The sequence below is a fragment of the Malurus melanocephalus genome, unplaced genomic scaffold (genome assembly GCF_030028575.1).
Source record: "Malurus melanocephalus ecotype Western Australia unplaced genomic scaffold, MMel_1.1 scaffold_91, whole genome shotgun sequence".
Lineage (NCBI taxonomy): Eukaryota > Metazoa > Chordata > Aves > Passeriformes > Maluridae > Malurus > Malurus melanocephalus.
Window position 1 is genome coordinate 1,609,488 of NW_026623323.1, and position 72,089 is coordinate 1,681,576.

The window sequence follows — 72,089 nt, forward strand, 5'->3', positions numbered from 1 at the left end:
GGCAATGTCAAGACTTGCTCCTGTCCTGGGCCAGGAAGCTCACACCTCGCCATGGTGCTTCTAAATGGAGTTTCAGGTGGCAACAATCACTTCTCACAACCACACTACTCTGAAGAAGCCACTAGACATCACATCATTAACACAGCTCTGGAGTAAAACCCACCAAGAGCCAGGCCTGGCATCCACCTATGATCTCTACCTCCCTCCTCTACTACTTTAGTTCTGCAAGGCAAGGGAAGTATTGTCATGAAATCCCTCATCATGAGTAGACTGTGGACTAACATGGAAAGGGTTGCTATCGCCTCAAAATAATCCTGGCACAGGGACTGTACAGAAAGGTGATTTAGGAACAGAAACATTAAGAGGAAAACAGAAACCAGCAACCACAACCAGGCTGGTGTGACAGAAGGCACCAAATGCCAAGTCTCCTCATATTTACAGACTCATGCAGTTTATGGGCTTAATCAAATGCTTCAGTAAGAGAAAAAAAAGAATAAATAACAGAGTCATCAATCTGTATTCCTTGAGACTGGAAAGAATGACTGAACCATAACAGTCAAGCTGCACTCCAGTCTCTTAGGCCTTATTTTAGGATCTTTCCTTCCTTCTCTCGCATACAGACTTTTAAAGTAACATTTTAGATCTAAACTCTCTCACACAAAGAAAGCCTGAAACATGACCAGATAAAAATACATGGAGTTGAACATGCCCTGGACTTGGGCTGAGCCAGCAATCGGGCAGCCTACRTTTTGGTATGTTCCTTGATGGGCTGCGAATAGACACTCATACAATCTTATTCTATGTCCTTCTTGATACAGGCTTGAGTAGTGAAAAGAGAAACAGCATATAAAACAACTCTGGCTATTCTGATGGCTGAATTGAAAAGCTTTCCTCCAAGGAATTTGATAATTGAAAAAGCAGATTTGAAAAAAGTGGCAAGAAATATGACTGTAATCTCTCTGAGACTATACAATGCATTACACTGACTAATAAGCAACAGGAAGAAATTTAAGATTCCCATTTACACTTTCAGTTATATAGTTGCAGAAGAAATTATTAGGAGGGTTCATTTGTAGACACTCAATGGAGAAGATGGAAAACAGAAGAATGTATAGTCTGAACATGAGGATAAAATATAGACAATACTCAGGAAAGATGCCAGCTTGCAAATGGCAGAAGGAGAGACCAAGATCACAGCTCACTSCCCTCTTCCACCTGATGGGAGCCTGCTGTAAATTGTTATGCCTGTTTGAGGACACTGTGAGGTTACCAGCAGACCTACGTGATTGGTAAAACAGCAATGAGCAAACGAGCTGTGTAACTCTCAGGTCACACCTCCCAAAGTCACCCTTTAGACTTCAGTTTTCTGAGCTCCCCCCCTGAGTCTTTGCAAGGAACTGGACCACTGCTCAAAATTATCCAAATTATACAAATCTCCTCTTAAAACAACACAAATCTTACCAAAATATCCCTGTAACAACAAGTAGTAAGTGCCCTGGCAAAGCAGTTCATTCTGGTACTAAAATAGCAAAATACAAAGCCACAAAATCCAACAAAAACACTCATTTAGCTGAGGAAAAATAYTGTCATGAGTGCTTGGGAGTCTGAATTGCCCTCAGGGCTTATTGGAACTACAGCTGCTCCCAGTGAATTATCCACCACCAAGCTCCAATGAAGCTCACAGTAGTGGGTCAGTAGTGTACAGTGTGACGCAGAAACAGAGTGGTGAAGTGAATCCTTCCAGCCCACCTTGTGTGTTCAGTGTGAATTCCTCACATGAATTATKCATGGCACACTTGCCCTAAGCCTGGCAGGAGCAGGGGAAAGAGGAAAAAGCTAGCCCGTGATTATTTTTGTAAAAAAGTTGTATTTATTTCATGCAATAGATTGAACAGAACAAATGTCACTGTTTCACATGTCTGAAAAGTGAAAGCTGGTTTCTAGACTGCCTATTTGAATCAAAACCGTACATAGTTTCAGTATTAGTGGAAAGAACAACTGATCTGTCACTCAGTAGATTACTGTGGTGTTTTAGTATTGATATTGGGATTTTACATTCCAGTGCTGGACAGTTCAGGTMCTGCTGCTCATGAAGTTTGGGGTTTTGGATGCATTAAAAGGGAAACTGCTGAGTCCTGCTCATTTCCAACCATTACTTGCCAAAATAAAGGGCAACAAGATCAATATTGCTTGGCTTGGCAYTCCATAAGCTATGTTCAGGCTGTAGTTTGCTGTTTGGGTTTTGCATTAAGGATAGAAAAATACAAACAGGTAGAAGAAAAGAGACCATGGCCTTTCAAGGCACCACAAGCCAGGAGGCAACAAGACAGATGAGATTGTCAGTATCCTGGACGACAGGTTTGGACTTCAAAACTTTTTTGACTGCTTGCAGAAATGCTCTGGGAGTGGGGGAAAATTCAATACAGAAAGTTGAAAAATGTTTCTGTCAGTCAGGAAGAATCAGGTTCACAACTAAGSGAGGAAAATAACTTGACCAGGCAGCAGCTATGCAAAGAAGGACCTGGAGGTGGGTGGGCCACCACGAAAACCATGAGTCAGTTGCAGCACAGTGTTGCAGAATCAGACAGCACTGACATGAATAGACTGAGCTAGMAGGCTCCATTGCTCATGAAGTCATATGCCCAGTGTTCACAGCCCCATTCCCAGGTCCCATCTTCCTCATGCCTATTTCCAGGGTTGGGCACTGCACCTGACACCATATGAAAGTGACTGGAAAAAATACAGGGAACAAGAAAAATATTGATACTGTTTTCTGGCCTTTAAATCAAGGAAAAAAAGGAAGAAGATGAGAGTATTTAATCTAAAAGATGAAGATGGGGAAACTCATGAAAACAGTTACAGATATGTAAAGTCTGAGGCTTGGAGGAAAGAAATAATCTACCTTCTAATGTCCATAATATACAGAAGAGTGTAGGAAGTTATGAATTTTTTGCACAGGTGAGAAGATGTGGTTCAGGCATGAGGTAAATCCTTTTAATGGTGAAGGGGGAGAAGAAGAGCTAGAGTTTGCATTGAGAAAATGCAAAGTTTCCAGCATCCACAAACACTTTGGAAAAGCATCCTTCAGAAATGAGAGGTAGTGCTGATCCTACCTCTGGCCAAGAGCTTTTTCAGGTTTGCCTAGCTCCACAACAACACAGGAATGGTCTTTCCTGGCCTCTGGTGAGCCATGCTGCTCTAGACTGYTACACTCACAGGAACAGGGAGTTAACTGGAACACTGCAAAGAGTTTCAGCACACACTGGGAAYACTAGACTTTCTTTTATGAGGAGAATAATATATAGAACAAGGGCATAATTTAAACCTAAGGAAATGAATCARTGCCTTCGCTGGCAAAAGTAGCATCTACCTGCATAGTCAGCACACACATTTTTACAGCAAGTTACCATCTAATTCCACCCTAGATACTACAAGCTGGAGTGGCTTGTTTAGCAATCACAACAGCTTATCTCCTACAAGAACAGGGTAATCAGAAAGTGATACGCAGTAACTGGGAACACAGATCATGACTTGTCCAGCCCTGAGACAAATTGGGGCTGTGCTCACCCCAGAGATGCTCAACCCCTTCCCATGGCCACACCAATTAACAGAGACTGGACACCTATGGTTAGAGAGAATCTTTTAGTAGTATACTCTGTCAAGAGATTAAACTTCTGTCTAAAAAATATTTTCTAGGCATAATGAAAACACACGTGCATTACTTTTTAAAAGTTGCCACACCACAGCTAGACRTGTAAATAAAATGCCACTTTCCTTACATTGACAAAATGCTCCACAAACCCACAAAAGTCAAAGGGGAATCTGCTGCTCTTTGAGAAGGAAAAAGAGATGCCACTTTAGAATTATTTTTTATTGGCATGCAAGTAATTTGGAACTTTTTTGGATCTTGGCCTTGAAATACCAAGCCCTCCTTGCACTTTGAGTAGGAGATCTACACTARGAACAGAACCCAGCTGAGACTCAACACCAGCACTAGCCCCAGGAGGTACTTCTTGGCTCTCAGAACAGCTTTTTCTCCGCATACCTGCCCAGCATGTACAAGGGACAGGCATTCCCACTAGTTTTGCAGCAGCACAAGGTTCCCGCTTTGGTTTTGATCTAAAGGTGTTTACACCTTTCCCACGCAGTCCACTTTGATGTCTTTTAAATATACCCCAAGCTTGCACTTGCCGAAAGAATAAACATAGCCTTGTTTTCATTTATATTTTAGTTGTGAAGCACTTAGTTCAGAATCATTTGCATAATGATTTAGCAAGAGGTAAATGTYAGTAACAAGAAAAATACTGAGCACGTTAAAAGCATGTATTATTGTCTTGCACAGAAAAAATTACCTTAGTAAAAGTYTGTGTTATGTTGAACAAGACAGAGCTGAATCACAACCTCTTAGAGTGTTATCTTCTACACAGTTCTTCGACAGTTTGTTTTCCTACAGTATGAGCTCTGAGAAAGCTAGAAATGCTTGAATTACTATCCTACAATCATCTGGGCTTGAAGTAGGACACTGAGAAACACTGGTGATTGAGAGCAGTCAACACAACTGGATCCACTGCTGTGCATCAGGTTTAGTGACCATGTGCCCCTGTACATCACACCACTATCTCTCCTTACATGGGCAGCTGCTACACCCTTTACAGACTTGACTGTCCTACATGTAGAAAAATATTATTTAGAGAGCGCCACAAGAAATGGATATCCATAGCACTTGGCCACTTTGTGTCATTATAGAGACACAGATTTTTGTTTAAAAAAAAAAAAAAAAGCAGAAGAAAATAAAATAATAAAAAAAAAAGACGTCTCAAGGGTGTCACCAAGACAGCAAGGAGKTGTAGCTAGCAGCAATGGACACACTTGGTCCACTACTTTTATTATTCCAATTGGCCCTTTTGAAATGGTTCTGTCTGCAGTATGCATGGTCTTATCTTTAACCCTTTTCTAAAAYTGCACAAATGCCTTGTATTTCGAAAATGAAAAAGGACTAACATAACAAAGCTGTGTTAATATTAGAAGGAATTGTGCATCAGTGGTTCACATTGAATGGATATTGGCATTATGTTCACTGGTGCTAGGATACCATGGTGATGGGCCCTGAAGAATTACCAAAAATAGATTAAATGCATGTGGCAAGTGATAATAAGCACAAAATGTTTTCCATACAGTAAAAATGCCGCAGGAAAGAAGAATAACACATTCTATAAATCAGCTCAAAGAATCAACAACTTCCAGGCAGAATACTTGGGTATCTGAATGCATAGTCAGAGCTGAACTCCTAAGCCCAAAATTGCCAAGAAACCAAATTTGGCAATAATGTCTGCACCTAAAGAAACTCAGACCAAGGAGACTGGCACAGAATCTGCTGTTGCTAGCAAAAATGTATGAAAGGAGCTGAGAGGTTTGTATTTAAAGTAAGAGACATTAATCACTGGGTAACACCTACCACAGTGACTGCGTCTTCCCAAGCTGTTGGAGTCTCATCCCTTTTTGGATTGAGTCAATCAAAATATTAAAAATGTCATTCTTTGAARCTGTTCTGAGCCAGGCTGCTTGTTCGCTGCTGTATAAAACAAATCACTCGAAAGCGTCTCACTGAAGCTGCCCACTGATTCAGCAGGGTGCTCGTACACAGAATTAAAGACACGTGCGAGCACCAGAAGCTCTTGTGTGGGAATGACAGGAGACAGTGCACCCCACTTTCTCRTTAACAACCACTGTGCTGCATTACMACAAAGCGCGTGACATCAAAGGGACCAGAAATGCCTGAAATGGCACTGCTACTCTCTCACAACTGTCAGCAGCACTTGGCTCAAACCATCCCTTATGGAGAAAGATGTACAGCAAAGCCATTTGTTTTATGAAAACAACAGCTACCTAAAGCCAGATTGAAAATTCATTAACTGGGATGATTTACCAAGGTGACTCACTGTATGTAGACACATATATAAACATTTAGGTTGTTGGTTCAGATGTTTAGCAACCCTCAACCTGAAGTGACAGGAGTTTGTGAAGCTAAATTTRTCTATGCTTTAGAGCTTGGGAGAGCTCCCACCAAAGGATGGGTCACCAGAAAGCAACTGSGAAGGAATATCCCACTGCATAGCAATATACCAAAGGTATTCAGGGAAAGCGCGCAGAGCGTGCTAGAGGAAAAGATACCAAATGCAGGTATTTGGGGAAGAACATGTCCCAGATTTCCATGGCTTTGGAAYTCTGGAGTCAATGCAAAATCCTCAGTGCCCATCAGCCAGAGCAGATCTTTCAAGTGAGACAACAGCAGCAGAATCCTCCTGAGGCTGGCAGGATTTTTCAATGTGCAGGAGCAACAGAGATATCTAATTGCAAAGTCTGTTACTAGGTGACACACCAAGTCCTGACAAACTATACTGGGTGGTATTTTGATATATCAGTCTATGCAGCAAATTGCGCAAAAAAATCCACCTTCACCAACTCCACCCTCTGCTTCCTTGGATGACTGAGACACAGGGCCCCCAGAACACACTGGGGTGCCAAGAGAAATCTTCTGAAGACCAGAAGGTCAAGGATTCAAAACTTCATGGCCCTCTGTGTTTTCTGTAGGAAGTGAAGAAACAACATGAAAACTGCCAAGATAAAATCATAKAATCATTTAGGTTGAAAAATACTTTAAGACTGCTGAGTCCAGCCATTACTCCATGACTRCCAAGCCCACCACTAAAACACGTCCCTAAGCACCATATCTTCATGTCTTTTAAATACCCCCAGGGATGGTGACTCCACCACTTCCCTAGGCAGCCTGTTCCAGCTTCTTGGGAAGRAATGTTTCCTAATATCCARTCTAAACCCCTCCTGGTGCAACTCRAGGCCATTTCCTCTTWTCCTATTGTTTGTTRCTTGGGASAAGAGACACACAAACACCCCCAGCTACAATCTTCTTCCAGGTACTTGTAGGGAGTCATAAATTCCCCCCTGAGTCTCATTTTCTTCAGGCTAAACACCCCCAGCTCCCTCAGTCACTCCTCATCACACTTGTGCTCCAGACCTTTCCCCACCTCCTGCTAGTGAACAGAACAAGAGACTGAAGGATGTGTAACAACAAAAAAAAATAACAAACCTAAAACACTCTCAAAATCCTTTGGGAATCATTTGGGAAATTATTTTTTCCCAGTAAAAACATGGTTCATGGAAACATTGGAACCATAAGCATCTCCACGCTCCATGGAAGACAGTCCTTTGCTTCAGCTCTTCAGCTCTCAATCAGAAGAAACAGGTTTTACTTGCTTTTAAGCAATTTAAGCCCAAAAGTTGATTGCAATAATTCAGCAAAGCTTCTGTGTGGTTTATGGATCCCCCTCGGTCTTGAGGACACAGTATCTCTCTCCTTAGCTTTCAGACCTCAAAGAAAGCAGGTAAGAGGAACAATACCAGTGAGAGATCTTAGACCTTGTGGCCACCCTAGAGCTGCTGAGCTTGGGCTGGCTTCAGCAAGGCTCAAAAAACCCTTACACGAGCAAARGCCCACTGTAAAAGTGGCCTTACTGGGGAATCAGTGCAGTCTGGATACCTTTGAATCTGGGTCATGCTACAGAAACTCTTGGGTGACTTCTTAAACCAGTTTCACAGTCATTTAACAGCACAGGAAAAGCAGGATGGAGGCAGGATCTATAGCAACAAGAAAAATTATACCAGAAGTATATGTGCTGCATTAAAAACAAGAAATAAGCAAAGGGGCAGATTTGAGTTTACTGTTCACCTCCATCTCGGCTATAACAAAAACCACAGTATAAAGTACAAAATATTAACTACTCGTTGACGCAGCACTCACTTACGAGCCTTCTTCTGTGCCTGCAAGTTATTTACCTTTGTGTGCTGCCATGCTAAAGGYCTGTTCACAGAATCAGGTTTTTTGTAGTACAGCAAGTACAAGTGTAAGCACCCAATATGCTGTGAGAGAATCATCCTCAGAGCAGCTTAGGGGGCTGTGCCAAACAATTGCAATTCCTAAAGACCAGAACTCATGGAAAGACATTGAATAGATAGTAACCGTAGCACAGAGCTACAGAAACACAGACACCTTTATGATAAGATCCAAAGGGAATATCTGACTTCTGCTTTGTAAGTCCACAGTGCTTGGGCCTAATATRCTCCACACAGTGCTTAAGAAAGCAAAGACTTGACACTTTTTTCATCACAAAATACTGCTCTGAAATGACAGGACTTGATTTCAATTTCTCATAACCTTCAGGAACATAAAAGATTTCACATGYAAATCATGGTATTCAACATGAGAATTAAATTTGAAGATAGTAATACAAGGAAAAAAATTTTGAAATCAACCTGATACCACCAACTTCACACTACTTAAAAACTTAGCAAGCCCACCTCAAGATAGGTAGAAGAGTGTTTTGCAGTAGATAATTCAGATCACTAAATTGGCTGTTATTTATCAGCAAGACCTGATACGCTCACTTTCAGTATCTGATGTCTCCCAAGAGCTCTCGAGGACTCTCCCCTGACTGTTCTATCTCTATATAGATTTGAGAGGCTTCAGGGTGTTGATCAATTGTCTCCATATAAGAAGGAAAGATGTCTGCTGACAGGACTTGGTTTTGAAGAAGTAACTGGGAAAAAGGAGCTATCAAGCAAAAGGTTTGCAAGGGAAACCCTGCTATCAACTTCCCAGTAGCAGCCTCTCGCTGTTGTCCAGAGCAAATTAACCATGACCTACACTTTCAGAAGGTTTCTATTCCTTCTGGCATACCACATCCCTCAGCACTTAGAGATCCAAAARTACGGAGCCGTCTCAGTCAGAGCTACTGTGTGTAACAAGCGGGAGACAAAACATCATCCTTTGGGCATTACTGTCCTGATCCTTCTCCAGCTGGAAAGAGCGTGTAGTTCGCATCCAGATGAGGAGAGTCGCAAGCCGGGAAGGGTGGGCGTTGCTCCGGAGAGCTGCCGAGGCTGCCGGGCCGGGCGGGAGCTGCCGCCGGCTCCCCCCGCACGGGCGGGCCCCGCTCCCGCACGCAGCCCCGGCCGCGGGGCCGAGAGAGGGCGCTGGAGCCTCAGGCAGCGCGGGGCCGGCGCTCCGCAGGAGGATGCCCGTCTGAAAGGTGCCCGCGGCCCGGCAGGTGCGCTCACAGCTCCGGGTACAGACCGCTGGAAATCCTCATCATGGGAAAGGGGAAGTCGGAGAAGCGCCTTGATTTTTTTTTTTTTTTTTTAAAGAAAATAATTATATACACAAGCATGTTTCAGGGCTTTGAAGGGCTGAATTCTCATAGGAAATTGCACATGCTGTAAAAAAAAGGAAAGAAAAAAGTAAACATTGAAGATGTGTAGGACAAAAAAAAGCAAAAAAAGCAATTTTCAAAGCACAGTCGTTCACCATGTGTTTACATCTGGTCCAGAGACACTGAAAACAGCTTCAAACAATTCTTTTGCCTAACAGACCTCCTAGAGGGGAGCTGCTGGCCAGCTCTGCCTGCCCACAGCCTCTCCCTTCAGCCATGAGGATTCAGAGAAGGCAGCTCCAATGGCCACTACAGCTCAGGGACATCGGATCCCAAACAGYGCTCCTGTTGATGTAAACATCCCTATGGAGAAGTAAAGATTACCAAGCCCCAGATTTTATGAAAGATTCACCTTTTCTGTTGGGTCGGCCTTCTTTAGTTTCAAATAAAACAAATTCAACTAGTTTGTATTTCATAGTCCTGAAAAGCATTCCTCATTCCTCACCCAAATAATTACTCCAGACTTCCCTTGAAAACAGCTAAAAACCAATTGAATACGGTCCTACAAGCTAAAGAGAAGTCAGGTCCCTGTGCACTGATATGACTTGTTCTTAATATTTCCACACGAAAAGCAGCTTATTCTGCTCTACTGTCTATTTTGCCATAAAGAGTTCTCCTGAACATAGGTCACAACGGCAAGAACACACCTCATATTTCCTCATATTGGAAATACCGCACAAATGATCTGAGGGCCACTTTCAGTACCCTGTAATAAATCTTTCTACATTTCCCCACAAACATCCTCAGATCACAGCCTAAACAAAACATGGTGATGGCTTCCAAGTAATTTTGGCCTGAAATACATTGCTGATGTGATGTCCAGAGCAGGGTCAGTTTTACAATTCCTTTTCAAAAAAGTCAAGGTAAAATATAGCTTCTGTCTCCAAAACAGAACATGTAGGACAAAAAAACATGGAATTATGTTGAAGGTTCTCCAAGGTTAACCCCAGCACCTGTAGGTCTCACCCACCTTCTGATTCTCCAGACCAAGATRTAAAAGACCTAGGGTGATTCCAGACTAGGCATAGTGCAAGATCTTGTTGAGGAGAACCATGAACTTTACCAAATCTTTTAAGTCCCACTGGAAAAGTGGAGGACTGCATCAGTGGATTTTCTCTCAAATTTTTGGTCTGACACACATTTCTAACTMATTGCCTAAATGTGCATGAGGGATTTCAGAAAGAGAGGTTGCAAGAGAATGGTTCATTTGACAGCTATCAATAGATTCAAATACTCTGAGCTCCAGTTTGGACTTAACTTGTACACTTAATCTACCAGGGTTGGACTTGGGGTCTCTGCAGTGAGTAACAGACAAGATGCACATCTGAAATTTCTCCTGAGCCTCGCATGCCCTCACATGAAGAGGTCACCTCAGAGAAATAACAGCCAACTCCACATACCAGCAGCTTCTACCAAGCACAGATACTTTCCCAGCCTGTGGGCCCACTGTGGTTAGACAGAAATTGAAAGGATCATATTAAGCTGAAGGTAGCCTTGAGTAGACTAAAACACTTTCCACTCAATTTTGACCTCTATCTGTTGTCAGTCTCCCAGATTCACTCCTCATGAATACATGCAGAAGAGCCATGATTAYTACTCCAAGGCTTCAGAAGCAAGCTAAATTTTGCAGCTTCTAATCCATATCCTACACAAGAGTTAAGTTCGGCAGCAAGGAAACCACAGAACTCAAATTATGAAATAATTTTGCCAGTTTAGGAGGTTGGCTTGGGACCATCACTTGCAAATTCAAAGGACTTCTTAAATGAGGAAGTTCCCAGGGTGAAGCTCAGAGGTGTAGGATTAGCATTCTCCAGAAGAGTAGGTGCAGAGTTAGTATTACACAGTGTTGGAAAATCTGGGAGTTAAGGAGGTATTAGTGCATGGAGACTCTGGAGTCTTTTTCTTGACTTCGACAAATAGGTAATTTTGCTCTGTTGTCCAGACCAAAAGGCTACATAGGGTTTGAAGGCATAGTCAGGACTACATGTAGGTTTTACCCCTTCAGTTGGGAGGGCCAAGGACCATCCATTTGGCATGATGAAACACCCTCCCTGTTTCTAGCTGCCCCAGTCCTGAGCCAGTGCTTCCTGCTGGGCCAGCCACCTGTGGACTGGAGGCCGCAGCAGCAGGAGGGTTTCATTCTAAACTCCAGGGAAGATCTCAGAGCACATTGACAACTGACAGGAGTAAACATCAATTGCTGCTTCTTAGCCTTGAGGCAGGGGGATCTTGTGATAGCAAGGCCAGGGGGCAAAATTCAGAYCATGTCCACACAAGTGGGGCTTGCCATTGTCTTATTCCATTATCACTCATTACCCTAGCTATGAAGGACCCAAAGGCCAGGTTGCTCCCAGTCATCCAGCCAGCTGTTATTCCAACCTTATTCATAAACCATATCCAGCCCAGACTATACAAAACTCAATCTCTGCTGATTAGGAAAGCCTCTTATAGCAGTGCAGGCCCAGCAAGATAACTGCAGAGGAAGGGAGGATGTTAAGAGGTTTGATCTGGAGTAGAAAAGTACCACTGAGGGGAAAAAAGCAGCAGGGGAATGATCTCAGTATTTCCCAGACATTATCAGCAGGCATAGACACTACCAGTAGGAATGAAAAGGAAAGTAAGATTTGGTTCAGGACATGTATGAAAGGGAAACCTGAGGGATAAGAGGACTGAAAGGAACAGAATATGCAGGAGAAGGTTAAGGGAAAATAAAAAAATAAAAAAAAAAATAAAAAAAAAAAAGAAGAACGGGGAGGGGGTGCAAGAGGAAGGGCAAAAACCAGGACTATATCTGTCACTCGTCTCTCCCCACCCACTCTGAGAAGCTTCAAAAGAGATCTGGAAATGGAGAGGAAAAAAACGACAGTTAGATATTACTGTTCCAGCCACTGAGTCATGGCAGGAAACTACTGATACTGTAAACTAGTTCTGTAAGGTCAGAGATGATTTGAGTTTTGTCAAGGCTCGCTGTAAAAGGAGCAAATATTTAGTGGTGACGATTTGCCCCTTTCGTAACTCTTAGTGTTAGCATAGAACCATTTTATCAAGAATGTTTGAATAAAGCTGCCTTCATTTTATCATTTCACATAAGTGTAGACATTTCTTCTCTTTTTCTCTTCCTGCATCTTTGATTTTATCGAGCAACAGATGCTTGTTAAGAAAAGGATGTGGAGAAAGTAGAAAAATATGTTAGTCTTTGGTGTGCTACTGGATGCCTGGGCTTCTCCAAGTCTTATAATTGCTGTACCACAGAGAAATCATTTTACTATGATCTTCTTATCCTTTCTTCAAATTAGGCACTGACAGTTGTCAACATCTGTGTGTCATTGTTAGACACAGTCCACATCAGTCCAGTACACGCACAAAGGGTAGAATTGCTTCTATCAGAATGGCACATCCATTCTAAATCCCACAGAAATACAACAAACAAAAAAAAGCTGGAACTTGCTGTTGTGCAGAGGGCTCAGCAGACTCCTCCCAGCCCTCTAGGAAAGCACCCCTTCATTCCCTGCASTGCCCAAACATGTTTTAGTGTTTTTGATTCCCCACCAAGAGTTGATCAGGTAGAGCATCATAGGATTCCCAGCTGCCAAAACAAAGGCATGTGCTGGCCATCCAGGCAAAATACATTTTTCATTGGCAAACCCATTTTGAAAGGTAAGATGTTGCCTAGCCCCCAAGTGCTGGAAAAGAGAAGCAGCAGGCACAGGATTCAGAGATAAYTGGAGAAGGAGTAATACAGTATGARACATGGATTCTTGGGAAACTGTTATCTGTGTCATTTGTTAATTAAAGTTTTAAATGACTCAGTTTTGTTTCTGTTGCCTAGGCATACCCACCACAGCTTTGCAGMCATCTATTACAGTGAATACAGCTAGGAGCACTTGTCCCACTTCAGAGGTGAAGGCATAACAAGATCTGCTTGTTCTGTAGCATTTGCTACCGAAACCTACTATGCAACCCACTAAGCAACTTTCCAACTCTGTCATCTAAAACTAATTGCTTCCATAAGTCCTGAGGGTCTCTCTCCAGTCCACCTGAGTCACTGTTCCAAACCTGAACCAGATCCGCTCGAGAAAGACATGTTCTCAAGAATAGCCCAGTGGTAACAACACCTGCCAAAGCAAGGAAGTCAGTCATACCAGRGAAAGACACTGGTGACCCTGGAAACTTGTTGCCTGCTTCCTCCACCAAGAAAACAAACCAAAACAGAATCTGACATATGAGGCAGGGGGTGTTTAATCCAGTGATGCATGGAACAAGAGGAAGTTGCAGGGCAACTTCCTGCACAGTCTTCTAATGAACTGGGAAGTCATGGCTGGAGGCAAGACACCTCATGGCAGGCTACAGGAAAGCACAAACACAGGCACCTGCTGCTGAGAGAAGCACTAAAGAACCTTGAATGTGGAATCCCTCCAGCTTTTCCTGACAGTAGCTTTAAAGGCTGATTAATAGCTTTGAAATTTTAAAAAAACAAAATAATTTGTGACATTACAGAAACTAGCCAGATTCTATTTTTTGGTGCATCACCATAACATATAACATGTCTGAACCTCAAAACATTCTTGTCAGAGATCAMTGGCCAAAAAGAAAATCTATATTCCCTTTTTGTCTGGGCTTACAGGTACTGATAAACTTGATGATGTGATGATGATTTCCAGCAGGGGAGTAATATTTGTCTCAGTTTCCACACCAAAAGCAGCCATGGAAAAGGGCAAAGAATATAATGACTCAGTGTCACAGGGTGGAGACTAATTAGCAGCAGATCAGGACCAGGCAGTGGTCTCTGGAAGAAGGTGCTTTCATGAACAGAGCATGATCTTACTCATCGTCTGTCTTGATCAACTGCAGAGGTTTCCATGAAAGAAATGCTCTGGGTGCCTCAATGACAAAAACAGAACAACAAAAAACATTTTTTTTGTTTGATTGTTAGAAAAGTAGTGCCTCTGTTTGGGACCATCCCCATTCTTTTCTTCCAACGTCCAGTTAATCCTAGTAGACAGAACACCCTCCCCCACCAACCCAAATCTCATTGTACATCAGGAGCCCTTATCAGGCAGTGCCTCTCCATCAGCTCTCTCAGTTCACYGAGGACAGATAACAAAAATATTAAGAATATGGGGACGTGATACTTTCACTCAGGCAATGCAGATGCCCTACAGGTTTCAGCAATTGCCTCTTTCAAGACATGCTATTCTCCTGTGTGATGTCAGGCAACCAGTGAACTCACAGCACCAGCCTTTTCACTAGTTCAAAACCACTAAAAAAACATTTTATCTAGTTAGTTATCACATTACCCCATCAGCAAGGTGTATTTTATTTCTGTTTTAACAAACTTGTTATAATTCTGGGTTTATCAGAAAAGTATACTGTGAATACATTGAATTATAAGTATGGTCTAACAAATTATTTAGCTGGATTTTCTAGGAATATATTAAGAAATGGTGGCAAAACTAAGTTTGAATCCCATTCTCCTAGTGCTCACACTGTTCCTAATGGGACATACTGGATTGCCTCCTAGGAACATCTCTTCTTCTGAAAAATCTATTGCTTACTTAAGGAAGCTYAAATGCTCAAAAGCCCAAGAATTGATTTGTTTATTTTTAACTAAATCAKCAAGTGCATTTTTCAGGAGCTGATGTATGCCCATTCATATAGAAAAAGGCTCTGGCAATTAGCATTTATCTTTAGCTAAGCAGAGCTGAAGRAAGGCACTGACATTATGAATTTTAGTCTCCATTCCTCAGGGAGTAGAGTGTGGCTTCTCCTGCCATTCTCAGCTTGGCTGGAACAGCAGGAGGGCCAGTCAGGATGCCCTATGAACCAAGAGAATTTGGGCTGTGCATCTGTGTGTCAAGCACCCCTCTCCCTGCTGGCGTAGGTGCCTCCAAGCAGCTCCCTGACCTCACATGGGCTGGAACAYAGGAGGAATTCCCTCCTGAAATAAGACTGCCTAAGCCCTCCTGCTGTAAAAAAAYTACAATAAACGTGGGCAAATGCATGCCCTGTAAAATACATTGGAGGGTTTTAACWCTTTGTTGTTTGGTGACCAGGAGTTTGTCAAGCAAAGGTGATAGACACCACCTACACACCCTGGTTGAGGTCTGAACCAAGCCATCAATATGACACAGTGACAAGGCCCTCTGGCTCTCTCTTGCCTTGCTGGCCTGTCAYTGCATATCCTTAATGCAGTAGGAACTCCCGCATCCCAAAAATCCTCCTCTCCTAGGCAACAAGCGGATTGACTATCTCAATGATTGACATTTCTTAGGGTTTTTTTCATTCATTCTCAGCTCCATAACTGGTAGTTGCATCTACAGGGTTCTCTATTTCTGCAGCTTATGATTTTCTGAGGYAGACAAAGGGAACTTGAACTCTCCTCAGCTGTGGTTGGGCAGATTTTTGCCAAAATCAGCCAGGCTAGAAAAGGTACAGTGAGCACGTGCTCTGACACAGCAGAGTCTGGATGACACATCTGGGTACTCACACAAGCTGAGAAGGTGTGCAGCAATCTGTGGCAGGATGAAAATAGAGATGAGTGGGGATAGATCCCTTGATTTATCTTGAGAACACCATCCATGGTCAGTTAAACTTGTTTCCTGGGCAGCCTRGCCATGCATGGAGCAGGCCCACAGTTTCACACCCCTCTGCAGCYGGAAGGGTGTGCCAGCAATAGCACCTGTGAGCGGTGGCACAAGTGGAAGGCAGCAGTCCTGTACCTAGGACATGCCCCCACCAAAGCAGCTCTTGACCCATTCCTGAGAGGGCACAAYTGGTGAGAAGTACCTAAGATGAGATGCCCATGCTGCATTGCCTGTGTCCTTGAGAGAGGCCTGCCAGAATTTCACACTACATCCAGTGCTGTGAGATGACTGCGCAAATGCCCCCAYTGGTAACCTCAGCCTCTTGTTGGGTGTACAAAATCCTAACTCCTGAACATCACCTTAGATAGAAGAGGAGAAATCCTCCAGTCTCGAGGTCCATTCCACTCCTGTGGCAGCTGCAGAAGTTACTATGAAGAAAATCAATTCAGTATGAGAAAGTACCTCAACAAAATCTCTCTCTACCATTTATCATCAGAAATATTAGGGACACAAGAGGTGAAACTGCTTTCTTAGGTCTTGCAGTGACCTCCCACAGCCCACCACTGCTGCAGCCCATGTGCCTCTGAACTACTCGCTTATCTTCTGCAAGATAGCTCTAGGAACCTCCAACCAAGGCACTGACTTACATAAATACATTCCAGTTACGTATAAAAAGCCAATTTCATTACACATTAAAGCACGGCAGTTTTAACCTAACACTTTTAGGCTTTTCCCTACTTCTGCTGGCAAGACCACTGTATTTTCTCATACATGTGAGGAAGCTTTCCCAAATAGTATCACAGAGAAAAAAAATCTTATGTACATCGTTCTCTGTAGGACGCCCAAATCACCAAGTTTGCAGCGAGTGATGCAGTAGCTGGGGAGTAGCTGAGAGGATTGAGCCTGTGCCTGCTCAGTGGGAGGCATGAGGATCTCCTCACAAGGTGTCAGCAGATGGCTGGGTGCTGAAGGTATCTCCCTGGTGACACCCACGGGACACAGCTGGCAGAAACCTAGGATGAGGGACAGTTGCCTCACAAGTTGTCCAATGCAATTGATTCACCTCTGGGCATCTACGAGGTTGTCACTGGGATGAGACCATAGCACAGGGCATTTGGGAAGCCACTGCTCCTCTACAGCAACAGCTGAAGTTCAGGCACCTCAAATGGCACCAGTCCTCTACATTTACATAMTTGAATCATTCCTCTGCAAAACAAAACTAGTGGTAGAGCTGGTAACCACAAGAACTCAAGTTATAACTCTTCTGTCTGCATAGTTAAATTTAGAGTTTAGGGTTTGATATGTGAATATCATGATCTGATAACAATTACCAGAAAAATACCAACCTAAAGGGCAGTGACACACCCTCCCTGCTCTGTTGACAAATGTCATGGTCATATGAGATAGCAGTCAAACACATCAGCAGGCTAAAAATAAACCACAATAGGATATGTTGATAAATATTTATTTCAAAACAGTATAGCTTTTTACATGACTAATGTTAATGTGATTTCAGACTGAGAAACAAAACAACCAATGCTGATTGCTTGCTTACTGTGCTTGGACACAGGTAACTAACTACCATCAACYCTGGCATTTCATTCTACTGTTAGAAAATATGAGTAGGTAGATCAGCCAATGCCATTATCGCTTTTAATACACCAGTGAGGACTAGTACAGGATGCAACTAGAAGGCCACCAGTATCATCTTGGAAGAGGAGCAGCCATTAGCATGCAAAAGGGTTCATCCTTCACGACAGTGTGAGCTGGTTTCATGTACCAGCCAACAGTCTRTATCACCGAGAGGTTAGAAAATGTCTGCCTGGACCTTTAAGAAAATTTTATTCCATTAGATCACCATCAAACCCTTTTCACAATAGCATCTGCCACTGAACCACTGCTAATTAGTCAGTCCCTATTCAGCGAGGGAGGAAGACGTGACAGCAAAGATGAAATTATTTTTAAAAATGGCCCCAAAAAGCCCCGATAAGGATTGCAGCACTTTATGACCTACACCATGCTTGTCACAGGGCAGGGAGAGAGGGAATCTGCCTATCACTGCATGTTGCAATCACAGCGGAAATGTCTCTATCCTTGCTTCTCCTCCACCCTTGTTCAGAAAGTTAAGGTAAGATGAGAAAGCAGCTGCAACCTCTAGGACATCCCATCCCATCCCAGGATAGCACTGTCAATGCTCCTTCAGWGTGCCCTATAAGCCTCAGTTGTTTTAATGTTTCCTCTCTAAGTATCACTTCTCTAACTGTTGCAATCAGCATAAAGAAAATGCATAGAAGATCTTGAACGGTTTGGATGTGGYGCAGTAGGGACCGCACAACAACTGTGCAGTCAAGGGATTTACTGAAGAAAATAGTTCTATTGTGCTGAGGAAGAGAGAGAATAATTGGGAGAAGCATCTTGGCTTAGGGAGAGGGATTCATAGCTCAATGAAAGTCTGTGGAATGACTATTCTAACACCCACAGGTTTCCATTCTGCACACCACAGTCTCCAAGTGAAAAAGCAGGGCTCTTCCAGGAATAAGTTTAACAGGCTGAAATATTCACAAGGAGAAACACAGAAGTGTGTCTTCAATAAGCTCTTTGGTCTCAGAGATATGTCTGGACAGATAGAGTCTCCCAAAAATATGGAGAGAAAGGGGATTGCACAGTTAGGTATTTCTGCAGTTCCTTGGTGAGGACAGAAGCATATAGTCCATGAGGCTTGGAGAGAGATCTCTGAATAGAGAAAGTAGTGTGTTTCAAATGAGACACTCACCTTCTCTTGGGTGATGCACTGGCATTACCTGAAAGTAATGGGCTGCTCTGACGGTTCCCTGAAGACACRAAAGCCTGGGTGTAAATGGCAGATTCTCCATCTTCTCTCTTCTACCTCTTTCCAAATAAAGGAGGGGTCAGCACTGGAGGGGATACTGCCTGTAGTAGTAGCTCCTACACTATGGCAGCCTCATCCATGTGAGCATCCACAGAACATGATGWAGGCTAGATGCCCACCAGAGCATCTGCTCACTCCTGATTCCACAGGGGCCTCCCTAGAATCACTGAGCATACTGCTCCCAAAGCAATTTTCATTCTGTCACAGACTGCAATGACACCAGCATTGTGTCCACCCTCCTAAATGCACTCAGTTCAGCACTTTACCAAGCACACTTGGAAGGGCTGACAACAAGAGAAGGTACTAATGTTGACAGGCTGAATTTTAGCAAAATTAAGAAGAGGGTTATAGAGAGAAAGTGAAATACTTCAAAGCATATATTTATTTTACTCTTGTGTTATGCATCTCCCTAAGTTGCACTAATAGTCAGCAAATTTTCTCTACAATTCTCCACTCCCAGGAAAGAGAACTTATTTCTGGTGAAAAGTAATATCTACAGCCCACTACTGCGTGCATCATGCAGAATAGCAAAGCATTCAGTGCAGTGGGAAAGTGTGATCTTCCAAATGCTGCAAAACCCATATACAGATAAAAGATCCATTCAGTTCCTAAGTATTAAGAAAAACACATAAAAAAGGAGACCTCCTACCAAGATGGCAGAAAGCTCAAACTAAAGGGAGAAGGAAAGAACAGTATGATATCCTCTTGTGCCCAGCTATTATTTTTATTATTATGTAGTGCTCTATTCACACAGAGTGTGTGATAAGAATATGCCTATATGGTAAGGTAGATTCAACCAAAATCATCGACAGAAAACTTACGGAAAAAGATGTTTTTCCAAGTGCTTTTAGTAATTGTACACGTTCAGCAWTTAGCATTACATTGGTGATATGTTATTTCAAGAAACACTTGAGCATTTGTGTTGTGTTTATGTAGGACATTGCTGGAAGGACYTTCTGAAACCTGCCACAGTGTAAATCTCTGGTTTGATCATATTCCATTTCTCAGTAGAGGAAACTAAATCAAAGACACAGCACTCTACAAAGCAAGATATATGATAATCACCAGGTGGAAACTCATCATATTTGGGAATTCAAGACATCTCCCTTCTTTTCCAAGACATCTTTTGCTTAATTCTGACCAGTCACGAGGGAACAGAGAAACGTATGTCTGGCCTGACTTGTCAACCAGTCAATACACCATGCAAAAATATCTACCTCTTTTTTTGCCCTCATTTATTTCCCATAAGTCTCTTCTATAAAATTTTCCTTTCCACACACCCCAGCTACTTGAAACCACAGCCTTCCTCATGCTGTTGGATTGGTTGGGTCGTGTAATGGCTGCTGGTGTGAAAATCCTTCATAACATTCTAACACAAACAAATAATTTTAGCCAGTCCCCTTGAGTACATATGCTTATTTTCCTCAAGTCAATTATACTAATTTAAATAAAAGATGTAATAAAGYTGAAAAAAGTATTTCCTAGTATGATGTTAAAAAGCTGATAGGAACATGAGTGTATCATGTTGATTTTTAATTACATTCTGTATGYGGCCATTTCAGACATGCTAGAAACAGAGGCATTATCCAAAATATAACTCTGGAAAATATATTTACAAATATAAGACAAATATATGTCAGAAGTTGACACTAAGAATAAAAGTCATCAGATAAAAGGAAGGCAGTAGGTATTAATCCCTGTGGTGGAAAAGCTACTTTAAAATGTGAACTTAACCACATCCTCYTTAGTATGTACTTACCAACACACAATATAATCTTCCTGAACCTGTACAAAGTCTGAGATAACAGTTCAAAAAAAGCATATAAATACACACTTCATATTTATATATATTTATATTCATTCAAATACACATTCATAAAAAAAAAGCTCACTCTGAAAACCAGCTATAACAACTGGACATTTATACTCAACAACTATGTCTACGCTCAGGCCTAGAACAGGTCTGTGCTCTCAGAGCTGTCAGACTCAYTGCAAAGGCTGCAGGATGACTATCATCCCTTTGGAACAACAAAGAGCAGGAATTAATAATCCAAGGCCTACTTCATGTTCTCAGYTTCAAGTTCTATCTGCCCAAAAGTACAAGAGAAAAGGAAAGACACACTGATAACTTCTTTCAAGTCTAGCATCTCATAACTGTAACCCAGCTCCAACGCTTTCTAGGGTGACAAAACCTCCTTACTCCATCTCCCACACCTGCTCATCCCACCTCTTCATGCCTACAAAACACGGAGTCCATACTGTCCAGTAAACCTGCAGAACACTTAGACTATGGAAAACACATTGAACACAGCACAAAAGTGAATTTACTTTCCAGTAGCCAACATGAGGAGCAACCAACACAAGGAACAAACTGCTTCCAAGCTTTGTGCTTTTCATAGTAACAGCTGAATTTCTGAGCTTACCTGAAGCTGCCCTATAGGTTGGAATTTGCTGCAGAYCCATCGCTGTCCTCTCCCTTACAGAAGTAAGGTGGGAGTGTTGTTCTCTCCTTTCTGTGAAGCATAAGAGATACAGGGGGTTTGTAGGTACTTATTTAAGACACATTTCAGTMATTCAACTAATAACCAGGGGAAAGGAGCAGGAAAAGGGGAAACAAAGCCAGTTTTAACTCAGTTTATAATCTCTAAGCCCGACTGTCCTTTTGCATACACAAGAGCCACGTAAGTGTGGCATAATGATAAGTGGTAGCCAAATCAATGAAGCGTCTATGCCTCTACTGGGCAAACTCTCAAAAGAACTGGGCTGCTTATCCCAAATAGTTTGTGGCATTACTATAACAGCTAATGCTCAAGACTATAATGACATAGAACACAGCTGATATAATTGGATTTAGCTTTGGTAATAGGCCTTTATTATCACCACAGCAGGACATAATAAAGCTCAAAAATTAAGTGAGCAACAAAAATACTTCCCTGCTTTTCTTTTAGTAGTTTCTTTATGATGGCATAAGCCATGAAATTGGTGCTCCTAATATTTATTATATGTTGTTTGGTTTAAGCTTAGAATTTTCCTGTGCGAAAAGCAAAAAGCTTTGTCCTCTGAGGCTACTGTTTGATTGCCACAGGCTGCAGAGCAGAGAGAGACCAGGGGTTTGCAAAGCCCAGCACTATATTCCAAGTCAGGAGCTTGCTGTTCGCGAATCTTTCCGGAGACTACCATGGTGCTTCCACCTATTTTACTTATGTGCAAATTTGGGAGTCCTTTTACCCCGTCTTCTGCAAGTAAGCTTGCATCAAAACCCCCAGCGTGTGCTATTCTACCTCTATTCAACCCCACAGCTCTTCAGAGAGACCCCTGCAAAGAGAAGCATTGGGGAGGGGGATTGCAAGCTCAGCTTCATCTCACAGCCTGCCTGACAAGGTGCAGGGCCCAGCACCTCCTCAGCTGCTTCCCAGGGCTGGGGAAAAGGGGATGGCCAAAAGCATACCAAGGAAATTGAATTTAGGTCTTGCTGAGACTTTAAAGCAAAGACTTCCAGAAAGGGGGGCATTGGAGAATTACAAATCTATGTATGTTGGCTGGCCTGTGCCGCCATGTCTACAAGGCAAAATCAGCCCAACTGCACCCATGCCATGCTCCGAGCCGTGACGGCAGCCCAGAGATACCTACAGTCCTCCTGCCATTGCCTAAGACCAGAGACACCCCGAGATACCCACAGCCCTCCCACTGTCACCTCAGCCCAGGGACACCCAGAGACACCCACAGCCCTCCCACCATTGCCTCAGCCCAGAGACACCCACAGCCCTCCTGCCACCACCTCAGCCAAGAGACACCCAGACTCCCACAGTCACCCACAGCCCTTCCGCCACTGCCTCAGCCCAGGGACAACCCACAGCCCCCCCACCATTGCCTCAGCTCAGAGACACTCACCAGCCTCCTGCCATCACCTCAGCCTAGAGACACCCACAGTCACCCACAGCCCTCCCACCATCGCCTCAGCCCAGGGACACCCAGAGACACCCACAGCCGTCCCACCATCACCTCAGCCTAGAGACACCCAGAGACACCCACAGCCCTCCTGCCATCGCCTCAGCCCAGAGACACCCACAGTCACCCACAGCCCCCCCGCCATCGCCTCAGCCAAGGGACACCCAGAGACACCCACAGCCCTCCCGCGATCGCCTCAGCTCAGACACCCACAGCCCTCCTGCCATCACCTCAGCCCTGGGACACCCAGACACCCACAGCCCTCCTGCCATCACCTCAGCCCTGGGACACCCAGACACCCACAGCCCTCCTGCCATCACTTCAGCCCAGAGACACTCACCAGCCTCCTGCCATCACCTCAGCCCCTCATGACAGGAATGGCCCCACACAGGTCTCTCTCCCGACAGCCTCGCCTGCTGGGAGGACCCAGCCGGTTGTGTCACAGAGCRGGAAAGCAGAGCCCTGTGGCTGTGGGGCAGGGGGCCCAGTGCCTGCCCACTATGGCACTGTCCCAGCCACTGGAACCTGTGAAATCAGAGAATTCCCYCAAAACAGAAATTACCTTCTCTGTGAGAGTCTGAGGGAACAAAACAGTCCGTGAGGTTACTGGAAAAGAGGCACTCTGCCCAGATACACAGGAGATCCTGCTAGAAATGTCTCAACTTTAACTGAACATTATTAGGGGTAAAAAAAAAAAAAAGAGTATAAAAATGGGAACTGAAAAAGCTTGGAAAGCTGCTCTCCAGCTGSTGGGCTCCTCCTGGCTGCAAAAGCAGTTAGGAGACCTCAGGAAAAAAAACAGCTCTAAGATGAACAGCTGCAATTAGACTGTGGTGGTTTTGCTGATAGAGCCCGTGTGGTACTGCAGGAAATGGTGGCAAGAAAGGGGAATTGAAARCCTTGAGGGGCTCTGGGAGGCCACCTTCTCTGCAGCTGCTCCCCATGGCCAAAAACACGCGGTTAGGGCAATGGTGGACAGAGGTCGTGTGGGTACAGAGGTGTGAGGGCACTGGATCGAACAACGAACCAGGACACCTCCTGCTGTCCGTGGCTCTGTAGGATGYGTCAGTCCATGCCTGCATCCAATGCTCCCTGCGGGCACTGAGCTAYCCCTCAGAGCATCTTCCCTGAGGGCTATCCCAGCCCAAGGCAATGGCCAGTCTTTCTTACTGACATTTCCATCCCTAAATAGATCTGCATCACTGAGACCATCTCCCTCATTCATYTGATCCCAGGAGACACAACTTCATGGGACTCCAACTCCTGCTTGGTAGCTCAAGCCAAAATGAATAACTATTGACTAAGAATAAATACTAATTAACCTGAATCTTTCATCATATCGTGATCTGAAACAGATGCTATCTCTATCTTTAACTTTAGGCTGCTTGGAGATGCAACCTTTATATGCAGCAGGCAAAAAAAGGATTCCTTCTTTTGATAAAGTTAATTGTGGGCCTCAACAAGACATATTTCTGGGCAATACTGTGCTCTTATCTTTAAATGCTGTGAACTCACAAGGGTTTGAAAGGCCCTACATTTTGAGTGCCTCCCATATGACTTTTGTAATTGAGAAGAATTCAATTCACGAACTTTCCCACATCATGCTGGAAAAAGAGGTGCAGGGAAGACAGTTTCACAGTAAACACAAGTCCTGAATAGAGGCTGTCTCTTAAGACTCAGCCAAAGGCTGCACAAAACCATGGCCGAGATTCAGCCCTCCAACACAAGGGACAGTGGGGTGAAAACCATATGGTATCTTCTGTTGAGATGGTTGAAATCAATAGTGCTTTATATTGGTTTTAGTATCAGAGAGAGAATAATGRAACTGGTTAAAACCAAAGATTTATTTGCCAAAGTGTACCAATATTTTCAAAGCTGCTTTGTTTAGATTTTTTTCATTTTTTGGAAATAGCTCCGATGTTTTCTAAATTACTGAAAACCACTGTTAAAAGCTCCTGTAACAAAACTGTGTTTTACATTATGACTGTTGGTACTTACGCTGACAACATACATAGAGAGAGGAAACTATACAAACCAAACTTACCGTAGAAGCCAAGACCTGTCATAAATGCAGCTGTGTTCTCTCAAAGAAAAACAGCTTATTAGGGGGAAAATATTTTTTTACCTCAATAAACAGTGACAGGGATACCAAATAACTCTTGGCAAGAGCTGTATAAAGCTGAACTCTGCCCAGGTCCACCTCTCAGGCACCTTCTGCGCAACAGTCTAGGCTGGGAGCTAGGATTGGCAATTTAATCTTCATACCACTTCAGCATGGACATGTAAGTTTTCAAAAGCCTGCAGATGAAGTAAAAATCAAGCCTCTACCATTTTAAAGTTGCATAGACAGTGTTAAAATGGTTTAATAGTGTGGTTTGTTTGTACAGCACAAATGTCATTGTATGCAGAAGCTCAGCCAGTCCAAAGATGTGTCCAGCAGGGCCAACTATCCAGGTGCTGGCACAGCTTTCCATCCCCAGACCCTCTGCTGCAGATCACCAGGGGCTCTTGGTCTGTAACACACATCTCACTGGTGAGGCCAGACATTACCCAACCCTTCTAAAGTGGCACATGAGGAACTGCATCTGTGTCCTCTGAAACAGACCTTGCCAGTCAAGCAGAAACAGCTGTGAGAGTTTCAGCCATCTGAACAGTCCCAGGTGCTSAGGTGTATTTTACGTAGGGAAAACAACCTTTAAAAGTCTTGACTAGACTCCTTCCCTTGAASTGAAGGTTCTTAATCTTAGATGAGTCCCGTAACCAGAACTGCCATCATAACAAACACACAGGCATCTCCTTTCCTGGATGTGGGTGTTTTTGATGCCTGCACTGGTTATAAGCAGCAATGTACTAAGGGAGTAAAAAAACATGAAATTTAGGAAGATGAGTAATGTATGAAGTGTGGAGGCAGTGAGAGATGATCCACATATTATGTGCTTTTATTTAATAATTTATAAATAAGTATCAGCTTTCCCCAAACTGCCCCTCAACCCAGCAATTACATGTTGGCTGATTTCTTGTTAGTGCTGTTCTTTTATAATAACAAACTGTTCCCAAAGCCTCACATACAGAGTTAGACAATCAAAGTACTGTTTGTGATTTTCCACTTAATTCATTCAGTTAGCTGCAATTAAAACAATACAATTCAAGGCCTTGTGTGTTTCTCTGAAAAAAATACAAAACTTTACTTGTTACTATTAATATATACAACCTACAAGAAAGAGTTAACAAAGTCCCTTTGTCTTTGCTGTTGTAGTAATTTTCTTATCCTTTTCTGTTGATGCCCTGGCAGTCATCAATATTTCTTTCAGTTGCTGTTCTTCAAAGGACACACACTTTTCATTCAACTGCACAGAAAGAAAAGGAATCCAGTGGGCCAAATTCCCTTGGTGAGCAGATCCACTGCAGCTGCCTGGGAAGGAATGTAGGTGAAGGTGCAGGGCTTGCATTGAAGRGAGGATCAAACCTATTTAGAAGGGAAGAGGCACCATTTTACCAGCTAGTAATCAAATCCCCATTAGATTTTACCTAGCCATTTTACCTAAACATTTCKTATTTCTGGAAAAGCAGTGTTTCACGACTACTGAACACTGCTCACCTGCTTTGTATAAATAACATACCAAGTTTTAGTATCACCAGAACATTTCCTTTTTTGTTTTATGGAGCTTCACTAATGAAACCTAATAACAATCTAATTAATATTACACCAGGTTTGCAGGTGCAAAAGAGAACAGAAGCTATACCTTGCCCCACAAAATCAGCCACTCTATTAGAGCTCCTGTGTCTGTCTCCCATACATACTACTAAGTTCCCAAAATTGCCCATTATTTCCATCAATCATTAAAACAGTGTGCAGTACTCAGAGAGCAGCAACATCCCTGTCGTCTGAGGATGCACTGGGTCTGAGTTCACAATGTTTCCAGAGCTTCTGTGAGCAAGGTGTATCTCCACACTATTCTTGATAGAWGGCTATACTCCTGATGTGCTGGTTCTTGGCTACGTTAACTGAGAATTTTAGCAGGATTCTTGACAGAGGCTTCATTCAGTCTACTTCTGCAACAGAATAACAAAGCACTGATTTGGATCTGTACTCTTAATTATTATCCCACCAGCATAAAAGAGCATTTCACTTAAGCTCAGTTTCTCAAGAAAGAACTATTGTCTCCTTTGATAAGATGGTATGAAATTTATTCAAGCATTTATCAAATTATGTGAAATCTTATTGGAAGAATATGTTCTGAGATTTTGTGAATAAAGTCCCGCAGGATAAACTAACAGCAAAATACATGCTAGAGCAGAGACTCCCAAAGTCTGGTCCAAAGGCRACTCACAGCTCATCTAGAGTTCACTTTTATTCCAGTACACAACAGCATAAAAAGGACAGGGCAAAATAAAGAACCAAAAACAGCATTTCTTTTCTAGAAAGGCAGACCTCTGCCAGACCCAGCTCCAAGTAACACCTTCTAGTATTTTTCTTCCTTCCAGTTACTGTAGTTCTACAATGATGTTATACATTGATGAATGACAAGGAAGGCAATTCACCAAACTAGGTACCTATTCCAAAGTTATTTTTATTAAAAGAAATGCTAATACYACACTTGTGGCAATGACTTTATGCTTGAAGAATCCTGCAATTTGCATATGATCTGAGTGAAAGAAATGTAGTTGAAAGACCACATCTCCAACCATTAATGAATATTTCCAGAAAGTATAACAAAAGGAAAAAAAAAAAAAAAAACCCAAAACCCTGCAATCATCTCTGCTTGGCACTTTTTTTCTCAAATGCGCTTTCTTAGCTCAGTTTGCTTTAATGGAGATAACACTGGCAGATAGCAACCATCTATGTTCTGTAATAAACATACTTTTGATATGGCAATTCAAGGCAATTGGATTACTAAAAAAATTTTATTAGGCTACACTTACCATCAATGTATCAAGGACCATGTTATTACAATAAACCATATAGACTAAGGCACTGCCCATGAAATCAGGGAGATATTTCATATAACTTTAATATGTTGACATTTTCAACTGACCTAATAACATTTTTATTATCATTTACATTTAATCTTTTTTAAGCTTTCAAGTGCCCTTGTGTCCAATGCCTGAAAACATGCAATTCACTTCTAGAAAGTAACTCCAAAAATCACATAAAGGAAGTTCTTTATTGGTTTCTCTCAATGACTTCCAGATTAAATCTGCTCTTCTATAACAACAGAAAAGGCTTTCTGTAAGTATCTAGTCTAAAAACACGTGGTTGAAGTTAGGTATTTTAAATGCTGCTACAAAGGATCATGCAACTAGAAAATAGTTAATATCTCCTGATGACTCACATATTGAAATCAGTGCTGACTTTTAGTATCAGAAGAATGAAACCATATTTAAGAACTAAAATAAGGTTGTGAAGCACACAAAAGGAATAGTTTTGGATCTGAAAGTATCCACCTTTTACCTACTCACCTTTCAGATACTTGGGCTTCATTAAACTCCCAAGTATCACTGCAAAAATGTGATAGTGCACTGTCAGTGCAGTGAGTGCATAAAAGCTAGAATGCCAAGGTAAGGAAGAGGTAGACGTTGCAAATCTGTTCACAGTAGTGGTGCTAAAATGTGTGCTTTAGTTCCAGAGTGGTGCAAAAATAAGAGTTATGAGCTACCTTCATTTCAAGTAAATATAAGATAATCTATACACTGTTCAGGCCTTCTTTAGTCATCATCTACTTGAGAAGAAATTATAGATTATATAGAACAGAATTCCTTCTTCTCAGTGACAGAAAGTGAATGTGAACAAACTCTGGCCCTTCTTCAGGTCAGGCCACAGAGAGATCCATRCACAAATCCCTGAGAGTGACATCCATCCAGCCCAACAGAGCTGCACTTACCTGTACTGTGAGCTCACAGATCAAAAGCAAGTGGCTCAAGCCTCTGGAAGAAGAAAGACTTCACATCACAATATTTTTCCAAATAGAAGGTGAGTACACAAACTTATCTTCTCTCCCTGTAAGAAAAGCTTTCATCCATAAGGCTTGCTAAAGACATGACCTTTACCACACTAGAGAGTGACAGAAACTTAAAGTGCCTTTTCAAGCACATGTATCTTGAATAACTTCAGTTATGAATGGACAAGTGTTCTTCACACCTCCTAGAACAGGGAAACCAAGAAGAGAAAAAGAAACCCTGGAGTCCTCCAGAACCTTAGCATTTCCACCTAGCTTTCTATTCAAGTACTTCTACCTTTGGTTATTGATATTAAACAAACCCATGGATGCACTGAATAGCAACAAATCAGCAGCAGCTAATAAAATTAACCTCAGCTAGACATCATTGCTATATTRAACAAAACAGATTCCTCCCTCCACCAACAACAAACTAGAACAGACAGAAGCACAAAACTGCATGATGACAGACTTTCATTAGGGAAGGCAAATGGGACAAGCCTTAGCAGCTGGGTACGTTCTGTGGTTTGGTCCTGGAGGTTGTGGCTTCAGCCCCAGATCCCAATTCCTTACCACAAACCAGCAGAGATCTCTCTGAGTAAACGCAAGGCCAGCTCCTTCTCAGCAAGGCTCCATCAAATTTAAATACCATCCATGCAAAAGGGCTGCAGCTGGAGCATCCTGTCCTAGGCATGGCTACTCAGCACAGCTGTGGCCATGACACAGCTGAGACCAGTTCAGCTTGACAACACAAGAAAACGCCCTGAGCACCTTCCCTCCCTACACACTGCCTGCCTTCTTGGACAGCCCCTCAGGAACACAGCTCAGCTGCCTTCTCTCAATCAGACACAGAGGAGCACAGATTAATTAATGCTGCCTGCATCCCAGAAACATCCTGGGGACCTTAATCCCCATCCTTGGTCATGCTCCACTAGGCACTTTCCACCCTTTAGACAAAAAGCAGGCTCTGTGTGTCAGGGCTCCTCTGAGGAAGGTCTGTCCACCTGCAGCAGTGCCTGCAGAGCAGCAGCTTTTGAACCACTCCACAGTCTAAGATGTTATTCTCAATACCCAAACGTAGCTAGCTCAGCCTGTCACTATCACTTTCTGTGGCACACTGAACTCTGGCAGAGAGACAAACCTGCATGAACWCCAGTGGTCAAAGCCACTCAGGCACTCCAGCTGACACAGGATATAGATGAAAGTCACACATGGGGCAGTCCCTGCTTTGCATTTTGGTGCAGATGTACACAGAGAACAGAGCGAGGGCAGAGCTGAGACAGTGGGAAGCTTGGAGAGAAGGAGGGTGTCTTACTTAAAAAAACTCTAAAGCACATTACACATCTGTTAAATCATTGTGGCTTACCCTGTATTTCAGAGTAAATTAGTAACTTTTCAGAGGGAGTGAAGAAACTACCACTCCACTTTTAAATAATGAAAATGCTAAAAAACCTACACTTAACAGCTCTAAAACTGCAGCAAGTCACCCACCAACACCCACTCCTCTTGTCAGCAGGCTTTTTTCAGCTTTGCCTATTATTTGTGTCAAGTCAGAGATGTCTAATGTTTGCTGTGCTTATCTGCTCAGCTTTCAGGATCCCCAAATGTTACAATATGTACCTGTGCCACTGACCTTTTTCCCCACAGCATTTTGATCTAAATAAGTAAAAAACACTGTTTCTAAAATCATTTGGATTCACTGCTCTGAGTGCATAGCTGTAAAAAATCTACTTTAAGATTAACATCCAATTTTATTCATGCCTGAGGCTTCACCACAGCATCTATTTTTGTAAGATTAACAGCAAGATCCCAGTTCTCCAGAAATGTAAAGAGTAACAGACAATTGTAAAAGGAAGATGATGCTTCCTAACCTGCCCTGCTGACATCCAAGAAGGTACATTTTCCTAGCCCTTTCCACATTGGGTGTAATTTCCATTTGCATTTTGTACCCACAGTGTATTAGTCCTTCTGCCTCCCATTAGCTGGAATGCAAACTGTGGGTGCCAAAAAATACTAACATAAATCTCCCATGTGCAAAGCATCCCCTGAAAGACAGCTTTTACTCTGGAGGAGTTAAGAAACAGCCATCTTCCAGTACCTTGTGCAACAGCAGTTGGAATCATTTAACTTGAAAATACAAGCATAGAAAAAAAGCACTTGATATTTCATCTAATCTGTTTGAAATGAGTATTTATAAAAACACTCCTTTTTGGACATGGCAACTTGAGGACAAATTGAGGGTCATTTTTAACCTAAACTCAGAGGAGATGTTGCTTTAAATAGTGCCTTTGGTATCTGTCAATTAGAGCTATTGCATTGCTGTCAACTCCTGCTTTAGTTCCAGCTTTGCTCCATCCTACACAGATCCGTACAAATCAATTGTCTCTTGCAAACATGCACTAACCACTGGAAAGTGAAATTAATAAAGTGTGAGAAAAGCTGATTCATAAAGCTGACACTCCTGTGCCCAACAACTCTGGGTTTCTCCCCTCCAGCTAGAGGCTTCGRATAGGCAAGCAAAGTGGTAAAAGATTATCAAATTGCAACTGTCATTCCTGACAAAATGCATCTCAATGCTGGAAGGATTTTAGGTTTTAAGCTAAACCACTACCTCAAAGGGTTCCTCAGAGCCTGTCAATATCTGCACTTTGGATGGAAAGCTACCACTGAGCGCAGTGTGTCCAACATATAGAACCTGCCACAAAATGAAGTTCTTCATAAGAAAGCTCATCTCAGTCTTGGTTGGTAACAATAACAAGGAGACAAGATGAGACCATCAGTCTCAATTGTGAAGACAATGTTTTCCTCCCATATTATTCTGTCTGTCATGTTCCCTTCAGGTTCCAAAGGAATCCCTGTCTCATACATCATTATTTCCCACAAAGCTTGAAAGCCCTCAGGGGGGGTTTCTTCCTGCCCACTGTACCAGCCTTGAAGTCTGAGTACCTTCAGAACAGTGACAGAGGCCTCTGCCAGCAATAAAGGGGAACATCTGCATACCAATTAAACTGCTGAGCGCTGAAGAGTAAGAAAAAAAAAAGAGGGGGAAAAGCCTTGAAAGTAAATCTGAGCCAAGTTCTAATTAATGCCCTAGGCCCCGATTCACCACAGCACTTAGGCATGTAGTTAACTTTAAGCATGTATTTAGTTCCATTGAAGTCAAAAGACAGCATCGAAGAGGCAAACTACATTAGCACAATTTAATACTCTTTGGGCTAATTAATCAGCCATAAAAATTAACTATGAGAACTGTATTCCTTACTTCCCTCACTGTGACATTTCCAGATAAAAATACTTGAATGTGGCTGGAATAAGCAAAAAGCACTACTTGTTTGGCTGTCATGGGCTGCTTGGTCCTACAGCWGTGAGGGCCAAACCCTAAGAGCAGCTATAGGAACTGAGCTCTCTCCACATCACAGGCTACTGTCTGTATCTTCTATGTGGTGGCAGCTCGCACACATGAAAAGCACAGCCCCTGTCCTGAGGAGCAGTAATCTAAGAAACCAAAAGAACTGGCAACAGATGAGTAAAGCCACCAGGCAACGGACTGCACATCAGAGACATCTTTTCTCTGAAAAAAGGCATTTGTTCACTGCAGCACTCAGTGTCAGTTGTGATTGGAGGTGGCAAGGAAGGGCAGCAGACAGGGCTGAGGGAGGCTGAGAGCAGATGCAAGTTTGGAGAAGTGCTGGTGAGGTTCCCAAGGAGGCACTGCCAGGCAGAACTGGGCTGAGGGGAACACTGCTGGTGTCTAAAGGCTAGTCAGACTGGAGTCTGCCCAGTGTGGGCAAGGGCTAAACCCTCCTCAGTTTCAGTGCAGTAGGAGCAAGCCCTGTAACAAAAAAGCCCAGAGTACAGTCTCCACATAGCTGAATTGTCCCAGATACATCCAATCCTATTCTCCACTTGGTAATCCCAGCATGGTGAATGGCTGCCAAAATTGCAGGCTAGATTTGACCTGAACATGGTCTCCAAGGGTCATATATGACCAGTATTTGAGACTTAAAAAAAGCATGTGTACAAACAACCATTCTGTAAATCAGAATGCAAGGAGACAAACTGGCTGATAAGGGTGTTCTTGCTAGGGATTTCTGCAAAAAATGAAGCCACAGAAAGTTTGCCGAGTATCTTTGATGCTGTACATGGACCTATAAAAGTGAGAAAAATGACAGCAGGAGACATAAACTCATGAGTGACAATACTTCYGTATCTCATCCATCATGAAAACAAAAAAAGACCAAAAACAACCCTCCAAAAATAAGAACACCATAAGAATAAAAGAGTACCAGCACAGCTTTTCAGATTAACTTTGAATTTCCTTGCTTTCATTGGTTTAAGAGCTCTATTGTTACTCCCTTGTTTTTTTAATTGCAGATACTAAAAATTCTTTTATCTTTCAAAGTCTTTAGAGTATGTTATATAATCACGTAATTAAAGCCTCTTTCAACTGGATATAATTTACTCTATAGTTTACAACAGCTGCACTAGAGCTATTACWGTTTATCATTTAAAAGCCTAATTAGAGGCTTCTTAATTAGTGGATCCTTCAGTCACTAGACTGTGACTGTGTAAAATATGCTCGGCAGCTATTGCATGTTACAAATCTACATGAAATGTTTGTGTGAAAACAGGGTGTGCGAAAGTCCAAAAAGACAGTGCTTGTCCCTGCAGGTCAGCCCRTGTGAGCATGCAGAGCTCCACAGGGTATCTCCACTCCCCATCTCAGTGCCAGGCTGCTCCACACACAGCCTCACCCTCGTGCATGTGCTGCTGGGAACTGCCCAGCACCTCCCAAAACAAGACCCCAGCCTCACTGAGCTGATGTGACTGTTCCCATGTCCAAACACAACCCAAAGATAGGATGGGGCTGTGCCCACCAACTGCTCTTGCACGGCTCACCAAAAGCTTTGTCCAGCAAACACAGCTCCCCACTGCTGCCACTCTGCCTCAGGAGCTCTGCTCCATGCTGGATTCTGCACATAGCTCCTCTGTGCTGCCCAAAATACATGTCTCACCAGAAGGAAGAAGAGGGGAACCAGTTACTGCCTCTCRTYAATCACCACCMAACTAGGAGTCAGTCACTGACATTCTAAATGCAGTATTTGCCCAGAGAAAGGACTGCAACTCGTTCATCCTCCCSCCCTGGGCAGCACRATGCTGGGGAGCAGCTGGTAGGACKAAARTGAATCTTAACAGGAATCACTCCCTAGAATGAGCCTGATACAAACTTGGGGCTCAAGGACCTCCTGCTCAGTGAGCAAARAGCTTGTCCAGACCAYACTCTGGAGGACTGGTGGGGTTTTGTTCAGTTTCATCCAGCTTGTAACACAGCGGTTGTGTTACAGTGGGTCAGATTTGGGGCCTGCCAGCATTTGAGAGCATTGCTTTAAACAGTACAGTGACAAAATCGTGAGTTCTTGTTGACTGCAGGATAATAAAAATCAGCTATTGAAAACCTGTATCATTAGTGCTATTGCTTTCCAGTGGTAGATGGCTGCAGTAATGGATTGGCCTCTCCATCTCATCCTCCCACTGGAAAGCAACATACACAGGACCAATCAATAAYATGATCTAAGTTACTTGTAGACATGTCAGGTGCAAATATTGCCCTTTCTCAGAAGGTTTTAAAGACCAGGTTTTTTTGCAAAATTTAGGCCAGGCAACAAATTGCTTTGGATAAATTGTCATTAYGGTGGGGAACAGTTTAACCACACGCACCCACATTGTTACATGAGTTTTAAATAGACAGGAGGTAGTTCTATTGTATGCATGTATAACTTCATGGGCTGAATAGCTCAGGATATTCCATTTGAAAAGCAWTCTCTGGAATGGCCATATTGCTGAAGAGCCTGCTTGATAGGAAATAACTAGATTATTTCATCGTGGAATTTGACACTAATTTCTACAGCTGAAATCCTAAAATATGCCCAAAATCAATACCAAAATCCACAGTCATTACTAGGGCTGGAGTTTTATCCTATTATTGTGTCACAACRTATTACCCACTTAATGCAGCATTCTCAAACCTGAACAGAAACTCCACAGGTCACAGCTTCGTTTCCCCATGGATCAGTGGAGAGGCTAGAGAAGTGTTCAAGAGCCTTACCTACATAAAAGTGCCATCACTTTGATGCCATTACTACAACTAAAGCACGTACATGTGTTTCTATYCCTGACCCCACCTCTGCCACCTGCACACACACAGAGGGGATATGATCAAGTAGATAACAAAGTAGGTCAGAGGCACAGTTATTTCACAGTTATCAGTTCCAGCCCCCAAGGATGTCCATGAACACACACAGAAGTGAGTGCAAGTGGAGTCCAGGCTATACAATGAGTCCTGTGGTGAGGCATGACATTGGCGGAGTCTTTTTGGGGGAGAAAACTGACACTGGCCAAGGTTTTCCGAAAGGTGAGCTCTTATCGTCTGAAAACACTTGTGACAAATTGCCTGCTGACTGAACTGAGAAGTTCACATGGGAATCATATTTCTTTGAGCTGATCATCCTAGGAAACTTTGTACTCCTAACTTCTGGAAATCCTTACATCTTAAATCAGGGACAAGGCTTACATGGTACTAATATTGACTTTCTTCAGTAAGTTCAACAGCATCAGAAGCGATACCATAGCAATGATTTTACCTGATTCATCTTACATTGACTTCTGTGACAACAGCAGGAGAGGAAAAGGAAGGTGGTGGCTAGGTTCWGGTAGCCATAACCATAAAGCAGAGGAGAAGGCTGAAGACAGAGCAGGAAGTAACATCACATCAATATGCTTTGGACTCAGTTTTCCTCCTGGTCCAAACAAGTACCATGAACTTCCCTGTCTTCACAGCAGGGTGGCCATGCTGCACACCACCATGGAAAACACTGCAAGAGCAGAGCACAGGACAGCCAGTGGCTTGGCAAGGCCAGGGACCCTCTGGAGCACAGTGCCTGCAGCAGATCCCACCAGGACAGCTCACCAGCCCAGCTCCCTCAGCACCAGGACACTCGGAGGAATCCAAGCACAGCACTCAGCCCACAGCCATCCCAGCTACAAAGGMTGCTGGCTGATCTGCTCCAGCCTCAGGGCTGCTGCCTGAACCCTTGGGGTCAGAAGAAGGAATGGAATTCTCTGACAGCCAAGAGATCCCTTTTATGGGAGCAGGATTATGGATTATCATTTTTTGTGGATCTCTGCTCTTCTCCACCCACACATCTTTTTTTTTTTTTTTTTTTTTTTTTTTTTTTTTTTTTTTTTAATAAATGAAAACATACCAGAAGAGCTCAGCGTCTTCTTTCAAGACTTCTCTATTTCACTAACTTGTTCCAACCTCCATCACAGCTCTTTCCTTGTCAGCAACTGTACCACTGCGCTATACCTCTGCCCACGCACAAATGCACTGGTTGAAGGTATGAACTGGAATCTCTCCGTTAAAGGAACAAGCAGGCATCCCAGAGACTGACACAGCTGCTATTTGCATGTAAAAGAGGAAAAGAGGTGCATGACTGAGCCTAAATTAGCATGAACAAAGCCTCCCACCGAATTTGCAAACTACAGCTTGCACAGTGGTGCTAATAGAGGTGCACACTTTCCTCACAAATAATTTCTACCTCAGCCATAAGGAAACTTGTGCAACAATGGTCCACAGAATTTAGCATGAACTTTTAAATCCCTGTTTTTCTAAAATATAGTGCTTGAAAGAGAGAAAAACAAAGGATGCGGGGTGGTGTGGATATGCCCAGGTTTCATTTAATCTCCACTTCCAGCTTGATTCCTGAAGCTGGCTACCTCAGAGAGACATGTTTTGTAAGGMCTCCATCACTTCTGTACCCCCAGATTTTTGAACATCCAGAAATATTCACAGTGYTCAGTGCATCTGAAAATGAAAACCAAAATAAGCAGGGCAAATACAGATCTAAYGCTCCATTTGAAAAAGGAGAACTGTTCCTTTTCAATATCAGCTCTTTCAAGGCGATGCTCCTGGGATTCATTTATGTCTGCAAAGTCTTGCTGAAGACACACACTTCACAAACGGTAAGATTTTCATATTTTAACACAGTCTTTGTCTCTCTGGCTGTGTACAGACATATCTAAGCACCCATGTCTGGTGCCTATACCTACTGAGTGAGAAAAAGAGGATTAGATGKCTCASTAGAYTGCTCAAGAAGTGCAATTTTATTGGTCCCCCCAAACCAAACTGCACTTTGAGGTCTTGCTGCAGAGAAGTTATAGACTCACACTTTCATGGAAGCTGTTGGAACAATTCAGTGCCTCTGCTATTTGTGCAGTAGGTTTAGCTCTAGTTTCATCTGAGAAACTAGAAAGAACAGTAAATGCAGACATTAATGGTAATAAAAATCAAAGCTAAGCCCTACATGAAGAGAAACAAATTCCAAAATGAAAAATTCGATTACACAGTACCTGTCTCCTGTCTTGACTTCCTCATTATATGTAGAAATTAACCCTGTCATTAAGTACTTTGATCAGGCTGTACATAAACAGCTTATAACGGCATGAAATCTACCACAGCAAGCAGGCAAATGAACGAGTGGAGAAATACTGACATTTGGGGCTGCTGTCAGACATCAAGTGCTCCTRCTCCCTCAGGGCCAAACTGCTAGAGTAAATGGGGTTACTCTGAGGATTAATTGTTCCCTCCTGGTTTGCACTACTTCCAGAAAGTTTCAGTAATAATATCTAACAGGCTATCATTTGGAGATCAGTGGCACTAATTTAAGACCTCTGAGAGATTTATAAATTTGGCTTTGTCGCTGATCTTTAGGCTCAAATTTGGTATAGAAATTCTAAGCCCCACAACTGACCTGAAGCAGTATCCCATCTTTTTTAAGTGTTCTGAGRCCAAAAGAGGGAAAGCAGCATTTAAGTAGGAATAATCTTTATCATCTATCTGCTCAGGATTAAGGCACAAGAGATGTGCCCATGGTCAAACTGGTCCAGGTTTGCATTGCTCAAAGATAAGGTACGGCACCATTTCACGCACTCCTGCTCCAAATATTTGTCACTTATCTTTAGAGAATTTCAATGCACTARTGCCCATTATAAGCAAAACTTCTGGGCAACTGACAGTTTTTTTTTCTGGTTGGTTTGTTTGTCAGGATTTTGGAGCAGAGGGTGCTTTCTTCTGGGATGCATTGAATGCAATGTAACTTTACTTACTTGYGATCCTATCTAAATTCCTTGCACACACAGACTGCTGTATGATCAGAGGTGCTCAGGCCAACAGTGTCTCCCCAGTTGTGCCCCTGCTTTGCCATCAGCCCCTTGCCATCTCTGAGCCGTTTTCAAGCAGCTKTGTTTCCTGCTGGCTCTTCCCACCTCTTTGCTCATTAGACCCTTAGCATGGAGAYAAACCATGAGGGTGCCCAGGGACATCTGCCCCTGAGCACTGACAGGGGCCACTGCATTGCCTTTAGAATGCAGATCCTCTCTACTTTCCTAGGCTGGCAGCRATGGGGTTCTGGTGATTTGCCAAGTACAGCAGGCAGAGACATAAGGGAGGAATCCTGATCCAAAGGAGGCAAAGGCARTTTTCCACTGTCTTCAAGACAGCCAAGATTTTACCTTTAACAATCTAATAAAAGCTTGGAAAAACACTAAGCAACCCCACAGATGATTTACTTCTGTACCTATTGTTAAACATTTTGGGGAGCAAACATTTTATTACTCCTAAAAGCACTAAAGTCCAGTGTTTCCTTCACTTACCACAATCCATTATTTTATCCCATTGCTACAATCATCTCCAGGATGTTATTGCAATGTTATTGTTCAACAGGGCTATAACCACAATTCAGACAAACTCAGCCTTAGACCAAAACAGCAAGGCACMTCTGAACTTTCCAGAATACTGCTCTCACGCTTTAAAGCTGCATAGGTATTCTCAGTCATGTCCCAGATACCAGTTGTGCCCACAAAAATACTTCTTTCCAGATCCACAAATACTCAGGCATTCACTTCTGTAAGTCAAGCAAAGAGTACAACCATGCCCCACCAACATGGGAGAAGATGTCACAAAAGACAGCTGGCAAAGGATGGAGTTATCTGAAAACATAATTTTTATATCTGGCTCTAACAAACCAGGCCAACTGCTGCATGTGTGTAGTCCCTGGAGATAAAGTAAATAAGCCATTTATTTTGACTTTGCAATTCCTATTCCAAATCTCACTTAAACATTGACAGGTATTTTGCTAGCATTGAAAGCTGTAGTAAGGGCGTACCTGAAATTTCTAGCAAACTTAGAAGCACAGAACAACCCAGTCTGCAAAGGCACATTATGTACACCAATTACCATAGCATTATCATCTGATACTTTTAAAATATGCTGGCTTCTCTTSTAAAAACAATTCACTATTGATATCAATTTTATGTATCTAGCAGCAGGTCAGGGATTTCTCATAGATCCCTTCCCTGAAGAATCTCCAGAATTCAGCAAGGCAATCAAATCTCCTATGGGAAGTCTTCCAGTGATTACTCTGAATTCACCTCTTCAGTGGTCTGGAGTTTGCTTTTGCTCTTACAGAGCCTTCCTGGTGAACTTCAGTATGCAGAGCAGATTACGGGCTCCACTCCTGAACAAGAAAGACATTTTAAGCGTGTCTTATCTGTAAGTGCATATGTTGTTTTAGTAATCAGTGGCATCACCTAAAAGTGTAGTCAATCATGTTGTTACACACCTCTCTGAATACCTGATGCTATAAACTAGGAAAATGCACTGGCAGAGCTTTGCAGCTGCTGTAGAAAAACCCACAAGTAATGGGAAAAGTGTGTAAATAGGAGGAGCAGGAGCAGCTACAGTGCCACTGCTGTTCAAAACACATTCAGTGGCAGTTGGGAGGCAAGGCTGAGCCTTGTTTTAGGTTTAAAACTGAACTTGGGAAGGAATGCAGCTGCTCAGATGAATCACATTACAAGATATGTGAGAAGCTGGCCTACCTAAAATCTTTCAGGGATAGTGATAATGGTAGYAAAGATAAAGTTTTATTAAAATTTTGGTTTAACTAAATAGTTCTTCCTGGATTTACACTGATTTGAAGGAATGTCTTACCCTTATTCTATCAGTAACAAATCCCAGCTGAGAACAGCACATATGACCAAAGGCAATCAGACAGTGTGGCCCCCAGAAGGTGAGCCCTAGGCCAATCCCACAGATGTAACAGAATACTCAGCACCCGAAGTGACCACTGAAGCTAATTTGAATTGCTGGTCCTCAGTATCACTGATGCTTCACGTCCAGGAGAGGAATTTGTGCTTCATTATGAGCTTACKGATTACAGATGGAGTCTGTCACAAAGACACACCCTTGAAAGGAATTGACCTTTTCAGCCCTCATGTGCACCCATGGGCTTCCTTCTAAACATGATGTYTGAATCCCAGCCACATATCTGAGAAGTCGTATCTCAGTACACTTGCTGTGTGCTCATCAGGGAAAACCTCCTCAAACAGCTGCAATTAAACTCAGGTCACACAAGAGGAGAACCTTGMTTTGGTAGGTCCAGGCCCTCCTGATAGCAGGCTGGGGCTTATGGCTTGAAGAACACAGTTGAAAAGCATGCTAAACACAGTTGCCTTCAGGAGGTGATAAATAYCAGGAAGGCAGTACATAAAGCATTTCCAGACTTGAGTCAGAGAACAGAAGTATGAAGCTCCTTAGTAAAAGGTCTAACTCCCTTTGACATCCACAGGCCCCAGAGGTGCTGCCAGGTAAAGAGCATGAGTCATAGGTACCTACAGTATCCCTTCTCAGCAGTCTTTATCCATCACTCTGGCATTGCTCCTCTGCTAAACTGCCAGRCAGTCAAGGAGAAATATTTCTTCTCCATTTATCTGCACACACTTTCCAGAGACTGACTTCTAAAGAAAACAGAAAGGAAAATATAACCACCTTCAGAGGCCTGTCCCTGGGACAGAAGTCCTCATTTCTTCATGAGAAGCATCATGGTGTACCTGCCACAACAGCTTCTGTTCAGAGCCATCTCTGCTGAGGTGTCTACYCAGGATGCAGAAATCCTTTGGAAACAGGCCATGCTTGCCTTTCCATTTCCCCTGCAGCCTGTATTTGCATTCAGACTCCGTAACTTCCGATTGCTGGCTAGGAAAATCACACACCACGGATTTCTTAACAAAACAAGACAATCTTGCCTTTTGGAGGTCTCCCCCTATGCTCTTTATACCCAAACAGACATWATTGCTTATAGCATGGAGTAGGTCTTCAGTGACTGTAAATGTACAGTGACCTATTGAATTTCTTGGATTGTAAAAAGTTATTTATACCACCTAGCGATCCTGCACATCATCCAAACCACTGCTTTGCTCATCATGCACTCTCTTCCCCAGTGATGTTAGGTATCAGGACAGAGAGAACAGTTACCAGGAGTTGAGAAGGTTTTAAACAGGGCATCTTAGCTTCCAAGTRGTAAAAATGATTGGTGTAAAACTGCTTGGGCAACTGGTTCTCAAATAAGCAGCCTAGAAGAAACGAAGGACTCTGCTGACCTGAAATTGTTACTGCTTGGCATCTCTTCAGAAGGCMCCTGACAAATGACTTCATCAAGATTTGGGGCGATACACGGGAATGTTTTACAAGMAGCTGTTGAAACAGTGGTGCTCTCAATTTTCCAAGGAAACAATCAAAATTAATCAAATAATTCCAGGAGCAGAGGAGTGCTGCAACCAGGTTCCTTATTCACCTGTGCCCAAGGATTGGATTTTTCCTTGGTACAAAGAAGGCACAAGCCATGGCTGACATTTCCCTGTACCTGAGACTGTCATGACATCTCTCTCCCAAGTGCCTCTCTTCACAGCCTCTACTCTCCTGGGTCCATCTGCATTTTCTTACCCTCCCTCATGCACATAATTTAATTGAATTTGGTCAAAAAGATCTTTTCGATCACCTGTCAAATTTAGATTTCACTAGTCAGGATACCCAAAGTCACACTGGTGGAAGGACACACTTCCAGGAGGCCAGATTTTCATGGCACACTGAAAACTCCCCAAAATGTTCAGCACCTGCATTGATGGAAGCCTGAAGAAGGGCTTCATTACATCTCCACAGTACCAAGTGCTCCAGGGGAGGACCCCACAGAAAGCAGCACAGCCCTGGCAAATCCTGTGGCCTAGAGAATGCCTGAGCCCCAGCCCAGCACTCCAGAGCACCTGTGTACTCCAGAGGCAGCTACTGCAAGCAGCAGCTGAGGAATAAACTTCCCATGAAATGGAGGCCCCASCTCTCACTGCAGCAACGGGCTGAAAGCAAGGCAGGCACAGGGCACTTTCATATGGACATAGGTAGGGAAGGAAATATGCAAAACCCACCTACCTGTGAGAAGATCACATCKTGTCCAACAGGCCACTTGCTTCCTCCTCACAGCCAAGCTTCCCCCATCCAGCCAACACAGTAAATGAGATTTCAATGTGGGCAAGCAGGAGGCAACACACAAGTTTGGAAGGGGGTTTATTTCTTACAGAGCGGCTTGATAGCAGGAGTGCCATGGTCATTCTTTCTAATTTCAGGGACCTTTTAAATAAAGTTCCACTCCAGAAGCCAAGCATGAAAGGAGAGGAATGAAAACTCTTTGATAGATAAGATATAACAAGAGACTGTCAGAAGCTTGCTAGGAGAATGAAGTAACACTCTGGATACTGTCATTGAAAACAATAATGAAAGAGTACACCATTTTCTTAACTGAAGTACTATCAAATCTATGTTACTGCCACACAACATATTTTTCGTCCAAAAGTGCCAATTTCAAGCTATGACTATTGATCTCTATCTAACACTCAAAATTAACTGCACTACTAAGGAAAAGTGGCACCAAATCGTTTGAGAACATCAAACAGTAAAAAGCCAATGGGGTCAAATCAAGGTCAGAATTTGATGAGTAGGGTGTCAGAAATTTAATCCATTTTGTCTAAGATAATGTATAGAGCCCCTATTGGGGCTTTTTTTTTTCCTTTCTTTTCTGTAATTTTTTTTCAGCTAGCTTCTCTCAAAAATAACACAAAACCAGACCTCAACTTTTTTTGATGAACTTTTTTCCATGACTGGAGAGTGAAAAGATTAAATGGACTGCAACACAGATGGCAATTATGCCTCTGTTTATTTCCTAATGAGTCACAAGATTATTTTTTGCCTTCTGCCACATCATTTCAGAATACAAGAAAACCTTATCTTGAAGGAGACTTGAGGAGACAAAATGTTAAAAGTTCCAGTCCAGCAATAGACTGAAGTTATCTAAAAAAAGCAAACAAACAAACAAAAAAAAACCATAAAAAACAACCCCAAAACTTCAACCACAAGTGAAGTCCCATTCACTCAGATTCAGAAATTATGGGTAAATCTGTTCCACCAACTGGTGAATGTGGTGGCTATCAAGTTCATTAGTGGTCTCATGACAAAACATTCAACAGCTCTCATAGTGACATGTTGCATTTACAACTCAGCATCTGGGGAAAGTCCCGAACTGTGGCTAGAAAAGGCTTCCTCTCTGCCCCCCACCAGAGCTGCCTGTACCCTCTAACTGTTCCCACATCCCCCTGCCTGCCCCGGATATTCCCCAGCCTCAGAGCTGACAGAACTCAYTTCCAGCCTGAGAGCCCGTGCTGGAGGCAGCACAGCCGCGAGCACACTGACCCAGTGCTGCCGGGGCTTCAAACCCAGCCTGAGGATCCAATTTACAGTGGCARCACCGTCTGCTTCTCATATCGCAGCAAGTAATTAGCATGCTCTTGAAAAGAAGCATGAGACACATTCATCGGTTCAAGCACTTGTCTCTCACCTCTTCAAGAAAGGCCTTAACCACAGGGTTTTGGATAGGGGGACTCCCCTCTAAACCTGCTGACATCTTGCARCAAAAATTCAGGCTTTGATCCTAAGAGGGCTGAATCCTCAGCCTAGYGATTAGGACACATGGCTGAAAGAGAAGAATCCTTTATCTGAGAACTTTTCATATGTTTTAGGCAGTAACTGGGGGTGGATAATATGAATTTGGATCTTGTCAGGAAGAGTCTGAGTGTGACCTCCCACCTCCTACCAGAATACACAATATGCAAAAGAGGATCCATTTTAAAGGGAGAGCAAGACATACGCTCCTTTCTGGAACAGCACTACCTCCGTGCTGGAACACACTTGCTTTCTGCAGCAGTAGGTAAAGACATCCCCTACTCAGGAGATGGCTGGTGCTTCAGAAACACCCATGTCCTCAGGACATTTCTATTTCCAGGCTCTAGAGGTTCCCCTTTGGTGTCTGGAGAGTCTTGCTGGCTTTGGTGAGCCTCAGGCTTATCTATCCCAAGGAAGTTCAAAGACAACACAACTGGTGTGGTAAAGATAGGGCACAGTTAGGTTGAATAATTTGTTACCTAAAAATGCTTCTGACAGATGGCAAGGCTGTTCTGGAACACTGTGAACATAACAGATTTTGGGACAGGGTGCTGAAGAGAACTGATTTTAGTGAAAAGTTGGATTTTTATCAAAATGACCTTTTCCACTCCAAGTGCCTGCTTTGCATAGAAAATTGCAAAGAAAACTTCAAAACTTGATAAGAAATTGAACATCCCAGTGACTTGACTGGAGTTCTGGTTTGGATGTCATTATCCTTCATGGCCCATTAGCTGCAACTGGACTCCATGTCTAACATGCATCATTGCCAAATGTTCCCATGACATATCACAACAGCACAAGAAAACAAAAAAACATCATTCACATTAAAAAAGGCTCAGAGTTTAAGGAAGAGAATAGACCATTTGCCCTGAACACTTGCAAGTTCCTTAACCTGACATGAAAACCAGTTGTTTCTACCCTGCTTTTCTTCACCCCCGCTCAAAAAACCTGCAGTTTTTCTCAAGAAATAAAATATTCACAATCYATTCTAATTACCAAGGCATTTTCAGGCTACATTCCTAAAGAAATGAGGATCAATTTTGGCACTGTTGTCCATTTATCTGTTCCAATGGTCAGTTCTGGGTCCTTTCCCTTCCTGTCTCCTCAACGCCTTCAGAAAGTACCCGACAGACAGGGAAGGGGGAAGGAGCTGTGAGCGCTGGGTGGGAAGCGTAGATATAAAAATCCTTAGTTCTGTTTTGATACTTTGCAACCACAGCACAGATCTACACAGCAGATCAGCAAGTCTCTGAGGTTTGAGAGGAAACACTGCCAAAAGATGGTATTTCTTTCCCCTTAAAAAAAAAGTTGAAACAGTTTATTACTAGGTGTTGTATCGCATCTGAAACTTTCAGTTTCAGTACTTATGTGACGTATATACCAAGTGGAGAAGGAACTTACTAAAACCTTCCAGGATGAAAACCCTCATGCTAGCCAGTCTAGACATTCTCTAGCAAACAGAAAAGTGAGATTAGATGGTGTTTCTATTCTGACCCCAAATAAAAACTAGTAATAAAAATTAATTAAAAGAAAAAACAACTAAATCAGGTGAACATTAGCTAAAAGAAAGTTTAGATTGAGATGGTGAAATGCTACAATATGGCTTAATGAGGTAAATCCATTAAAATACCAAGCACTTTCTAAACCATGAATTAAAGTATACACTTGTCTTACGATTATGAAGAAACTTTTTTGTAAGAAGGAACTCAATTTTCTAAATTAGAGTGGAAACCAGACTCATTGGCTTCTATTTGGTACTTAGCTTTCTGCTTAACTAACTTTTAAATTAAGATCTTACTGAATTTTTAGTGTCTACCTAATCTCTTGACTTACTTTAGACTGCTCTCACTGAAGTGAGATGAAAATTGTTGATTTCTGATACTTTACTGCATAGCTAGGAAACGGAATCGTGGAGCACAAGGAGACACTTGAGTTAAATTATTTACATCTGTCTCTCCAAGAAAAGGCTTTCTATTGGTGTTGGAATTAACTTTTCCCCAATACCTGGTAATTCTCTTGTTTCTATATCCATATTCCACAGAAGAGGCAAAGGTTTCTGGTGTATAGTATTACTTCTGTACAATGCTGTATGTTTTCAATTAAGCTCACTCCCACAATGATTTCCATATCTAGCCACTTGCTCTTCTTATTTCTTGATAAGTGATGKCCTTATCAGGAAGTCGGGGGCGAGTCTGTTACTGCTTTGAGTAAACAGCCTAAAGGTCATTTTAGATGTTGGCTTTGACACTCTTGGTTCAGTAGACACCCACCATAGCTGACACCAGTATGCTGAAGTTACCCTCATGGAAAAATAGCCTTTCAGTGGATCCTGTTGGCTCTTCAACACAAGAGCCCACCAGCAGGCACTTAATGATGAMATGAGGAAAATTCTACTGAATTCCCCTCGAAGATACTTGACAGGCATTTGGTCTGAGGTCAGAATCCAAGGGCTGGAGGTATTTCCTAAGGTCTGCTTAAGGTTAGGGGAAAGTCCTCAGGTTAGTGGGGTCTCTGAGTCCTGTGTGTCCCAACAGATGTCCCAGTTCTAGCCAATGCTCAAGGACCTGCTAAATGAGGTATTCCCATGCAGAAGTGACAGCAGCAGAAGACACCCCAGCTACRTGGGCCCAACTGACTTTTGCAGGTTTGCTATGAACAGTAGCATGTGAGGGATGAAACCCATAGCTCACATTGCACTCCCCCTTGGAGAGTCACACACCCCACTGCCCTCCAACCCAGCCTTCTGCAGAACCATTTCTCTCCTGCTCCCACAAGACCAAGCAGTAGAAGGCCCAGCTTTGCTGAAATAGAAGCATCCACTGCTGGAGTGCCTTGGCAACACACACCACTGTGCCTSCATCAGTAAAAGGTCATTCCAACACTACATGCCTGGCCACCTTCTCCCACACACTCTTCAGCATGAAAGCAGGAAGAGCCCAGCAGACAGGTCTAAAGATACTATCATCCTGCAAAAGTAGAAGAGTTGCATGACTAGAGCTAGGATCTAGAGCAAAGGTCAAAGCACCTACAGGCCTGATATAGCAATATCCCTTGTCCTGACAATGCTACAGACTGAGCAATGCATATTCCACAAGGGACAACACCACCCAAGGCAGAATCCAAAGTTCACCCCAGAAAGACTCCTGAAGTCCTTTCATGGAACTTCCCACAAACAAAAGTAATTTTCTTCTCACAATTACGTACTTCAGGCTCCTAGACTTTTATTTTAGGCACCTGAAGATAAAGTGTTTCAAAGACTATGGAACAGGCAACTCTMACTAAAGTCCCACGTGAAGAGCTACTGTGGATTCAGGCCCCCAGGCTGCTATTCTGGCACTGCCTGGTGCTTCATCTCTCTCCCCTCACACCAGCATGCAGACAGTTTAGTGGCAAGGCACCTCAGGCATTTCTCCTCCCCAGGCTGAGCACAGCGCCTCCGGTATCTGAGGCACAGTGCCAAATCATTCCTCCTGCTGGAACACACTGCCTATATCCACCTTTACTAAAGTGGAAAAAACACAGCCCAACCCTCCTTGTCCAGCTAGAGACAGGTCTGAGGCTCTCCTAAACAGTGAGGAGACAGGTTGAACTGATATGTTATCCCTACACTTCTGTAAAGAGAGGTACATGCTAATACATGTGGTGTTAAATTTCTATACAAAGTGCACCTTGAGCATCTCTGCCTCACTTCAGTGCACTAGAAAAAAGAACAGAGAAACCAGAACCATAATAGCTACAGGAAGACAGCAAATATATGTGTGTTCTTCCAAGATTATACTGTCTTTTCAGAGCCACTCAGGTTACTGCATCTACCAGCCCTTTTTGCTTCAAGACACACATGACAGTAGCTGCCAGAACATCATGTTCTTCTTTTCCACCATGCCTTGTGGAATCCTGTAGCTGTAACCATTGTGACCTCTGGCAGTGCCCTCACAACCAGCATGGGCTGTTCTGCTGCCCTTAGAGATGATTTTTAGAAGTGATTCCTAGAACAATTCACTGAACAGCATTATCATGCAGATGCTAATAAACACTACTGAGGACACATCCCATTGCTCTTTTTCCCTCCCTTCATTCCTCAGCAAGCAAGGCTTCAGAGACCTCTGCAAAAGCAGTCAAGCCCAACTTGCACAGAGCCCTGTATGGTATTGTATAGGCACAGTCAGAGCTGCTTTCTCCAGACACGGGGCTCCATTTTCCAGTACATAATTTTCACTTTGCGCTAAACAGACAACAGAGTGTGAAAACTCCCTTTTTTTGGGTTTGACATTATCGTACAGACAAGAAAACCATCTGCAGTTTTCAGCTTCAGCTTTTGCTCCAAGTTGGGATCTTTCTGTTACTTTTCCCAATACATTTTCAAGCCCAGACACTAATTCAGTCTACTCSCTACTTCAGCTGCTCTCCCACTCTGTGAGCAATGTCTGCTTTCTAGCACGATGCAGGAGTCACTAAACAGCACCTGAGCAGGGTGCTTATAATCCCAGGATGCTACACCACTAGGTAGGCTCCTTGAATCCACTACTTACCCAAAAAGGGCACGCTCATGCCAGCTGCATAGCCCAGCACTGCTTGCTCATGAGGGGTAGAATAGCACAGGTGGAACTTCACTGCAGTCCAATATCACAACCTGCCATATCTTCCTTGTTCAAGGAATCTGGGTAAAGAAAACACAAGCTGTATTTAAGCAATAATACCTTCTGGAAATGTCTAGCAACAAGTGCTCTGAGGAACGAGCTATGTCTCTGGCCCTTACCCTCACCACTCAACAGCTCTCAGGCTGACTGAGCTAAAATAGCTGACTTAAAAGTCATAATTGCTATTCTCAACAGTAAAATCCTTTTTTTTTTTTTTTTTTAATGTACCTTTTAACATGCTGCAAAATTAAACATGGCTTGCGTGTTGCCATGGATATAATTTCATGTTTATAAGACTGGTCTTTCCTGGCAGCTAAATGCTGGCATGGGAACAAATATCAGAGCAGGATTCTGTTTGGCATTTTGCTTTGTTTAGGATAGCAGCTAACTATTTTTCCTATTAACAAGCTTTTGATTTTACTGGAGTTTCTCTAGGAACAGAGTTCATCTCATTGGCATTAAACAYATCACAACCAATCCTCCAGTCTGTGTGAGCAGAGCCCTGAACTCTGTGGCACCACTCATGAGACTCAGGGTATAGGGTCAAGCCTGAGTATGTTTACAAATCTGCCGTGGCTGATATCAGACAGGATACAGTGCATGAAAACAYCCTTCATCTCTGCTTGCTTCATCTTGCAACACAGAGAGCAGGGGTTGAGCTAGAACTAACTTTCATTCAGAATAAAAACATGATCAATTCTGGCTAAAATAAAATACTGAAGTTAGGTTTTCATTTGAGGAGAGGAGCAGTTTCATGCCACAGGGTCCCAGGAAGAATCTCCAAAATGGAACTGCTAAATTCATATCAATTTCAAATCAGCTGCATTTATGCAGAAAGGCTAATGGAACAAGAACAAAACCCAGACTGGCAGGAAGGTGTTACCAATTCAGAATACCAAGTCTAAATGTCTCCTTCACATCCACACCTAATGACTTGTGCCCACATYTATTTCAAAGACTGTGTGTACCTCTAGCCCTGCTGGATGATTTATGTGGCAAAAGTCACCTGATCTTCAGTGGGACAACATTTCAACCCTCAGTGAAYGAACCCAGGGATAACTTTTGCCTAMTGGYTGGTGACATGTAGGATTGTATCAACTCAGCTGCTATTGCTAGGAGATCTGAAAAYAAGATGCAATGGCACAGACAAATCTGGGGATTACATCACACCATGTCCCTCCAAATCACGCAGCCAGAGTGTTTACCTCTGTCTGTGTGCTGCTGTCATGAAAAATTCTGCACCTATTTCAGTGTCAGAGATACGTATCAGTCAAACCTGCCTTCAGCTTTTGAAGTGGGTGGAGAGCAACACTGCCCTTCTCCTATGTTGGAGTCTGCAACTAAACTGCATTTTACTCACAAACATATCTGTAGTTCTGCTGTGTTCTGACTTTTTTAAAAAAATAATCTCATTGGACAGACACCACCAGCAAGTTTCTCCCCTCTGTGGAGTGTCTTCACAGCCCTCCCACATAGTGAAAATGACTCAGACTAAACTACTAAATTTAGGGCATTGGTATTCTATGTGTTACGCTGGTGTTCATACAAGTAATGCCTTAAACAGTAAATTTCTGAATTAAGCATTCAGGCATCTTTTCCATGCTGCATTTGCCACTGAAACAGAACGGCAGTGAAGGTGGGCTGAGGAGGAGGTTATTTGGATCATGATTTGGCTTGTGTTTGGGCTAGAGCTGTATGGGAATTTGAATGAGGTTTGAATGCACTTTTAGAAGTATCTATTGACCCAATATCAGAGACGTTTGAGATGGTGTAAGATAAGCTGCCCTTGGGAGATTCCCTTCATCTCAGGCAAGATATAGCAGGCTTTGACTCACAAATGGGGAGGATTTCTCTTGGGATGACTAGACCAATTCCCACTCCTCAGCATCCAACTCACCCATCTTTCTSATGTTCCCCTCCTGCAAGGATGGTTCATGAAGCAGCTGCTGAGCTGCTGGTTGCAAATCCATGCAGTCAGTTAGTTCAGTACTTCTGTAATTCAATATAAAAGACACAGAATTATTGAAAGTTTTTAATTTACAAATCAGACCCTGCTTCATAAGCAACAATAATCCATGTAGCAAGGACATGGTACTCTGGAAGAAAGCAGTGAGGGCCAAGAAGTTCTGTGGCTATCACCAGCAAGTTAGGGCTTTGCAGAGAGTGGCCATGTGGTCACCATGCAGAAAAAAGGACAACAAAATCACCAACACATCAGTGTGAGATTGAAGTCAGGCCAGAATCTGGCCAAGAGACCACCYCACTCTCCTTCAGTCTGACCACACCACCTGCTTGAAGCCAGCATGGGTTTTATGTGGCTATCTCAGACAAAGACATTCATCTATTAATGAACTTCAGTTCTTTATCTGTTTGCCAGGTGCCTCCAGAAAGGCACAGTTTTCTTAGATATTTGTGTTTTTTGAAACTGTTGAATAATCTTTMCAAATACAGTTCATGATCTGTTACCCAATTAAAACCCAGTGAAATTTCTAGGAGCAGTCTCAGCTGTTTACACTGCACATTTCTATCACATGTCYTTCCTTTGTTCCTCATCACTGGAGCACAACTCTTCAATAAAAATTAGGTTTATGCAAAAACATTTTAACATTTTCACATAATCTGTTGTCGCTTCCAGGAATGCTTATACTGGTCTGATGTACAGGATTTCAAKGTGGGAATTTGGGCATTCTTGTCTGAAGGCCTGCAAAGCAGGTAAAGAATAATTCTTTTCAGTAAAACCCAAAACTTGTACTTGTATGAACACCTGCCCTAAGGAAAATGTTCACAGTACAATGTCTATCCTTGTCCTGACCCCGCCCGAGAAGCAGTGATCTTAAAAGACCCCAAAGTGCCCTYAATCTTTAAGATTAATAGAACCTTAAAAATCCATGCCTAGAAGCGATCTGGAGGGATTATTTAATTTCTTTCCTTGCTCTAAAACAGAATAAATAATTTAGACCATCTTTGAAAAACATTTACACTGTTTCTAGCAAAAATTTAGACAAGAACATTCCACTTTTCTCCCTAAGTAATCTGCACCATGGTTTTACTACTCATGCAATTAGAGAACATTTTCCCAACACTTGAGCTGTGTTTCTTCTCTTTATCACCTCATGAACATATTTGTCCAACCAGACAACATTGACTGGRTTAAATAAAATCTGGGTGATAAAACAGAGTTAGACTGGTAGCTGAGTCAGAGAATATAATGAAGGAAARATGTTGAAAGCCATGATCAAGAGATATACCAAAATCTGAATATCTGTATGATAYCTATTGCATACTAGTTGCCCTATAAACGGAGAAATTACATTAGTTAAACATTAATTAGTCTTGGAAATTATGYTTTTTAATTGTTTTACAATTTAGGTCCACACCAACTGTCTGACAAATCTGTCCCACTATCTGTCCAGGAATCCAAATCTCTTTCTTAAGCAGATTCATWTTTCCAACCTCATTAACACTTCCTTTTTTAGAACACCTAGTATTCTGAAGAATACAATCAATACTGAATTGAAACTTCATTTCAATGAGTTGAACCCAAAGCAAAAATTTTGGTTTGACATCAGTTTGTCTCATCTGTCTAGARCAAGCCTCTCTGTCCAAGCTTTTTCCCATGATCCAGCACTACAGTAGGTAAGAGGGGAGACTACAACACACCCTTGGTTAGATAATACAAAGGTGGGAGTGGCTGTAAGAAATAATCAGAATACAATGTTTCCTGTCCCAAAAATACCACAGCAGATCACACAAATGGCTCAATCTCCGTATTAAGTAACACAGAGCAACCCAGCCCAACAAACTGTTTTGAAATGGAAGAAACTGACTCAAAGCAAAGTATTTCAGTAATATTTTCCTGGCGAGCCCTCATAAAATTTCAATTTCACAGAATTTTTGCATAGAAATCACTTGAACACCAAGTATTTTTTTTAACATAATATAATTAGCAACTGTAGAAATAGATCAGTCATCATGACTTACTGCACAGGAAGATCAGAATACTGATTCATACATACTTTATATACATTGAATTGCTTCAGAAACCCAGCACTTTTACACCTTCTTATACCATGACAGTTCAAAAGGAGGTCTTTGCTCTCCAATGGATTGCACATGATGGGAAGTGATGCTAATCATGAGAACTACCAGAAAATTCTTTTGAGCCAATTAGATGGCATCAGTCACAATGACATTAGTCATCCACCCCTCAAACTGAGGAGAAGGAACCAAAAATTGTCATTCATCTCCTCCTGAAGCTGCAAAAGACATGAGGGAAGTGTACTGTTTTCCATTCTTTTTGCAATCATTGTTACACAAATGACATGAGCTGCTATTCTCCGTTCCTTTTCTAGGAGAATGGTGGTTACTCTCTGTGCAGGTTACAAGAGAGAGTTTGATATCTTTAATTACTTTGTACTCTTCTGCCCTTTCTTGATCACCACATGACCCAGAAAGAAAATGGGACCAGAAATTGTTGTCATTAGCTTGCTGCCATTAGGCTCATAGCACATAAGGTCAAGATGAGTGAGATGTGACTGCTGGTTAACAGTGACAGAGGAGAGAGTTGTCATACACGGTGCCATGACTCAGCACACTTGTGAGAATAATTAGAAAAGCATGACAAGTGSTAACCAACATGTGGAAAAGGGCACAGGAGAGGAAAATCTTCCAAAAAGCTGATAGTGAAGCATCAGAAGATGTTAACTTTGTTTTTGGWCAACAGAGACAGTGAAAAAGAGCACGAAAAATCAGAAATATCAGCCCTTCTAACAGAGGGGTAAGTAGACTGAGTTAATAGTAAAGTAATATTCTTGAGAAGGCAAAGAAGGATCTGTGGCTGAGAAGTCCAGATCCRTCCAGCACATCTGGGGAAACTCTGCCAAGGTTTTCTTGGCACCTGGTCCTCTGGGATGACATTTTGGCCCACTGCCCAGTAAGAATTTGCCCTTGATGGACATTATGGGGTAGATCCTCAGCTAGAGTAAGCAGTGCTGCTGCTTTCTAGAAGCATGACAATTTTGAGCGGGAGAGAATTATATCCCAGATCTYAGACTGGTAGGATGGTTATCTCAGGGGAGCTACATCTCACAGCTTCATAATGAAARGAAATGTTCTCCATGGCATGCAACTTCAACAAACAAATTGGAAACTGACTTTAGAAGAAGTCATGTTAACAGATGGCACCAAATCTGAGTGGCAAAGATCACAATTACTTCTTCACATTTCACATTTTGTCTTTTTTRTGTTTGTGTGCTTTAGCCCCAGAGAAGTATATTATGACTCAAGAAGTAGAGCTAATTAAACTATAACATACTAAAAGGAGATTTGGCTGGGTTAACATATCTGGAGCATGGTACAGCAAGATACTCCTCTGTAAACACTGAGATACCTCCCCAGGATTTCTCATAATTATGAAATAATTCAGAGTATCTCCAGAAACAGTCTTAGATTTGAATGCCAACACTAGAACATGCCTGAACTAGATAAATCAGATAACCTAAGATCATATTTATATATGTATAAAAATATTTAGAAGGACAATTGGAATAATTGCATCCTACAGCTGTTGCTAGGCCTCACCTTTCCACATCCAGCTGCACTGAAACCAGATTCATTTTCTTCAAAATATGGCATCTAAGACTCCCTGATTTGTTTTTCATATTGTCCAGCAGAAATAACTTGATCACAGTGAAATAAGGCTCACAGCAGCCCTCTTTTTCCCAGAGAAAGAGAGATCTTCCAGAAACTGTAAAGATACAACTTCCATTATATTCCAGTGCTCGATTACAACGAATGCCTTTTTTACACTATGCTAATGACATAAAAGGTCTCTAACTCTGAGGTGGCCCCTGCTTTGCCCAGTGAATGAATGAGCAACACTGACCTAAGAGGTGTTKATGTATCCCACAGAAAGGGGAACAAACCTTTAGTGCAGAGCATCTTCACACCAGCACACTTTTATGTTCTCCAGCCTCTAACTGACCTAGACACACTGTTGGCATAAGAAAACCAGGAGTGAGGTTTCTGATAGATGAACTCTACTAGCACCCTCTGCTAGGGTTTAAGATATGTCCAACCTAGCTGCCTATGTACATCCTGCCCCAAGTTACAGCTGTCCCTGTAGAGTCAGCAGAAGGAAAGCTCTCCCTCTGTCTCACCGTGCAAGAGATGCTCACTGAAGACATGGCAAAGAGGAGCTCTGGGCACATGCAGGATGCTCAGGCATCTGCAGCACATCGATCTGTCTGTGGGCAACAGATGCCTTTGCAGACATGCAGCACTCCAGGCTCTTTTTATGCTCATTTGCATTTAAATACTGCTAATTGGAAATCAAACTCACACTTCCCTGGCTCTGAGCAAGAAAACCATGCCCCTTTAGCCTAGAGTTAATGCCTGGGCTCAGCTAATCATCCTGGCTCTCCCCATCACCAGCAGAGACAGGCAGTGTTGCTGCATGATTCACTCTCCCACATCCATAATGAATCACTCTGGCCACCTTCAGTAAAGAGGGAGACACACAGAGCTGCTTAGAYTACAGACCTGACCTTCAGACAGTTCAAGGAGGATAAGCTACAGCCTACCTGAATGGCCTTTACTTTWGAATGTATCCAGTGGTCAAGGCAAATGAAAAAGGAACTCGGACTGTGGCTTCTTGACACAATAACCATACGAAGCCATAATGAAAGCAGTAATCCAAACACTAATATTAATTACAGTAACATAAGAGGCAATTCCTGTAGAAGTCAACAGCTCTTCCACATGAAACCCAAGTGTGCCACAGTCTGTGTGTATCACACATCTGTCCAATATGAAGGCCACTGACAATTCACATGCTATGTTTTCAATCAGAAAAAAAAATGAACCATTGATCTACAGGTTTGGAAACAAGGTCATGAGATTCCTTCTGCATGATCCTGGTGTCCTGCATGAAACTTCCTGTCCAGACAAACACCTGTAGCCTCATGCTTTCAACATAGCTTTGATTTATACTCTTGGCTTGGCTTTTGCAGTACTTTTAACCCTTTCATAGAGGATCTGCTTGGGCCCAAGCTGCACTGGTGGGGAAGGGGGAGGAAGATAAAGGCTCTGCCAGTGGGAAGCAGACAGACTCTCCTGCTGGTTTCAAAGCTTCTGCTGGCTGCCAGGCTTCTCTCAGCAAGAATTGCACTGCCAGGAAGCAGAAATGACCCAAGAGATCCACTACATCATAMTGAGGCACAACATTTGCATGCACAGACCTTGTGCTCCAGTGGTCCTGGAGCAGCTGCCCATTCTGCAGTGAGCATTCTGCCATGCCCATGAGAGGGCAGTTCAAGACCCATTGGAACAGGCCCAGGTACTGGATCAAGTTKGAAACACCCAGCTGTGTGGTGTGACATATCCCTTTACCTCCTGGAGGGAATGGGATTTTGTGCATTTCCATTCTAAACACATAAAGCAGGTAGCTAGATGAAATACAGCACAGTCAGGCTGTGACAAAACTTTTTGTAGGTGTGAAGTCTGCAAGTGACATACATCATCCTTCATTTAACACTTTGTTGATCTCTGACTTGTGGATTGTTCTCCCTCTGAAAAACTCTAASTATTCTTTTTACTTGGGAATTTTGACCAGAGTAATTGTGATGTCATTWAACATAGATCTGGCATAGAGATTGCAATGGCAAAGGGATAGTGATCTGGCTGAGCTTGTACCGACCCTGTGGCAGAGGCAGAAGAGCAAACAACTATGTCAGCTACACGTGGAAAGGAAAAGTGTTTCTGAGTCAGCACACAGCATCAGGCAGCCAGGAAAAGACTGCTTCACTGGGCTCCCAGTGCTTACGACAACATCCCTCATCAAACAGCTTTTAAAAGATCAGTCACATTGAAGTGTATGCCAACAACTGAAATGTACTTACTATACAATATAAGCTGAATGCTTTGAGAGCTCCACTTACAGCAGTTTGTCCTGTACAGCTCCCTATAGGGAGCTATTTCCAAGGCTGACAAACCAACCAGCCTGTCTAGACCAAGTTCTGTATGTGCTRTGGATASACACACCACAAACCAAGAGGAGCAGGAGGACAAAGTCTCTTCCTTAAAAGCGTATCATAAATAATACAAATCAGTCTATGAAAGATGAGAGAAGACTATCAAGTGTATGCAACAGTCGTGACTTACACCTACCACAAATGTGTGCCAACACATCACATCAATTGACTTTCTTTTCACTTGGTCTTCATATGACCTTGCCATGTTCATTCCAGTAATAGAACAGCTTCAACCTCAAAGTTATCTTTCCAATAACATTTTTCAACTGATAATATGCTCCCACACTTAAATTAACCAAACTTTTAACTACACTTTAGCTTATTTTTTTTCATACAGGTTTAATGCCAGAATAGCTGGGAAAATGAAAGAGTATCTAYTCAACAAAAATACGTGTTTTAGTAATTGACAGCACATGTYAAAATCAACAAATCAAAGACTCAGGCAATGCAAGGTAATGCATGTTTTCACTCCATTTATTGGTTTCTTAATTTAGCAAACAGGGTTTTTGACTGCATTTAAAGAGGAAATCAGCAAATCAATACTAAATTTTCTGTAGAAGAAAGAGTCATAAAATAACTCAAGTTACCACAGAAACAAATTTAAGCAAACTCATGCCACAAATCAAGTATTTAAGCAGAAATAATAATTTAATGTCTTGAAATATTATTGATTTATGATACTATGTCATGTTTGGAACATAAATATTTATTAACTTGCACTTCCTGTTTCTTCAATCCTTTCTAAYAAAGGGCAACTCAGTACAGTAGTGAACAGCAAGACAATACTATGTTACATTTGCCTTTCCCTTGAGAAGCAGAAAGCACATTTTATGTCAAATTATTCCATGCACAGGGAACACTGCAATACTGCGTACACACAGCCATCCATGGATTACAGGATTAGACTCCTGTGTATACCCTGCAGCAGTCTATTAAATTTAAATTAAACTGCCATAAAATAGACGGGGCAGTCTTTTTAGTCTTGCCCTACAGTACAGCAAGAAATGTATTGTGCTACGTATTTGCCTTATTATTTAGTTCTTTTGGTCAAGTAGCAAGTTTCCCTAAACACCCAAAGCAGACAGAGAACTTTGAAGGTTTAAATCCTTATGCTCTTTTAGCTGGACATCAGCAATGTACATTTCTTCAACAACTCACAGTGCAAGGGGTTGTTGTTTTCCCTGCAGGACTCTAATCTGATAAGGAGCCAAGATTCAAGCCAAATCTCAGCAAAAAGAGAAAGAAAAAAATGTTACGTCTTCCTCTTTTTTTTTTTTTTCCCTTGCTCACAGAACATTACCAAACTGGCCTTTAGTGTAAGTTCAGCTCACAGAAGTAATTCTTGAAAGCCCATTGGTGGAGAGTGCATTTCCTTCTCCTTTCAGGTTGAAAAGGAAACTTTCTGTGAGTTTACTGTAATGGAGTATTTGTCTGTGTCAAAAACACCCTGACCTCTCCAGCCACAAGATTAAATACCAGCAGCCCACTCTGTCACTAGTTCACTATTAGGAAATTACATGGGAGGAAAGACACAACATAAAATTCACAGGGAGAAAAATAGAAAAAAAGAAAAAAAAAACCATCGGTAGTGGTGGGAGTGAATGAACAAGCTTCATAATGAAGCCAGTAAAAAGGAAAATACCCTCTGGCCAATTGATAATAAAAGGTTACTTGAGGCAAAGGGTCAGATCCTGAGTAGTGCAAAGTGGCCCAGCTTCTCCAACCTCAGCAAAGCAACACTGATTTACAGCAGCTGCAAAAAGCCCCAGGAGACAGAAAAACCCAGCTATAAAAATGGAACTGGAGGCCCACATTTTGAAAAGCTTCCACTCACTTTTAGCACCAGACTGAGGTACAGAGGTGACTCTGAGGGTTTGTTTCTGCGGGGGAGTTCCTGTGAAGTAAGCTAAAGTGTGAATTTGCACTGCATTTACTTCTGGGTCTTAAGTAGGCTGTAAATTCACACCCAACCTATTTTACAGGGATTTCCCCAAGTAGATAAACCCTAAATTTGCCTCCTAATCAGGGAGGTATACAACATAAATAGATGTTTTCAGAACTGCAGACCCACACAGGAATGTCTCTATTGCTTTTAGGGGCAAGTGGGTACTGGATAGTATATATTACATTGTAGTCCTCAAAAGCAGCCTGGAATGCTTTCCATCAGTGAAATGCCTGGTTTTGCAAAGTGTGAAAATGAAAGTCAGTTARCACATAGCAGTTTGAGCCCTAAGATCAATAAGGGAAGCAAAAAGAAAACAATCATAGTGAACAACCATCACACATACACTACAGTATTCCAGACTCTCCTTGCCTACTGGAGCAGGTAATAGTGGTATGAAGAACAGGAACCACTTTCTAACAGGTACAAGACCGAAAAGGCTCTCTGAGAGACAGATCACASAGCAGTGACCCTTCCAGCCCTTGCCTGTTTAATCTTTGATGCATGTGAAGATTCTGCACAATAAACATCTCTGAGCATAGAAAGAGCCCTTTAAGAGCTAAAGTCTACGCTGCACACCATTTCCTCCACCCCACTACCTCCAACTTTCTTTGCCCCCCTTTTCTTTGTATCATCTGCAAACATTCGTGCAACTGAGTTTGCTATTGCCAAAAGCCAGTGTCTGAGCTTCACAGAACASTCTTCAGGGAAACTGAAGTTTACAATAGCTCAGGAGCATTTATCTTGGAAGTGTCTGTGCTTCTGTTCAAACAGAAAGCACCAACAACAAGTGAGAGCACCCAGACCTCACTAAGCCMACACCATGARTAAYRRCTGCTCACAKAACACTGCTTCACAACAATCCACAGGGTTAAAAAAGTAATAGAAGTTTTGAAAGGTATATAAATATCAGAGAACAKAAATTATATCATTAGAACAGAAGATTGGATACTCTGGAAAAACTCTTCTGTAGGAATTATTCATTTAGCTGAAATAATTCCTCCTTCCTTTTCATCTTGCCCTGTTCAGAAGAAAACCATACACTAGAATATGGGATATCATAGAGTGTCTTACACACACTGTCTGGCAACTGCTTCCAGCTCCAGAACAAGACATTCAACCTGGGCTAGTCATTAAAGAAACACTAAGTGACAAGATAACACAGGGGTGAAGAGACTAATGGTGTGTTTTCACAGAAGTAAACCAATAGGTTTCTATCTCAGGCTTCAAATCTATTTACAGCAATATTTTGTCTATTCATACAATGTAACATTTGGGATAAAGCATCTATGTAAATATACAAAATTTAGAAAGAACATTTCATGGATTTAATTTTCAGAGTGTAATTTCTTTCATTTGTAGCTTTCCCAGGCTATGGATTTCCTGTCTATCATCTCTCTTGGTGTTTAAAACTCCAGAGCTGAGCTATTCTAAGTCCTTACTGAGGGTACCCCTTACAAGGTAACAGGGATAACCACCATCATTTCCCTAAACAGGCACCCAAGAGAATGCAGTCACCAATCACATCCAGCAAGGAAAGGAACAAGGCCCTCCATGTTATTTTAACAGCCTACTATCCCCTGAAATCATTGGCAATACTAATCTATTTATCTCAGAAGTAAACAAATGTACATGATTTTCCCATGCAGTAGTACACTGATTAAACTTAGAACATTTCAGGCAGGGCATACTTCTCAAACGAAAATCAGACCTTATTAACCCTCAAAGGAAATTCCACATAAAAACACAGCATCAAAAAGCCAGGAGCACGTAAGAATTCAGTCAGAGTTTAGGTCAAAATCCAGTGAYTCCTTTTAACTGCTTCAGTTGCAAAGTTTTCAGAAGAATAGTGAGCTGTCCTTTCAGAGTTAGCCAGTGAAAGGACTATGGCTCTCCTTATGCTGTCACATTGTAGGGAGGCCTTTATGCCCTGATAAATGTAAAATATTTTAGAAAAACAAAACCAGGAAACAAACTGGGATTTGGTCAAGAGTTCATGCTTGCTGAATCACTGTGGTGTGGAAACCACCAGCTCTAAAGATGGAAAGTCCGGAGCCACTCATTACCTCAAAGAAAGAAAAAAAAACCAAGAAAAAAGAGGTATTAAAGACCCATTTGGCTTGCTGGTAAGCTCCCCCAATTGCTGGTAAGCTCCCCAATATCTAAAGCACAGAAGAGGCTACCTATCRACAGATGCCTTGATCTTTTTCCTCTTCATCTCTCTGAGAGCACAGCCAGCAAAATGATCTGCACCATAATTTTTCATATTGGGTGCAGTGAGAATTGTTTAAATGTCACTCCCTGACTCAACATGCAGAAATGCTGTAGGGTCATGGCACTGCTTCTTCCCTCCACATCCTGCACCTATTGCCCTCTTCAGCCTTTCCCCAACAACAAAAAATCTACATTCTTTACAGATTGAACATGGCCAGTTTCTAAGCAGAGATCCTTCAGACTTCTGTGGGTTGCCGTAGAGTAAGTACAGATCCGTTCAGACTTCCAGTTATCTAGGAGGTTTCAAGGAGATCCTGCTTGGAAGCAGTTAAGGCCAACTGCTCGTGGACAGACAACGGGTGCACTTAGAGGCAATACAGCCATTTTGAAAGAGGCCTGGGAAATCTTAACGTTGTTAACATGTATCTTCACAACTACTGACAAGATGTAGCAATGATGTCTGTGTTGCGCTGGTGCATCTTATCACCTTTCGCAAGCCAGAATCTTACCAGCAAATAATTTTAGCAAACTTTAAAAGCCAAAGTGYTGTGCCCATTGCTTGTAGCAAGAACGGTTCTTGACAACAACCTCACCATACATTTTTTGCTTTCCTTGTTTCCAAAGTAGTGCCATACAGAAACATGCTCTACTTAGGCACTAAATACACTTGTCTCAGCTAACCACCACTTTATTAGAAATAACGCTGTCACTAAAGCTAAGAATCCAAACAGCTTTCAGACTCACCTGAACATTGTGCAACCTTTTTGTCCATGCTGGATGGGATGAGCAAGAGCTGCAGCACAAAGGTGATGAACCTTTGCTAGAGAACAAGAGAGCTRGTCCAGAGGCTAAACACTGTAACATGAGGAAACCTAGAATCAGCAGTTCTGCAACATATTTCTTTACACAGACTTATCTACATCATTTATTCTCTCTGTGCCCCCGCTCTGTAAAATAGTACTTTTATATAACAGTCTCTGTGAGAATATGGTATGAAGTGGCACATTGACAGGGAACATGGAAATACCTCTGAATCTATGATAACTCCGCATTACCAATCAGTCATTTTAAACACTCAAAAATGAATGATTCCAGAGAATGTTACAGTGGAAGTGACTCACAAAAGACTGAAGAATCAATTCTCCTGAACTGAATTCAGTTTTGTGAGTGTAAGCTTTAATGGGTTCATTTACCATAGTGAYTCCATTTGGAAAGCAGTCTTTGAAAATTATAAGCAGCTTTCTACAGAGCAGACTGCCAGCTAGCAGCAATGTTATTTCATAGCTCTGGTGTCAATGACCAAGAAAGCCTTCCAACTCACCAAAGCACGTTCCAGGATGTCTTGAGAAACAGATCTATAAAAACTGCACAATCAAAAGCCTGGGAATGTTGTGCACTAGTTTTGCACACTTGTAAATGGAAGTGGTGCTACAAAGTGCTTCTAGCCCTATCAAAATTTCACAGGAAGTATGTCAGGAGGGAATCCATCATGAAATACTAAATCACAGTAGATTTCAGATAGGCACCAACTTTACCTACAGAAACTTGGAATCAATCAATCAATCAATCATTCTCCCTTTCTCCTTCCTGGAGGGTTTATCAGGCATGACTGCTCCTGATGACCTCCTCTGGTGCCCTACTCCTTTGGGCTTTCACTGTTCTCAGCTCCACATGCTGCCAGCACCTGTAACATGAAACAGCACATTCTGAGTACTCCCTCTGCCCTGTCCTGTTATATCAGTGTTCAAGTGCTTCTGAAGCCAGAACATCCCACTTCCTGTGCTGTCCCCAAGCACAGAGGAGATTCCTTTCAGATGGAACCAAGCAGGAAGAGGGACCCCAGAGCACAGACAAAGCAGACAGGCTGCACACAGTGTGCAGGCCAGGGGACCTCAGTAGCTGCAGCTCTCTCCAGGTCCACTCCCAGTTCCTACCACAGTCAAGAAGAAATTGCATTGGAGTATCAGGCATCCTTTCTCCTCCAGGGAAACTTTACAAACAGRCAAGCTCTGTACAACCACCCAAAGCCTACTTTGCTCTCCTCCAACCCCCCAAAAAGCTACCTGATGTCTGTCTTTTCAGATATTAACCCAGCCAGCACCTCCAGTGGACCATAACATTTGAACTGTTATGTTTTTGGACTAGGCATTAAAACTGTGTTATCATCATTTAGGTCCTTGCCCATCTGTCAGTATTGTCACTCACCTCTTCCCTTTMACCTCTTTCTACTCTTCATTTCTTTGTTTTGGACTCACTTCTCCTGTTATTATGATTTCAGTTATGAATAAAGTTCCAGTGCTTCACTGACACCAAATTAATCTGACGTACCATAATTTTCTAAGATTTCTTAGATTTTATGTGACTGAATTTCTATGTAAGTTCTACCAGCACAGTCTGAAACTTCACATTGTCTACAAAGAAATCATCTAATTTTATCTCTCCATTAACTGCAACATGGTCTTTTCTTTKTGGGCTAATCCAGGACCCACAGAACTGAATGGAAGGACCTCAGCTGACTGCAAGAGGAAGCTCCCTAAATGCACTTAAGGAAGTCATTCAAACAACTGATGCTATTTATGTTGAATTTCATGACTATATGATATTCAGAGGCAACCACATATGTTCTGCATCTTTAGCGAATACATTTTTCCTATTATACAATCTGAAAAAATCACTGGCTTTGTTCTAATGTAATTTTAAGAATCAAATTTATATACAAGACCTTTAGAAAACAGAGACCCACCTCTAAATGCAAAGAACAAACATTTGCATTACCTATTTATATTAAAATATGCAGAAATTTCCAAAGTATTCAGTCAACTTATAAATTTTTATAACTTCTTCAAATTGTTAACATTTTTTTAACACACAGCATTATTTCAGCTTTGTGGAAGGCTCAATAACAATCTTTCTGGTCTGGAAAAAAAGGGAAAGAACATTATAATAAAGAATGCAGAATAAATAAAAACAAAACAGTACAAGCCGTACATCCACGCATACAAAGACAACTTTCATGGTGAGCTATAAGCAAGTATAATAACACAATGTGCTGCATGTTGATTTCACCAGTGAAAAGAATTTCTCCAGTTATTGAAGACTTTCCTGGCAGAATTTCAGAAAAAAAAATTCTGACATTCTCCCAATCTGACTTCTGTGCAATGCAAGTCATGCACATTTTAAACACTGACGAATAATACTGCCTTTCTTCTGAGAACTGTTAACAGCTGTAGAAACTATTATAGCCTGCTTAAAATCATGTCTCTGTAGTCAATACTCTCCAGACACTTAGCAATACTAAAGCTATTCCTGGGGCTAAACTAGAATTGCTATGTGAGTACAAAGTTTGATTTATGCTGAAATGAAACAACAAACATCTGATCTTTCCTTTTTTTTAAATAGCCATTCACATAAACACAAGAATCAGCTGCATAACTAGAAAGTGATGTACCAAATTTACAGAAATTGGACAAAGGAAGACCACCCACAGTTACCTTCAAGAAGAAAAGATTTGTCAGAGAGTGAAAGACTCTGGTTAAGACACTTGGTATAGCCATGGCTGCCCTAATGCCTTCATGGTGAGGCTGTGGTTTGCAAGTGTTTTTTTCATGGATGCAGTTTTTCAAGTTTTCTGAAATAGATAAAATAATCAGCAGCCCAGTGCAATACCTTGGCAATGCTCATGGCCAGCTGCTCTCAGACAGATCACAGGCACAGTGGACTGCACAATAAAATCATACAGATGTATTCAAGAGGAAGTCAAGACCTCTGTGTACTAACATTATTTTTTCACATCACAGAGCACAGGTGGGAATGGGAGAAATGCTCCATTGTGGCTACTGTGACATTTTTGAGAACATGACTAGAAAAAGAGACAAGACACAAGTGGAACAAGTGCAAACCTCAAAAGACATATAAGATTTCAGATTATGTTCTRTAGATTCATGTACATGACTAAAATGCACTTCAATTCCTCATTCCAACAAACTGCCACCAAAATTCCTTTTTTTTTTACACATCTTCACCTTTCAAGAAATGAAAACACCTAAGTAAATATTATCAGATTTGCAAAGGGTTTATTATCTCTGACAAAGACAGCAATTAATTTGACTAGTAACAACAATAAAGTGAGGATTAAGCTAACTTCAAGTAAGAGTCTCTTCTTGCAGAAGAGTACCATACAGGAAGCCTCACGCAGCTTCAAATTCTCCCGCTTCTACTAGATTAATTCTAAATCAAATTCAAGGTCATGTATTTGAAATCAAGGCAGCATGGAACCAAAAWGCCTTGCCAAATTTGCAAAATAAGTAGAAATCACGCAACCAGGAAATTCTCACAAGTGTGACTTTAGCCTGGATCTGCTAAACTCAGTGGTCAGTGGTTCCACTGAATAGAGTAAGCAAAATTAGGCTGTGAATTAAGAGATCAGATAATTTATAATGRAAGGCTAATAGTGGACCACATGGAAATTAGGTGGCTTGGAATGCAGACAAGCTTAGAGAGAGGGTGAAGCAATGGCTATTTTGAGAATCCCTACTAGGCACTGCTATGGAGCACTAAAAACACATGTGAAATACACTAGTGGCTGCAACACAGGCAGAAAGAGTCAAACAACCTTATATAATGATATAAAAAAGTGATTTCATCCATCACAAAAAAGAAATGTAACAGAAAAGTCTCTAGCATGTAGGCATAAGTGTGAGAACAGATCTTCTCAGCAATGGATCAGGAAGATCTGATCTCTGGCACCGTTTCCAGAATGACAAAACTTTTAGACAGGTTACCTCCTTACCTGTCTGTGGCTAGGAAAGTCACTGATAACTGCAAAACTCTTAAGCAACCTGTGCTGTTTTCCACTGCAATAATTGTACCTTGACTGCTCAGAACGGAATGGYGCCGGGTATCATTATTCCAAAACATGTAACTATCCATTCAGATATTTACACAGCATCTCTCCTACTGCAGAGGGACTACAAATATGAGCACACGGGGGCAAACAATACTGTTAACACTTCCCATTTTGGCTGGTATCRCTGTGTTAGGGCAGTCCATGGGCAGGTGCTGTCGTTTCTGACAAGCCTGTTGGGTAACAGTGACAGGAATCTGTCAGATGCAGCCCACACACAGGATGTGTCCCGCACAGCATGCTGACCTCCTCCAAAGAAGTTTCATTTTAGAATTCTATGGAACATGTTACAAATACCAGCTGGCAACGTGCAATGTATCACAGAGAAAAGGAAAGGCRCAACGGGCAGTACAAATTAACACAGAAACACCCTCGGAGGGCAGCAGTGGGCTTGCTGGAGCACGTTGTGTGCTTGCTTAGAGAAACAGGAGGGATGTGTGTGACATAGGGACACTTGGCCCAACAACCAAGGAAATGTGCAAAGGCACTTCTGCACTTCTCATGCCATTCCTTGACACTGCAGTTGCCAAAAGATTAGTGCTGTCTTAAAGACAACTCAAGCAGCTTCAGGCTTTGCCAAGAACAAACCTAGTAATAAAAAAATGGAATAAAGAACAAGTGCCCTTACCTTCACAGGATCATATTCACACCACAAGCAATTCTTTTTTCCCCAGGAAAMAACCCTTGCCAGGGCATAAGATGTCAAGGGCCTTGCACATTACCTCAACACAGCCACACAGGCTGCCATCTCTTCTCCCCAAGACAAGGAATTTCTGGGGGACCTACTTACTCCTGATTTCTGCCTTCTTTACACCACTTGAGGTGCAAAGCTGATGGAGATGAACAACCACTCACACCTTCTAGGCAGGCAATAAAATATCAGAGGCTCTCAACTAGTAGAGGAGCCTTTGCACACCCAGCCATGACAGCTCRGAGTGCTTCTTCTCCCAGGTAAGAGGTTATCAGATCCACAGGAGAGCTTTAAACTTTAAATTAAATTTAAACCACCCACCTGAGCCTGTGAGAAAAGTAAGTGCCCTCCCTCTCCCACCCTACTGTGAGCAAGCTTCCCACTTCCAGAGAGGGATTGACTGGATAGGTGTGAATACCTTGAGCTAAACAAGTATACTGGGGAGAGCATGGAGCTTGGGTTCAGTATGGTATGTGACAAAAAAGAGCAGTATTGGCTCTTTAACAAAAAGTTAAAGAAAAAATTCCCAGAAATTATGATTTTTGCTTTTGCAAATTATATTAAGACCAGCGCAGAAACTATTAGCAAAGAAGAGACTTGTGAACACCAACAAAATGATTCACCAGTCACTCACTAGGAAGTGATATCATTGCATCACATCTCCATGAGAATGGCAGAAGAGATGCATTGTTTCACAGGACAGTTAAGTGCTGTATTCTCCAAAATAAAATTACTAAATCTGCAAATATGCATGACAAATAAGAAGAGGATAGTTGTCAGTGCTCTGGGCAGCGACTATCAGGTGCTTGTAAGCACTACTGAACATTCACAATCTGGGCTGGGATAAATTGCAAGCTGAGAGTACATTGTACAAACTATATCAAAGCCCAACCAGATTCTTTTCTATCTTGTCCATCACTCCTTGCTTCATTCCTCAAGCCAAAAACAGTGAAATCCTTTCTTGCTTCCTGTTTAGCAGCCATATAGTGAGTATGTTCTCATATTCTCTTACCTAACTCAGTCCTACACTCTCTGACCCACATCTTTGCATCTCAAAACAGGCTTTCAGTCTTGCCAGAGATTTATACACCTTAGCAGTATACCTGCTGCTCCCCCTTCCCATGCCCAGCATCATTACCCAGGTGCTCCAGTACTTCTTAAGTCAAAAGGCACAGGACTGCTGCAAAGCCAGCTTGCCTAGGGAACCCCAAAACTCTCTCAACCCCGGTTACAAAGATTCTCACTTTGTGGCTCACACTAAGAAGCTGGATACATGTATGAGGCYGCTAGGGAGGCAGAACAAGGAGTTTTAGGTTTCAGCATGTATGCCACATGTTGACTTCAAGGATGACACACTGGATAATAGGTTTGTCAGTTCTTAGAACCGTACCTCATGTTGGACATGCTCTCCTCAGTTATGCTGGGTGGTATCAGTTTGTCAGCACCTCAAAGGCCTGAGCAGGCTGCACTCTACCAGGCCTTTTAATTAATGATCTGCTCCTCGTGCAGCAGGCAGCAGCAGGCTTGCAGCTACATAACTACCAAACTGACAATGACAAGCTGACATCACCCAGATTAAGAGGATTTYCTTTCTTTTAATCATATTCCTTCTCCTCAGCCTGCTCTGTGTTCTAAGAGGTCAAAGTACTATCCCTCCAGTTCACTTAACAGTGATGCTTTTCCCTCACCTACAACTCTCCTCTCAAAAACCTACACATATAATACCTAATATCAGCAGTTTCAAGCACTGGCAAGACAACATAACTTGTGCTGCTTTCCTCCCCAGCCTGCTGCCCCCTGTGCCAGAGACAAGGGACATTTGGAATCCTGGGAACTGCCACAGAAGAGAATGGCAAATTTTTTGACTCACTCGTTTTCTCCAAAACTCCTTTAACTCTCTGCAGGAAGACTGGCGGGCCTGTTGCAATGCAGATCTGCTGGCCCACAGCACGCCAGAGGCTGCTGTCAAATCAAGGCTTTAGGAGCAATCACAGAGCAGCAGGCACATCCAAACAGCGCTGGAGAAGTCATCTGCAAGGAAGAGCAAGTCCCATGCCATGTAACATGAAAGCAAGTTTTAAGTATTTATTCTGCTATCACTCCTAAACTCCTGGGGACTGAGACTTTTTAATGCAACTCATATCCTCCCATCTAGTAACCTCAGTTCCCTGGAGACTGGTGCTGTAGGACACATAGATAGGGCTGAGAGCTGAGAAGCTCTGGAATTTCTGATGTATCCAGCCACACTGGGAGCCAGCCAGAGCAATGCAGGACTCCTCATGCAATCCATCTGTTTCACTGGGTTCACCTAGAAAAGCAAGACAGTTCTCTACCAGCTCAGCCCTCAGTCACACCCAAAGAGCAGAGTGGAAGGAAAGCTGCTCTCTCTATTCCAGCAGTGTCTGCAGGCTCTGCTGCACTGACCGACAGCTCCTGTCCCACAGAGCTGCACCTAAAATGACAAACAGCCGAGGAGACACACCAACAGGGAACTCCACTGAGCGATTTTTCTGTGTGGTAGAGAATGAGTAACTATATTCTTGATACAGTTTCAGACAAGACCTCAGGGGAACCCAAAAAGCAAATTGAAAGGCCACTTCCTTCAGACAAACACACAAAGCACTGAGTCTGATTTTCCACTGGTGACCCTTACCTAACATCCATGTAATCCAAACAATTTTCACAGTTACTCCTCATATAATTAAAAAAGAAGACAATCTAATTTTCTGTTTGATTTGGAGAAAAAGCTACTACTTCAGGCATACAGGAACATAAGTAACCTGTTAGCAAGTGTTTTAGAGAACATCTCACTTTGGTGAGCGTATTCCCTCAAGTTATTTCTATGATCTTGGTGAGCAGCAAGTGTGTGTATCTCATTCAAAATTATCCACTATCATCAGTTAACGAGTCCTGCACTACAATCTCCATCCAAAAAGTCTCCTCGTTGTGCATGCATAGCACTCCACTAAAGTCATGGACACATTCCCCAGACAGAGCAGACTGGAATAAATCTGACACCCATTCTGTAACCATTACCCAGAAAAGTGAGTGCTTCCTTTCTTCTGTGTATTATAGAACCCCATGTACCACAGGAACAGAAGCTTAAAGGCCACACAGGACTTTCACTTCATTTGTGCATCTTCCAGTGATGTCAACTGAGTGTGAGCATCGGATTCTCAGCCAGTGTAACTTCTGTCAGGAAGTTGTATCCCATCAGCTCTGGGCTCACACTTGTATCCCAACAAAATTTCACGTCTCTCCACACCATCCATATTTGTGCTTAAAAGTAGCAATATTTAGCTTGTTTAAGTATAAATTTACTTTGTCAAATACTAGAGGCTCTTTCAAAGCTGAAAGCATTTTTAGATCTTGGCTCCAGGAAAAACATTCTCTGCTCTCTGGASTCTAAAATGGGACAGCCACACTTCTAGGAATAAAGACAGCTAATAATTTGTGGTGAGATTAGCATGAGTAAGTTCAAGAATTTAACAAAATGAAGGCGGCTTAAGCCATCTTCACCACATGACTTCTACRTAAGAAGCATAATTCCTGAAGTTCAGCTGGTTCCTGAAGCACAGCTGCAGAGTGACAGTGTTAAGTGACAGCATCATGACTACTTCTAATGGTCTCTTTTATATTCTAAGAGCTAAACTATCCTTGTTCCAAGGCATGGGTCAATATACTGCAAGAAATGAGGGTCATGGAGCAGAAAAAAGTTTATTTTGAATTTGTTAGACTTCCCACATAGTTTTCAGATTCTGCACATAGATTGAACCAATTTCATAATTTTGGTTACATCAGAACATCTTTATATCAGAACAAACAACTTTTTGTTATCAATTCCCTTTTTTTTTTAATTCTAGTTATATGCCATTTCCTTGAACTCAAATAGCTCAGATTCACAAATAAAGATTGAGATGAGATAATGGAAATAAAAGATAATCAACTGATTTTGTACACAAAATAAGCATCTGTAATCAAAAAGCAGTCAATGCACTGACTCTGCCTTGAGTTACATTACACACTGGCCCCTCAGATCCCAGGACTTAAAATCACCTTTGCTCTCTCTGTCACGGGTCAAGYACAACTCAGCCAAACCAGGAGATTTGTGCCAAACAGTTTGTATTCCCAACAATTAAATACTGAATTCTCTTTTTAGGAGTCACTCAGGAGTAATGCTTGCACAATTATTTGCATACACAGACACTTTATTCCAGMCTCAAATACAAAAAGCTATTAACAGTTGGCCAGATTCTGCTCTCATTTGCCCCAGTGCAAAACCACGTCATTTTCATTAAGATCAGYGGAACCAGAGTTTCATACCACACATGGGAGAGCACAGCTCCTTTTTCATTGAGGCAGCTCACATTGCCAGTGAGTTGWGTGCCTGTGGCACACGTGGCCTGGAGGTTTCTGTTCTGTGGCCACCAACTCTGCTCATTCTCCTTCTAAGCTCCCTGCAGATTCACTGGATCTCTCATGGCCTWAATTTTAAATGGACTTTGTTTCACTGAAAGACCAGAGCATGTTACTTATTGCCCTTAATTCACTGGATTTACAAGAAGCACACTAGCTGAGTACCACTAAACAAAAGACAAACTTGTTTCTACAGTGTATTTAGACAAAATAAAATAAACCAATCAAGCAAATAAACTGCACGCAACATTCTCTATCATTAACTGAAACCAGRAGAAACTCTCTTTAGTACTTCCAGTACTTATAAAGGCACACTTATGTCCTAAGTAACMCAGGGCTTACATCAATTGCTTGGTCCTCAMAGCTTTAAGCCAAGTGYTCTGCACAGTATTTACTSCCTGGGACCCAAAAGAGTCAACAGATAACTGGTCTCCAACRTGTTTTTCCAGCACCCTCCACACTGAGGACAAATTTTGCTCATTCTCCCTRACTGAGAGATCAACCTGGTTTAACTTCTGGTCTCCCTTTGCTATGCATGTCACARCCACTGTCAGAGTTCCTGTGTGCAYAGTCCCTCAGTTACTCAACCAGAGTGTACCTAGATGAGGCAAGAACCAAGAAGACAATCAGACAATCCTGTTCCAACTGTGTACAGCCAGATTTGTAAATGGAGAACATGGTCACTGTATTTGAAGTGGAGTATAGTCTCAATAAAGCAGCAGTATGAGTCTATGGATTCAACATTTTAATTCCCATGTAAAGCCAGGATAAAAGCACAGCAAATTTACATAACAGATCTTAACTGCTTGGGAAGGACATCAGTMAGGCTGCTTGGACAACCTTACTTGCACCTTCTTGTACAAGGAATGGGTGGCTGGATGTTGTATCGCAGTACTTGCCTAGCGTGTGAGTCTACTATCACCCTCAGAGCCTTCTGCCTCAAATACCCATATACTGACACAGCATACATGAGTTACACATGCTTTATTTACCATTGTGTACACATCAACAAATAAAGACRCACATAACCTTGATAAATCATGTACTCAGGTGAATGTTTTTTTAATATTCTTCTAAATATTTCTATGGTTATAGCAATCCCTTAGGAAGGGATTAGCATTAGAACAAGTCCAAAAGGTTACCTGAATGAGGATCTCGCTCCTCCTGCACACCAGGAAGAATTTACACTGTATAATAAGRACAAAGCTTTTAGTACAGCTCAAAAGCCACTAGGACTACAGCCTACTACAGGAACRTATCAGAAATGATCAGAGACCTTGTTAGGTAAAAAAAACCCTCAAGTGTTCAAAGTTACCCAATTGTTTTGTGGAGTCAAAATTGTGTCAGCATCCTCATACAGTGTTGCAAATTTAAGTACATACATGAAAATACAAATACAGTCATAACCCTGCCATGAGCTCYATGCAAACAGCTCTACGTGAGTCATGTCAACTCCTGTGTGCAAGACCCTGCCTACACAGGGCTCTGCAGGATCAGGACTGTAACCTATGCACAGAAATGCTGAAAGTGTGTTTACGTAATATGTAAATAGATAAAGAAAAGTACATTCACACCAACTACTGAGGAAAGAAAACAAATCATTTTTCTACTGCAAAAAGTACTGAATCACTTACCATCTGGTTTGTGAGGGGAAAAAAACTCAGTCCAATTCAGTTACGAAGAAAATCCTGTCTAAAAAAAGTAATCACATGCTAGATCCCCCTAAGTTC

General features: G+C 42.3%; 2 long non-coding RNA genes across 2 annotated transcripts; both read right to left on the reverse strand.

Annotated features, from left to right (window-relative positions):
- Positions 1-24,597: 24,597 nt before the first annotated feature.
- On the reverse strand, positions 24,598-53,906 carry LOC130574893 (uncharacterized). Its single transcript, XR_008965479.1, has 5 exons — positions 53,744-53,906; positions 50,061-50,155; positions 48,056-48,183; positions 28,589-28,704; positions 24,598-26,759 (listed from the first exon to the last, which is right to left on the reverse strand). It is a non-coding gene; the product is annotated as an uncharacterized LOC130574893 (long non-coding RNA).
- A 6,839-nt stretch (positions 53,907-60,745) lies between these two features.
- On the reverse strand, positions 60,746-64,549 carry LOC130574894 (uncharacterized). Its single transcript, XR_008965480.1, has 3 exons — positions 63,841-64,549; positions 63,125-63,265; positions 60,746-62,033 (listed from the first exon to the last, which is right to left on the reverse strand). It is a non-coding gene; the product is annotated as an uncharacterized LOC130574894 (long non-coding RNA).
- Positions 64,550-72,089: the final 7,540 nt, after the last annotated feature.